Source organism: Canis lupus, chromosome 29, assembly GCF_011100685.1.
Source record: "Canis lupus familiaris isolate Mischka breed German Shepherd chromosome 29, alternate assembly UU_Cfam_GSD_1.0, whole genome shotgun sequence".
NCBI lineage: Eukaryota > Metazoa > Chordata > Mammalia > Carnivora > Canidae > Canis > Canis lupus.
The window spans coordinates 23,531,201-23,603,289 of record NC_049250.1 but is presented as its reverse complement, the minus strand read 5'-3'; the positions used below and the strand labels follow the sequence as shown (position 1 = coordinate 23,603,289).

Below are 72,089 nucleotides of genomic sequence, written 5' to 3'. Positions count from 1 at the left end.
GAGACTTGTTTTATACAGAAAAATTTACTGATAGACTTATGGAGGTTTCTGTATTGCTTTTCTTTTGCTGCTTTCAAAATTTTTGTCTTTGACATATCGTTTCAATTATAACACATCTTGGGGTGTTTGGGGAGTTGATCTTGTTGTGGTCCTTTGAACTTTCTGTACCTAAGTGTGCATCTCTCTCCCAAAAACTTGGAAAATATTCAGCTATTTCTTTAAATGTTTCTGCCTCTTTCTTCTTTATGGAGCTCTCATGATGTGAATGTTCATTCACTCTATACTTTCTCATTCAGATAAACGTTATTCTTTGTTGTTGTTGTTGTTGTTGTTCTATCTGGCTATTTTCAAATGTTCTATCTTTGAGTTTGCTGATTATCTGCATGATCAAGTCTTGTTGAAGCTCTCTATTGAATCTTGCAGTTCTATCATTGTCTTCATCAGCCCCTGGATTTTTTTTTGGTTCTTTTTTATGGTTTTTACTTTATTAAATGTCTCAGTTTGTTCATGCATTGTTTTCCTAATTTTTAGTTCTCTTGCATTTCATTGAGTTTATATAAGGTGATTATTTTGAATTATTTTTGAGGCAAGTCATAGACTTCCATTTCTTTAGGGTCAGTCACTGGAGCTCTATTAGTTCCCTTTGGTAGTGTTATATTTGCCTGATTCTTCATGAGTCACATAACCATGCATTGGTTTGTGCATTGGAGGGAGCAAGTGCCTCTTCTTTTCTTTTCTTTTTTTTTTTTTTTTTTTTTTTTTGGCAAGTGCCTCTTCTGTTATTTATAGACTAGTTTGGTCAGATAAGGATCTTCCATCAGTTCCTTAGATTAACGGTATTAGCTCTGGAATTGCAATCATGATGAATTTGAGTCAATTTTGAAGCTCACTGGATCTACAGTGGGGTACACAATTGATACGCTTGTTACCAGGTGTTTGGTCAGGTATGCATATTCTGCCTGGTCTCTGGGTGGTTAGGACTTCCCCAAATACCTTGTTAAGTATGGTAGGTAGTGAGACAAATGTCTTCTTCAGGGTCCATACTACTATATGTCCTCAGTCAGCAAGTCTATTACCAAATATATGTAGTTCCACCAGGTCTCTAGGAGCCATCAGATGGGTCCCTTGGTGGGAAAGGATGGCACTGAACCATGGCTGAAAGGGATTAGAACCAAGTTTCAGGCAGTTTCAGGCCCCACAGCCAAGATTAAAGTCTATAAATCTGGTTCTGGAAGCACAGATGGACGTCTCCTACCAGCTATGTTCATTTTGAACACAGTTTCAGAATCTCTTACTTGGACCCCAAAGCTCCCACGAAAGAACTTTTATCTGTGGGTGGATTCCAAACTATTCAGTGGGAATATGGGAGGGGGATATCTTATTTAACCATCTTGCCAATGCCACTCCCCTAAGTGGTCTTACAAAATAGATAAATGCAGTATAGATAATATGATGTTAATTATAGTAATTATTATTGTTACCACTACTTGAAAATAATAGGACTTGAAAAAGGTTTTGAATATGAAAATGTACTCAGATTATTTTCTAAGAGTTTCAGATTATTTAATTAGAGGGAAAGACAGAGAAAGAGCATATGAGTAGGGGAAGGGGCACAAGGAGAGAATATCGAAGCTGACTCCTACTGAGCGCAGAGCTTGACTTAGGGCTGGATCCCATGAGCCTGTGATTATGACCTGAACTGAAACCCAGAGTCAGCCACTTAACCAACTGAACCACCCAGGGTACCCCAAGAGTCTCAGATTATTTTTGACAGAATATAAACAGGAAGATAGGTTATAAGCTGTCAAATACTATACATTAGCAACACGTTTCTTGCCAGTGGTCCAACTATGACTTTGTGTACAGGTGGTGGTATCTAAACTTATTCCTTGTTTCTATGTCTAAATGGATACCTTACTGATAATACCAGAAATTTGAGTTTTTAAATTCTTGAAATTGCTAGTTCTTGTTCATCCTCTTCTCCACTTGAAACTGATATTCCTTACTGGAACATGAATTCCAAGTATTACTGATTACTCAATTCTTCAATACCATTCCCTTCCTACCTTTTTAGGAACCTAAATTTGCAGAGCTAAGATGTCTTCTAGAAGTACTAGACTACATAGTAGAATGTCAGTCAAACTTATCACACCTTACTAAAATAATTTACATGTCTGCCTTCCCTATTAGATTTTTTAGATGATTAAAGAAAAGAACTGGCTGCTAATTTGGTTCCCCCCCTTTAAAGAGGTTTGGCATATTTAATGAATTGAATGAATTAATGAATGGCTAGATTAATCAGCTTTTAACAGAACACCCATAAGCTTACAAAACCATATATCTCCATTATGTCCCTCATCCATTAAGCAGCCAAAGACTCACACATCTCAATATGACTTTTTTATGATCTTGTATATTTTTCTGTTGCATACCAATAGACCTATCAGGATCATTAATAACAAAAGCCTAGAACTAAGTTGGTATCATTAGTGGGTTGAGTCCCAGTGGGAATTACACGTGCAAACAGATTCCTAAGAAGAAAATACAATGGAATTAGTATACTCTGGACCTACGAAACACCATGGCAATAGTGTACAATTCATGCAAGTGACAGGGCAAGTATAGAAACTAATCCTTCTATAACTTAAGTTGAAGCATCATTCTAAGGAGAAACTTTGTTAGTAAAACATGGAACTAAACCATAACAGTAACAGTAGCAACAACAAAAATAGCAAAATTAGCTTATATATTCCTAGGGTCAAACCTTTCCATTTTTTTATTTGTGCCTAACAAGTCAGAAGCCTATAATACCGCCAAGGATGTCCCAGTGAATAACACACATAAGAAGGGCCTAATGTGAAATTAGGGGTATGGTGTGGGCAGTTGAAGAACATAAAGCTGAGAAAGAAAAAAAAAAAAAAAAAACAGGTTGAGTGTGAAGGTCTGATTGGATAGCTGAAGAGTGGGAAAAATGTGAGATCCAGGCATTAGATGCAGAATGCTTAGGAGTAATTGGCTGTATTGTAGAACAGAGACTATTAGGAAAATAGAGTAGACAAGGGTATGATTGCTCACAGCTTCAGAACCCCTAATAAGTTTGACTTCAGAGAAGAGAGCGTCATGAAGATTTCTTTCAGTTCTCCTTATAATTATCTCACTCAGCACAATGATGACAGGAAAGTATATGACAGTTAAAAGTTCAGAATTTTATATGGAATATTACTAAAAGAATAACACTGAAGTCCTACCAGATGGCTGTCTATTTAGATGTGTATGTTTTGCTTTAAAATGTGCAGTAAATTAGAATTTTGAGACCTGATGATTAAAATGTTTGGATTTCCAGAATCATAACTTTTTCTCCCTAAGTAAGTTTTCTATCCCTAAGTAAGATAACAACAGTCCCTGGCTCCTCAGCATTTAGAATATACAAGCCATTGAGAAGTCTTCCATAAGCAGCCTTTGAGAGAGGTACAGAAGCATAGCAGGCCCTTCCCTAAAAAAGTAACTGCAGGGGACACTATAGGAGTGTAAACCCCAATATCAAACCTGGGGTTTAGTGGTCACTGTAACACATTCTACTGGTGACATCCTGAGATCAAACATGCTCCTCTTGATCTCCTAGTCTTGGGAAAAACCTGTGTGGCTATGCCATGGTCGAGGAGAAGCCATTCTTCATGGAGGAAGATGGGTCTAAACCAGAAGTATTAACTGCTATGGAACAGCATGTGGGAAAACAGCTTATACTGGTGCCATAACACCTAATACATGGGATTCTCATCTTACATTTTTCTTGTTGAGTGTGCTCAATATACTCCTACATAGATTAAGGAGGGGTTTTGAGAAGTTATCTGCCTAAATTCTTTCCATCAATTCACACCAACAGTTATTGAAGTATCTTAGACAAATATGTTATTAGACAACTAGATTATGATATATTGAATCTTCTATGTAAGAGAAAATATAAGAATTTTAGATATTTAAAGATCAAAAGAAGAAAATACCTCCCTAATTTGTGACAAAAGAATAAAAACAAATCCTAGTAATTTTCAAGAAACTTTCAGGGGGAAAAAAAAAGGGACTCCTTAAATATTATCAAACATCATTTTCCCATCCATTCTTCTACCAAAGGCCACTGTTGCTATAACTAGCAATGTTCTCCCAGAATTTGTTGGAAAACAAAGGGGCAGATTTTTCTTCCTCCTTCAAAGATGACCAAACAGAGAAAACTGGCTCACCAGGCACCAAAGATCCATGTTTATTTTGAGAGTGCCCTGACTGGAGTAGACTGTGAGCAGTGTACCTTATATGTCCATTGCACTGTCCTCAAATTACCCTAATATGAAAGCTGCTTCCTCATAACTAATCACAATTCAGGAAACTCTATTTCTGAAATCCTAGGCCCATGGGAAAATGGAAAAGTATATTTTGCTTTGGATACACTTGACTCTTTTTAAGTATAGGTGAAAGTTAGAAAACTTAGAATGGTCAGTCTGAGGATCAGATGAGGTGGTGTATATGAAGCAGTTCATGCAATGGCTGACATGTAGGAGCCACCAAATGGTAATTTCTTGACACTTTCCATTCTTTTTCTTTGTCAGTTGTTAGTGTAGTGTAAAATGCAGCAGATTGCTAAGAAGATGCAGATGCTAGGATATGCCCTCTGGAGCTCACTGCCAGGAACTTACATCCAACATTTTCTCCTTCTATTTCCAGATGGCTTGTTTCTGAAAGCTAAGTTGCATGTTTTCTCTAGTTATCTCTCCCTAGAGATTCGTTATCATAAAAGACTTGTAAACTGAAGTGCCTTTTTTTTTTTCCCTGAGATATCTGTTTTGCACTTTTGTCCTTTATCTAAAAGATTTCTTCCTCTTGAGGGGAAAGGTTTGCCTGAGTTTCCTTCTTAACCATTTCCTCTTGACTCTTTCCCCTTCCTTGTGGCTGGACAGGAAGATGGACCTTTGTGATTGTCCAAACACTTACTGTAGGCCTGACTTACCTCACCCCTACCATCCAGAGCCAGGAGCAACCTACTACCTGGAGGGAAAAGAGGGATTTGATTTCCCATAAGTTGATTAAACATGTCAGATCTTCTCCTTACTATGATATGGGTACAAAGGAGAGAGTTCTTGGGAACTTATTTAAAGTGTTTATTTTGAGCTGGGGGAAAAAAAAAAGCCCGATTTAAGTCAAATTAATACATTTAGCATTATCAGATGTGACCAGAACATTTCACCCGCATGTCATTCTGATCAGATCTGAACTGCCACTTTAAATTCCTTGTCCTAGTTTATCCCCCTCACTTCTCCATACTGCTGAGCAGCTCTTTTCTATGATGTGCTTTCCTTCTTCAGCTGGAGAAATCCTGGTATATTCATTCACTCAACAAACATTCATTGAGGGAAATGCCTGGCTGGATGTGCGGGTGTGGGTGTCACTAGGACATCAGAAGGTGGTAATGAGTTGCAGACAAGAGTAGTAGACATTGCCTGGGGAGAATTGTTCATTGTGAGAATAAGGCTAAGGATGTTTCCTGAGAAACATCCATATTCAAGCTTTTTGGGAGAGGGATCAACATGTGATATAGCTATTACTCATAGCCCAAGCACCCTGGTGGCTGACTGATGCTGTTTTGGTGCACCGGCCAGACCCCTTCACCAGGCCAGTGTACCATCTTGGGCTTCTGTGAGTGTTGGCTATTGAAAGCTCACAGCTCTTCACTTTCTCCAAAAAACTGCCCTCTGCTAACAGAAGACATTTGTTCTCAGTAGAGGTCCACAGCCTGTGACTAACGCTAGAGTGGAGGACAACACAGGCCCTCTTGCTGTTTCACATTTACTCTCTGATCCCCCTGGACCACTTTCCTTGCCCCGACCCTAGATATCACCTACTGTAGAAAATCTTACTGAAAACCTTCCCACCAGGCCAAGGGCTCTCTGATGTACTTCTTGCCCACCTGTGTTTTCTTCCATCATGTCACTATGTTGCAATTGTCTAATCATGGGTTTCTCTACTAACTTGGATGATCTTTGATAGTAGGAATATCTGGTTCACCTTAGAATTCTTAATGTCAAAAATACTTCCTGGTTCATGACATCATTCGATAAAATTTTGCTAAGTCAAGAAATGAAGACATGTGAATTTCTGCTAAATAGCTGTGCTTATAGTTTACCCTGGCCTTAAAGACATCATCTCTGTAATCAGAAAAGTTACTTCCAAAATCTTTAATTTTTTAAAAAGGTTTATGTGACATTTAAATTAAAGAGCATGCTAGAGCAGTAAATTAGTTTAATGAGAAAATGAATGTGAACTCAAAAATGGAAGAGGGACTTAATCAGTGTTAGTCCAATAAATCAGTGATTTTAGGTGGTTCCCCTAAAAACCTTCAGATTTTTTTCAAATGAAATACCTACCAGACTATCAGAAAATCATGTAGCCCCTTACTAGATCATCAAGCAAGGTACCACTTTTTTCCTTCTTTCTCACCAATTCTCTGCTTTCTGAACCACCGTAATCTACTTAATATTTAATTGAGATCATTTTCAAAGAAAACCCATCACCAAAGATCCCATCGGACTCATGCAACATCATCTTCCATTGAATTGTGCCTATTTCTCTGAATACAGCTTTTAATTACCTTCCTTATCCCACCACTGAACTTCTAGAAAGTAAACTTTAATTTTCTTACAGTTAATAATCCTTAATCATCCCCCATGATTCAAAAGAACTTTAAGCATTTTGGAGGGTGAATTGTGAAGATCCAGAAGAATGAAAGTCTCTCACCAAATGCCCCATTTTCTGGTTTGCTAATACCAAATACCTTCCCCATTAAGATATCCACCAAAGAAGAAGCCATTTAACATAGGTTTTTCCCTAAATTCCACCTGCACTGACACAAGCAGTTCACAGCTAGGTTGATAAGAGGGACCCACTACCATTTCAACCTTCCACAGCTACTAGCTTCTGATAAAATATTTTTCAATTCTAACTTTCATCTGAGTCACATGAACATACCTTTATATTTTAATCTTGGTTAAAGATTTTCATATTTTCTCTTCCTCATTTTTCCAGGTAGTTAATATTTTATTGCTTTGGACCATCCAAGTCCTTAAACAAATAACTTAGTTTACAGCTTTCATACAAAGGCCTTTGTCAGAAGAGTTGGAGTTCTCTGGAAGCATTATTTCCTTTGGTTTTATGCTTCCCTCATCTCTCTCCAATGCCCCAAGGGCAAATCTTTTGTAATGGATATTTGTTCTAATTTTTGACTGGTCCTTAATTGAAACATGAGTTACTCTCTCTTCCTCTTGACTGTCAACAATGATAATAAACAGAGCAAGGCAATCAGAAGGCATCACTCCCACTTTCACCAAGAGCCGTATAAATCCCAGCACTAATGGAAAGGGAGGGAACAATCTTTATCACAATATTGAGACATGAGCCAGCAATCAACCCAACCTCTTAGCAAAGTTACATAGCTCTTAAGCTGAATAGATTTGAATTTAAAGGCTTTTCTGATCTTCCACATCTCTGATTATAATCATGCTAACGTGTAAACATCACTAAAAAAAGTGGAGATTTAATAGTAAGTGTTCTAACTTTAAAAATGCTTAGGTCATATTTTAATTACAGTCAGATGCCATGGAAGATTTCCAATGTACTTGCATATGTAAAACAGACACACAATCATAGTCACATAGATACCTGCCACGTTAAATAGATAATGGGCCCAATTATTCAGGTAATACAGAACAAATTTACTTTTTAAAAAATTAATTATACTTGTTAAGTATACTTAACAAGGTGTTATATTAGTTTTAGGTGTACTGTAATATTTAAGAATTGCTAAATCATACTGTATACTGTATACCTAAAACTATGTGACTCTGTGTTAAGTGTTAAGGTAGGTGGGACACCTGGGTGGTTCAGTGGTTGAGGATCTGCCTTTGGCTTAGGACAAGATCCCAGAATCCAGGGATCTAGTCCCTTACCATGTTTCTTGCAGGGAGCCTGCTTCTCCCTCTGCCTAGGTCTCTGCCTCTCTCTCTGTGTCTCTCATGAATAAATAAAATCTTTAATAAAAAAAAAAAAGTTTATTACTAGGTATTTTATTCTTGTGCAGTTGTGAATGAGGTTGTTAATCTTTTTTCTGCTACTTTATTATGTGTATAAAAACACAAAATAGTTCTGTATTTAGTATCCTGCCACATAGTTCATTTATCTGTTCTAGAAGTTGTTTGGTAGTATTTAGGATTTTCTATATATATAGTATCATGTTATCTGAAAATAATGAAAGTTTGACTTCTTCCATACCAATTTGGATGCCTTTCATTTCTTGTCTGATTGTTGTGGCTAGGACTTCCAGTTTTATGTTGAATAGAAATAGTAAGAATGGACATTCTTGCCTTGTTCCTGATCTTAAGGGAAACATTGTTTTTTGCCATTAAGTATGTTAGTTATGGGTACTCTATATATGGCCTTCAGTATCTTGAGGTATGTTCCCTCTAATCCTACCTTGTTGAGAGTTTTTATCACAAATAGATAGATATTATACTTCATGTGTTTTCTGCATCTGTCAAGATGATGCTATGCTTTTTATTTCCCTTCTTAATATGATGTATTATGTCGATTTGTGAATATTGAACCACTCTTGCATCCCTGGACTAAATTCCATGTGACTGTGGCAAATGACTTTTTTTTTTTTTTTAACGTATTGGTGGATTTGGTTAGTTAATACTTTGTTGAGCATTTTTAAATCTATATTCATCAGAGATATTGGCCTGTAGTCCTGTTCCTTTGTTTTTGTAGTGTCTTTATCTGGTTTGGTATCAGGGTAATGCTGGCCTTATAGAATAAATTTGGAAATTTTCCTTTGTTTTGTTTATTTTGGAATAGTAATGCATAGGTATTTGTCTTTTAATGTTCGGTAGAATTCACCTGTGAAGCTATCTGGTCCTGGATTTTTTGCTGTTGGGAAGTCTTTTGTTTTTTTGTTTTTTGTTTTTTTAAATCATTACTGATTCAGTTTCATTGCTAGTAATCAGTCTGCTTAAAATTTCTGTCTTCCTAATTCAGTTTTGGAAGAGTAGAAGTTTCTAGGAATTCATCTTTTCTAGGTTGTCTAATTTGTTGGCATATAATTTTTCATACTATTACAATCCTTTGAGCTCCTATGGTGTTATTTCTCTTTTATTTCTGAGGTTTTTTTCTTGATAAGTCTAAAGGCCTATCAATTTTGTTGATCTTTTAAAGAACGAGTTCTGATTACATTGATCTCTTCTATTGTTTTTTAGTTTTTAGTTCATTTATTTCCACTTTAACATATTCTTTCTTTCCCTCTGCTGCTTTGGGCTTTGTTGCTTTCCTAGTTCCTGTAGTTGTAAGATTAGGTTGCTCATTGATTTTCCTTACTTGAGGTAGGCCATATTGCTATACTTTTCTCTCTTAGAACAGCTCTTGCTGCATCCCAAAGATTTTGGACTATTCTCTTTTCATTTTCATTTAGCTCATGTATTTTTTAATTTCCTTTTTAATTTCTTGGCTGACTCATTCATTGTTCAGTAGCAAGTTATTTAACTTTTATGTGTTTGTATTCTTCCCAGATTTTTCTTCTTGTGATTGATTTTTTAGTTTGATACAGATATAGTCAGAAGAGATGCATGATATAATTTTAATTTTTTTTAATTTGTTGAAACTTGTTTAGTGACCTAAAATATGATCTCTTCTGGAGAATGTAACATGTGGACTTGAAAAGAATGTGTACTCTGTTTTGGGATGAAATGTGCTAAATATTTGTTAGGTTGACTGGATTCAACACATCCTTCAAAGACACTGTTTCCTTGTTGATTTTCTGCCTGTACGATCTATCCATTGATCTAACTGGGTGCCTAAAGCCCCCCTTAATATAACTGTATTATTGTAAATGTTTTCCTTATGTCAAGTTTTTTTTTAATGTATTCAGGTACTCCCATATTAGGTGCATAAATATTTACAATTTTTTATCTTCTTGTTGGATTGATCCCTTTATTATTATATAGTGTCCTTCTTTGTCTCTTGTTACAGTCTCTGTTTTAAAATCTATTTTATCCAGTATAAATATTGCTATCTCAGCTTCTTTTTCCTTCTATTTGCATGATAAATGTTTTTCCATATCTTCACTTTTGATCTGCATTGTGTCTTTAGGTCTAAAGTCTTTTGTAGGTTGGATCCATATAGTTGGATCTTGCTTTTTTATCCCTTCAGTCACCCATCTTGCTTTTTTATCCATTCAGTTCTTTTGAATAGAACATTTAACCCATTTATGTTTAATTAATTGATAGGTATGTATTTATTAACATTTTGTTGTTTTATGGTTGTTTTTGTAGTTCTGTTCCTCCTTTCTTCCTTTGTGGTTTGATGGCTTTCTTTAGTGATCTGCTTGGATTCCATTCTCTTTATTTTTTGTGTATCTATTTTAGGTTTTTAGTTTGCAGTTAGCATTAGGTTTATATGTAACATCTTATGTGTATAGCAGTCTATATTTAAGTTGATGGTCATGTAAGTTTGGACTCATTCTAAAAGCACTAAATATTCCTCCCCACCTGCCCACACATATTTTATATATATGTATATAAAATGTATATAAAATATGTATATATACATATATATTATATCACATCCTTTTAATCCTTTGGCTGATTTTTGTAGATATAATTGATTTTACTGCTTTTACATTTTAACCTCAATATTAGTTTTATAAATGATTGACCTATTTTTATGCTTGCACTTACCTGTGAAATTTGTTCCTTTCATAATTTTCTTACTCCTGATTATGGCCTTTTCTTTCCACTCAGAGAATTCCCTTCAACATTTCTTATAAAGCTGGTTTAGTGGTGATAAATTCCCTCAACTTTTGTTTATCTGGGAAACATTCTCTCTTTTTCTGAATGATAGACTTGGTAGAGTATTCTAGGCTGTAGATCTTTTCTTTTCAGCTCTTTGAATGTATCAAGCCACTTTCTTCTGGCCTGCAAAGTCTCTGCTGAAAAATCATCTGATAGCCCTTTGAGTTTCCTCTGTATGGGATGATTTTCTTTTCTCTTGATGATTTTAAAATTCTCTCTTTATTGGTAGTTTTTGCCATTTTAATTAATATATGTCTTGGTGTGGACCTCCTTGGGTTAATTTTGCTGAGGGTCTCTTCTTCCTGGATCTAGACGTCTGTTTCCCATATTATGAAGTCTTTAGCTTTGAATAAATTCTCTGCCCCCTTTTCTCTTTTCTCCTTCTGGGAATCCTACAATGTGAGTGTTTTATGCTTGATAATGTTGCTGAGTTCCTTTAACCTATTCTAATTTTTTCTTTTTGCAGTTCAATTTGGGTGTTTCCTATTATCCTGGTTGCTGATCTGTTTTTGTTTCCTCTATTAATCTAATTTATCTACTGATTCCCTCTAGATTACTTTTAATTTCAGCTACTGAGTTCTCCATTGCTGATTTGCACTCTAATATTTTCTATCTCTTTGCTGAAGGTCTCTGAGACCCTCCCCTCTTAAGTCCAGTGAGTATCTTTATGACCACTACTTCGAATTTTTTATCAGGCATATTGCTTATCTCCATTTCATTTAGCTCTTTGCTGTGGTTTTGTCCTATTGTTTCATTTGAGACTTATTCCTGTCTTAATCATCTCTATTTGTTTCTATATATTAGGAAAGTCAGTTATAGTTCCTGACCTTGAGAATAGTGACCTTATGAAGAAGAGGTCCTGAGGGCAATGTCCCATGTTCACCAGAACCAGGTGCTTCAGGAGTGTATCCCATGAGTGTTGCATGTACTCTACTTCTGCAACTTAACCATTTTTGCCTTTAGTCCAGTCAGCTATACTGGCTTATTTTGTCTTTTATGGGGAGTGTTTGGTACCTGTGTTGTTAAGGGGCCAGCTTGGGGCTGTCCTGAACTTGTATTAGGGCAGTGTCTGCAATAAGATCTGCAGGCTACTTACCCTACATTGTCCTCTAAGAGGCTTTCATTAATGGGCGAAAACTCAGACCCGATGCCTACCCCTCCCATCCATTTGCCAGGGCTGCAGTCACACTAAACTGCAGGGCATTCTCACTGTGCCAGGCCCTGAGGGGTTTTTGTTGGTGACCAGGGTGGTAGTCAGAGCAGATGTTTGTCTCTAGATCATCTGCTGGGGATATATTCAAACTACATTGGCAAAGCACTATACATCACAAGCTATAAGGTTTGGCTGCTGGGACTGTAGGCATACTGGTGTGTGTGGTTATCTTCTCCTTTCCCCAGAGTAAGAGTCACTTTGGAATGTTGTCTGTACCTGCTGGGGCTGCTTATAAGGTGTGTTGTAGCAGGAGCCACTTTGGAAAGATGCCTGCCAAATGGGATGGGTAGGATGGAGCAGATCCACAGGAGAATGCAGATTTGGGCTGCAGTGTTAGCAAGATAGGTGGAGAATGCACTGGTTCCTGCAAATGTCTGGCTATCTAGGCTGTGTGGGGGTGGAAAGGGAAATGACACTTTCCAGCTCTTTTGTTCTTGGAGAAGTCTCAAAAAAATTCCTGCCCCTCCAGAACATATTCTGAGATTAGTAAATAAATCTCCTTCCCATACACCCTAGGCACTTTTCAGACTATTGCTTCTATGATGTATCTCAGTGAGGTTTTTGTTATGCTGGCTTTTAAGAGCGAGGACTCAGTTTCCTATTGCCCTCCAGCCCTCCTGGAGCTAAGCCCGCTGACTTTTAAAGTACTTGGAGTTATGCCTCACTGATGGTAAAAACTCATGAAGTTAAGCCCATCTGGTTTTCAGAGACAAATGTAATGGGGACTTGTCTTCCCAGTGGTTGGGGTGCCCAGTGTGGGGTCTGATCCTCTCTTCTCTTGCTTGTGGTGTACCTCCCATTTGTGATTTGTCTTGCCAGGGGTTTGGTTCTCAACTGCATCTCTGCCCCTCCTATCTTTTTCAGTGTGGCCTCTTCTCTGATTACCTGAAAGCCTGTTCTGCAAATCTTTGGATCCTTTCCTGAGTTAGTCGCACTGATGTGGCTGTTACCACATTTATGGGATGAGGTGAGCCTTGTCCTCCTACTCAACCATTTTTTCAGAAATCAGATGAAGTGAGCCTCATCCTCCTATTCAACCATTTTTTTTTTCAGAAATCAGAACAAAATAAAAGTGGAATTTTTTTTAATTTATGATATGAATTACCCAGGTAATAACTTCAGTTCCCCTTTTATAAAAATTGAGATGAAAAAAAGAAAAATTCATCTTTCGATGGACACCGAGGCTCCTTCCACAGTTTGGCTATTGTGGACATTGCTGCTATAAACATCGGGGTACAGGTGACGGCACTGAGGGGGACACTTGATGGGATGATCCCTGGGTGTTATTCTATATGTTGGCAAATTGAACACCAATAAAAAATAAATTAATAAAAAAAAGAAAAATGTTAGTTTTCAAATAGGTATTAGATACTCTTTTCCACTGATATTCTTTTCTGAAAGCTCCCATAATATCCATATTATTCATAATAATTTAGTTTGGACTTTTTATGAACCCCTCTTTTCAGTTATTTAACAACATGATCGGCTATTGGTCAGGTGTTAGTTAAATGACAGTTCTAGAGATCGAATGATGAGCAAAATAAGAAATTTCCTTGTTTTCATGCAGCTTACATTACATAGTGGGAGATAGATATTTACAAATAATCATGCCAATGAATGAATACTTATCAACTGTAACATTTCCTAAAGGAAAAGCATATGATTTCTTGCAAATGTAGAACAGGAATCTGACTAGGCTGGGAATTTTTCTAAGATGGCATTTGTTTTAAGCTCCAGAAGGTGAATGCACATCAAGGAGACTGAGTGGAATGAAAGGCAAAATAGAATCATGATGGCTCCAGAGTAAAGATTAAGAAGGAGATTGGAATATTCAAAGGCTGGAGAGTTAAGTAGAAGTTGAAACAAAGGCCTTAAAGCCATATTAAAGATTTTTGTTCTTTTTCCTAAGAAAAATGTAAGATGTTAAAGGTTTTTAAGCAGACTGTGTTAAAAACCAGTAGGCATTTGTAAAAAATCAGTCTGGCTGCAGTGTAGAAAATTTGTTGGGGAAAAAAAAGAAAATTTGTTGGGGTACAGGGCAGTATGCAGAGTAGGGTGTCCATGTGTGAAATGAGAGTGACCTTGGCTTTATGAACAAGACCTAAAAATACTGAATGACTCCAAAAATATGGAAAGAGATGCATTCAAATGGTAATAAGTCCTTTTCTATCACTGCTAGCAATGATAGTATCAGTAATATATAAAAGGTAAAACACCTTGTTGCTTAAATCTCTGAGGTTCAAATTTATATCCTGGACTTTTGTAACAGATCTCACTCCCATTTTCTATTCTATATCCTAAGAACATTCTTTACACTCTCCAAGGAACTGTCATGACTTTGCCTGGGAACCCTCTTATTTCCATCCACAGAGATGATATTCCTGGTAGAGAATGGCCTAGTCTCTGTACTTTGGCACACTAGTGTGCAATGAATGAGTTAGAAGCTGCTGCTGAGATGTAACCCACTCTACTCTTAGTGGCCAAGTCAGGACCTGAGATTAAGAAATAGGGGGAGGGATCCCTGGGTGGCGCAGTGGTTTAGCGCCTGCCTTTGGCCCAGGGCGTGATCCTGGAGACCCGGGATCAAATCCCACGTCGGGCTCCCGGTGCATGGAGCCTGCTTCTCCTTCTGCCTGTGTCTCTGCCTTTCTCTCTCTCTCTGTGTGACTGTAATAAATAAATTAAAAAAAGAAATAGGGGGAAAATCTTATTGCTGCCAACAGCCTTTTCTGAGTATCCTATAAGTGAATCCCTAGAGGAGTGTCTAGTGATTCCTGTTGGCAGAAAATGGAGTGAAATCCAGCACTTGCTTGGTTCTGAGTGAACCAAGGGGGTGCTGTTCCACCCAGGCACCCATTTCAGCAGCCAGCTGCCCAGAGCTGCCACTGTGGGGAAGGGCCCATGAAGCTACTTAGAAAAGTTCCTGTTGCTGGTGTCCAAAGAATAAGCATGTAGTCCAAGGAGTGCTGGTCTGGGGACTAGGGAGAGAAAGTGAGACTCTTTACCTCCTATAATCACGGTCACTGGTAGTGGAACGAAATATTTATCTTTGCATTTTGCCTAACTTACCATTTAAAAGCATCCAAGACTTCGATGGTATGACTGCTTCTATAATGTATGCATGATTATTATAGATCCATCATTAATTTGAAATACTTGATGAAAAAGGCCAATTGGATCCAAAATCAATTTGGCCAATCCAAAAAAAAAGTATTTTGGCCAATCCAAAAAAAGTATTATATAAGAATCTTTAAAATTACACTCATCAGTGAACAAAAAAGTTTCAGTAAAATGTAAAATATTATTTTAGTTGTTTAAAATCTTTAAATCATTGCCCTCAAGTTTTAATTACCAAAACAGGAGTTATGTGTAAGCCATCTAAAATATAAACAATTTTCTCCAAAGTTGTTGACATTTTATTACAATCCAATAGCCTGTATTCCTTAAAATTTTATATTTTAGTTTTTATAATTATATGTTACTAAATACTATACAGATGCCTTCAAATTTCTCCCAGTTTTTGTGAAATACTCTATCATTTTTGTGTACTTCCAAAAAGGAGTTTAGGTCCCATAATGGCAGATGGCAAGATCCAAAAAAAAAACAAAAAACAAAAACAAAACAAAAACATTATTTTTACTCCTGGACCCACATAGTTTGAAAATACATGTATTCGTCTTTGGCTGTGTTCATCTATGCCTGCCCAAGTTTCCTTGATCTCACTCCATACCTCCTTGAAAGTGTAAGTTCCAAAAAAAAAAGAATCCTCTTTCCTTTTTCTTTTACATTTTTGGTTGAATTATTTTAGAGACTGAATGAGAAAATGTATAGAATCCCACAGGCAGCTGTAATCAGAAAGAACAAGACTCAAATATTTAAGTGTCAGGAATATATAATGCAAACGCAACCCAAATGCAAAAATGCCATGATGCCTACAAAGGAAGCACTAAGAGAAAATGACTTATAAATCTTAATCTAAAAATATAGATATCAACAGGTCAACCAGATGCATTTACAAGCATTCTTGTGAATGTGTAAATAGTGTTTGTTCAATACATGTCAAATATACAAACTCCAGAAAATTCCTCACTCTTGCAAAAGGTCAGGTAGAAAATAATTAGGGATTTGGAGTTTAAAAAATAAGTGAAGAGCCAGTTGTATGATTAATAGTGCAGGAACCTGATTAGTAGCAAATGCTTCATTTCAATAAAAGACTTGGGTTACACAAAAATCCTCCAGTTTATTTACAGTGAGTCAATCTAATCATACAACACGAGCTACCCAGAAAAAAGATCAAGAACGTGCTTAAAGTGAAATCAATCCCCCTTGGAACTTTGGGCAAAGTGACATAAGCCCAGAATTTGGCTGTGGCAACAATGATGTTGAAGAGAATGATATGCTTTCAATTTGAAGAGAATCAGTTGGCCATTGGGTGGTGCCCTAGAAACTATACAACATGTTTGTGGTTAATTGTTCCCAGAACAAAATGGAAAATCTGTTGGACCAAATGTCCATGATTTCCATCTTTTCCAAAGTTCAAATATATATTAATTCTCTTCAAAACTTTGCCAATTAGTCACAAGTTGGCTCTTTTTGGTAATGCTGTAAATAGTTTTTGGAAAGATACTACAGCTGGAATGCCAAACATAATGGGGAGTATAACCAGAGCAAGCAATGTTTGGCTCCAGTACTTTTGAGATGGGCAAAAGGAATTACCTTTCTAATTTCATGATTAAAAATGTTGCTAACTAATTCTGGTAACTCAAGCAATCTTAACCAAGTTTTCTTTCACTGGCCTCATACATGTTCATACATATTACCAAGCAGTTCAATTGAGATAAAGTTCTAATATAAGGATTCTATTCTGAGACCCAGGAGAAATGAGTCACAGATCCAGTTCATTTTTTTCACATATTTGTGATATTGAATAAATCCCTAATCACCCCAAGTCTTTGACTACTTGATATGTTTAGAGTAGGTGAACCACAGTCCTGGAGAGACAAGACAAGCCTTATGTAGATACCTACCTTCATGAAGGATGTGGTGTTTTAAAAGTCTTCAAAGATGAGGAAGATTCTGACAGGCAGAAATGTAGAGGAAAGCTATTGCTAAAGGAATAAACTCTAAAACATGTGAACAGATTGAAAAGAGTGTCCGTAGTCTTGGTTCTCTTGGACCAGGAGATAAGGCTTTGCAAGGGCAAAATTAAGACATGAGGCTGGAAAAGTAGGATACCACTATACTGGAATGGGCTCTGAAATAACCATACATTACTAAGGAATTTGAACCCCATTCTGTAGGCAAAGAATATCCATTGGCGTTTTGACATAAGAAAATAACAACAGTAAAACCATGTTTTTAAAAAAAAGTCGATCAGACAAATATGTAGGGTGGACAATATGATAAACTAAAAGCAAAAATATAAGTTAGGATGTGTTCTGGAAAAATCCTAATGTGTCATAATAAAAGGCTAAATTAGAGCAGTAGCAACACTATACAAATAATAGTGAATGTAAGATATTTGAAGTGAGAGAATCCTAGAATATAGCAATAAATTAGATAAGATGGAGGCATAAAGAAGAAAGCATGATAGATCTTTAGCTTAAAATGGCTGAGAGGTTAGTGAAACAATACAACAAAGAAAATCTGGTTTGGGGAATAAGAGGATAGCTCTTTCTGAGACTAAAGGTATTAATGCCCAGTGGAGATATTTAATAGATAGAAATTCACATCTGTAGCTCCGGAAAAAAAAATATTCTGCTGTATTAGGTGATGGCAGATATGCAAAGGAGAGGCTTAAGTATTTCACAACCTGAAACACATTTGGATCAGGGAAAAAATAGACCTATAGAACCTGAGAGAAACTAATGTCAGAAGTCAGAAGCCAAAACAATTGTAGCAACGTCTCTAGATTCAAGATAGGAGGCAATAGATTGGACAATGGGAAAGCTGGACTGCATGAAGTCAAGCTTAGGTGTGTATTAGAGTGGAAATCTCAAATATGGACCTGTCCTTCCAAAAATTTGGGAAAGGGAAAAAATAGGGATAGGGCAAAGTCTGAGGATATGTCAAGTCTTTGGAAAGTTTTGGAGGGATTTTGGGTGGAGAAGAAAGACTGGGAAAGATTTTATTACATATCCCCCAAAAGGAAAGAATGTCTTAATTGAATTCATGGATGAGTACCCTCATCACTTTCCAAACTTTTTGTGTAATTTCTTATCTCAATAAAAGGCAAGCCAGAAACTTTGATATTTCTCTCCATCATTCCATAGATCTAACTCTTGATTATCAAATTGATCTCTTAAATAACTCTCAAGTCTATCCATTTCTTTTCTCCATGACACATTGCAGTTTCTATGAGCATAATTCCTCTTCTAGGCTACCTCATTAACCACTTAAGCAATTGTCTTCTGTTCACTTCTATCATCTCTAGTCTGTTCTATGTACTTCAGCAAGAATGTTGATGAAATCCAATCCAATCATGGCAGTCAGCTGCTTAAAATATTTAGATGGCTTCACATTTCCCCTAGAATATATTCTAAAATTCTGAATTCTAAAAAAACACAAATTTGCACATAACCTACAAAGCCCTGAGTAGTTTATGTTCCTGACTATCTGTTCAACTTTATCTTACAATTTTCTCCTTCACACTCTGTGTGCTCCAGCAACATGAAGCCCTTCTGTTATTCATATTGATCATTTTTCTTGTTGCCACAGGGCCTTTGCACATCTTCCCTTTGCATGTAATGTCCCAGATTTGTCTAATAATTGTCTACATCAGTTTAATTGTCATCCTCTCAGGGAAATTTCACCAACCTTTCCAAATCGAATATACTCTTACTGTATCATAAGCCCTTCCCTTATGACCCTTATTAATATTCATTTGTCAGATACTTACACAATGCCCTCTATGGGCCAGGTACAATTCTGGACACTTGGGATATAACAGCAAACAAAACAAAGTCCCTGTCTTCATGAAGATTTTATTCTGAGGAGGGGGAAAAGCAATAAATAGGCAAACCAATGTGTCAGAACAGATAGTGTTAAATGCTATGAAAAAATAGGGCAAGAGGACAGAGGTTGATGGACAGATATGATTTTGGATCAAGTGGTCAGGGAATACTTACTGATAAACAGTTAAGAAAGTCCTGAGGGAAGCTTCTAGATGTACTTAAAGCTATGGGACTGTGTGATATCACCTGGGGAAGAGACAGAGGAAGAGAGAAAAGCCCCCAAGTTCTTAAAAGTATGGCACTACACTGCTTAGAGCTTGAGAAATGAGTTTTGAGCAACAAATAAGATCAGAAACATAAAGGTAGGAAAATTAAAAAAATAAAATAAAATTGCGGCAGTCCAGGTGGTTCAGCGGTTTAGTGCCGCCTTCAGCCCAGGGCCTGATCCTGGAGACCAGGGATCAAGCCCACATCAGGCTTCCTGCATGGAGCCTGCTTCTCCCTCTGCCTGTGTCTCTGCCACTCGCTCGCTCTCTGTGTGTCTCTCAGGAATAAATAAATAAATTCTTTAAAAAAAAAATTGTATCCCAGGGGCTAAGGAAGAAAGGAAGCATTTAATAAGACTGGATAATCAACTTTGTAAAATGAGGCCTTTGGAATGTAAACTCCATAAAGGCGGGGATTTTTGGGTTTTTTTCTGTTTCAGGTCCTGCGGCTATAAAAGTAAAAGAGCTGGCATGTGACATATACTCAGTAACATTTGTTAAACAATAACTGGTTGATAGGATGAGGACTAAGACTTGGACATTGAATCTAACAATGTGGAGGTCACTTAACTAGTGACCAGGTCAAGAGCAGTTTGGGTGGTAATAGTGTGGTCAAAATTGAGTGCAATAGGTTGATGATACGGTGGGAGAAGAGAAAGCAGAGAAACCAAGTCTTTATCTGTATTCTTTATTATACATTTCCTACCTTAGTACAGGAGGGCTGGCCATATATCCACTGTGCCTGGTACATGGTAAATGTTGGATTATATTTTTATGTGAATGAAATACAAAAACTATAAATAGGGACAGGAAACAGGATGATTCTATGGCTATATGGGCATAAAGTACTCAGCACAGAGGCAGTGATTCTTAAAGAGAGGACACTGAGATGTGGTATAAGAATATAATCTAACAGACATAATAGATAATATATATAAAATATGGAAGAATCAAAATATGAGAACATGATAATGAAGATGTCAATAACATGGGAAAGCTGAAATGAGTAGCAAGTTATTAGAAAAATATGTTATATTCTGAACTGAAGATTTTAAAGACTGGATGCAGCATGATGTGACTTTTAAAAGTGTGGGGCTAGGAGGAAAGAGCCCTGGAGACTATGCCTGACCCAGTCAGTCACTGACTATGTGACTTTAGGACCTATCCTTTCAGCTCTCAGTTTTTCTCATCTGAAATATGGGTGAGGCACAGTGGACTTGGCTTCTTCTGGCTGTAATAATCTTTGATTCTATGACAGAAACTTGTACACAAAGATGACCTGCTCTAAGGGCAAAGTTGGTGCTAGAGCTATAAATATGGGTATAATTAGCAGAAAGGTAATAGTTGGAGTTCAGAGTTTGAGTTTGGATGGTGGATAGAGCTCCATGTGTCATTAACTGGCTCCACATGGAGATTTAACCACACCCTTGGCCACCTTCCCACTGTTCTCTGACCTATTTACTTGGCCAGTGCTGACAGTGAAGAAGCCCACAGTTAGAAAGCAGCTGTTCTCAGGAGGGGTGGGGAAACCACAGCAACTGACAAAAGAAAAATAAGGGAATAGGGAAATGGACACTACACCTAAGGAGAAGTAAGACTGAAAATGGTTCTCACTTGAATGCTTTGAGCTATGAAGGAATTTTTAATCTCTTCAGAATACCTTCCTAAGATTTAGTCTCATAGTAAATATCATAATCTGTTAAAAAAAAAAGATGAAAATGTCTTTTCTATACCTGTGTCATTGAGAAATCCACATAATTTTCTATTGAGGGTCTGTGGAATTAGGTTTTATTTACATTTCTGTGACTTTTACTTTTTGAGTACAGACAGATCAGAAAATTTTTCAAGGATGCAGCAGCCTGGTTTGCCATCAGTAATTAAAATCCAGCTGCTAAGTAAGGAGCAGCAAAATGACCAAATGAAATGAGAGCAACGACAAGGAGAGAGAAGGGAAGGTATGCAATATACCAAACAAGATTCCAGAAATTGGGAATTGCCAGCATTACACGATGCCTCACAGTTTTAAACATGGGTTTGAATACCTCCAGGCTTTTTTTAAAAGATTTTATTTATTTATTCATGAGAGACAGAGAGAGAGAGAGAGAAGAGCAGAGATATAGGCAGCGGGAGAAGCAGGCTCTATATGTGGGGAGCTGGATGTGGGACTCGATCCCCAGACTCTAGGATCACGCTCTGAACCAAAGGCAGACTTTTAACTGCTGAGCCACCCAGGCATCCCAAATACCTCCAGGCTTTACCTGAAAGTTTTCTTCCCTCCAGCTCACTATGTATCTAAAGTAACAATAAAGTCAGATGATAATTGTCACCATTCATTATATACAATTGTCTTGTAGTTGACTCTAAATCTCTAAATTTTTTTTTAATTTTCCACATATGCACATGTATCTATATCTATGGTAGGTAAGTAGATCTTTTAGGTTCCACATTTAGAGAAGCATAAGCACAAGAAATAAAAAGGAACAGGAAGTGTCTCTGGGAACCATGTTATGCCATTGATTCTGTACGAAAAAAAAACATCTTCTGTGTGAAAGACCTGGGAGAGATGCTATGGAAGCACATATAACAGACTTCATTCCAACACCTCATCTTCATATGAACGTGACTATAAATGGCCACTTGTAATGATATTACTGTACAAGGTGGGAAGACAGGAGCTTGCCCTATTATCTGAACTTTTATTATGCCAGCATAATAGCTTATGACTACAAAAAAATTGTAATAGTACAATGATTAAAGTTTAAATAATTAAGACTAAAGAGAAAAATAGAAAAATATAGAAACAAGGTTAGAGAGAGCCCAGAGAGATAAATGTATTCGTGAAACACCGGTAAAAGAGAACAATGGAAGATTATGATTCACCTCAACTTCTCTTTCTATTCAGCAAGCATTTAAGTATATATTAAGTTCTAGCCTCATGTACGTCCTGGGAATACAAAAAAAATAAAAAGATACAAGTTCTACACTAAGGAAATTAAGATTTGGTAATCATATTGGGCAGGCCCTCAATAAATATTGCTGAAATAGAAGGGAAAAGCCATAGAGGAAGGATTGAGAACAGTTACACAGTGGTGCCCTATCTTTTTGAACCTGGAAGGAAAGTCTGGATACCTATAGATTCATCTAAAAACTTGAGACAGACTGAGTAAAAATGGTAGTGAATCCAGGTTTTAGAGACCCCCTTCTCCCAGTAGCTAATGGAAAAAAAAACCAAAAAACCAAAACACCAACTGTGCAAACTCATGAGCAGTTTCTAAATAAGAGGAAGGCCCTAGCCTTTGAAGAGGAATGAAAGAGTGTCAGTCCCTCACCCAGTCCCTATCACTTTAAAGAAATATTGAGGGGGAAAAAAGTAGATGCACTCATGAGAGTTTTTACTAACACCCTCAATTTGAAAGGATGAGGGTTAATAGTTTGAGTAAGCAGCAGAAATGTGGAGGAGAAATACTGAAAAATATCATGAGAATGGAAAGGTCTATAAACCACTCTGGAATTCTACCAGGGGGAGAGGAAGGGTACTAATGCCCAGGTTTCATTTTTCAGAGCACTGTACAAAGCCAAAAGAAAAGAAAAAAAAGGGAATCATAACATAAAGAAAATATAATAGAATGCAATCTGAAAAAAAAAATTACCCTTGAGAAGTTCAAGCTACACATACATTCAATGAGAATATGGAGTCAATAAAACTAGAACTCAAAAATATTATTTTTAAAAAGATGAGCTGATAAATGAAGCATTAAAAGCATTATTGTAGACCCAAAAAAGTCAATTAGAAAAGCAAGGAACAAGACAGCCAGTAAAAATTCAAATTATTACCTTGGAGAACAAGTATAAGATAAAATAATCGTGGATGCAGAGAAAAAAGACAAAATTAGCACAGTAATTAGAAAATGATAGCTATAAAAGGCCAACAAAGATTATCTGAGAGTGTAATTGTTAGTACAGCACAGAAACCAGTAGCTGGATCAGAGAAAAAGGATTCAATATAAAATACATAGTTTTTATAAGTTGTTACATGCCAGTTTCAAAGCCAAAGGAAAGAAAGCAATACAAATAATTTTGCATGTTAGGTAATTCAGTAGAAGCACGTTTTAATCATCTCTACAACTATTTAAATCCCCTGTTTTATTCTGAGAAAGATGTGAAATTATTGGGATTTCTCAAGTAAGAGGGGAAAAGTCCCTGATAAAGATTCAGAGGAATAATTATCTAAAACTATTATCTCCATCAACTAAATTCATATAAATATCTAAAATCCAATGAATAACCAGGTCACAGTGTTGCACACCTAACTCAGCCCCTAACTTTCTGACTGGATTTGACAGACAAAAATAAATAAAATAAAATAAAAAACTTCAAAACCAGATCAATAAATCTGTTACTGGCTTAAAAATCAAATCCCTGCTGTCAGGTCTGATAAGCTATCTCTTTTTTTTATTAAGTTTTAAAAATTTAATTCAGGCATAGTTAAGATACAGTCATATTAGTTTCAGGTGTGCAACACAGTTATAATGATTCAATAATTTTATACATTATTCAGTGTTCGTCGTAAGTGTACTCTTTAATCCTCATCTATTTCATCCATCCCCCCTCTGGTAGCATCAGTTTGTTCTCTGTAAGTGAAGCTAATGGTTCTTTTCAATATCGTGTGGTATTTGTGTAGTGTCAGTCACTATAGAGATGTTTCAGCATATTTTGAGAACTGGAAGAAACACAATTGTAAATTTGTAGTTCCCAGTCTCCAGTCTTCCAAATCTCAAACCAGAGATTTGAGTCTAAGCTTTATAGCCCTCTGAACTAAACCTTTACCCATGAAACTGATCATAGCCTTTTTCATCAACAATGATCTCCCTTTGCTTCCTTTTTTCTAGGTTCCACTGTATTATTCAAACAGCTGTTTGTCCATTTTGAGATTTGCCTTCCCACACAGCGCAGCTGCATTCCCAGATCTTTCCAACCTTCTGCCCTAGCTCTGAATCTTTCTCTTGGCTCCACTTTCTCCAAAGTCTGCACCTGTGTCTTTGGACCCTGGGATCTCATAGGAACTGGAAAGGAACATTTTATTTTTAATAGATACATCTTAGATTATTTTCCTGCTTTTATTCCATTGCAAGAGGAAAAAAATAACACATTAAAAGAAATGAATTTTAACATTATAAAAAGACTTTTAAGACTTAGGTAGAACTAGTAAATAGGTTATTTAGGCAAATGGTCCATTCTCCAAGCTTCATAAAGGGAAGGACAGTTAGAAACTCTATGACTAGTAAGAGCATAATTAATGCTTACATGAAATATATACCATGGTTGGTTTTTCCAGATTATCTATACAAAGTACCTGGTAGTGAACATGGCCTGTGTCCACGCGGAAAGCATCCAGGGTACAGCTTTCACACTCCTCTACCAACTATAGCTATTCTCTCAGACCCAGCTGAGGTGCACTGACTCTCCATTAAAACCCTTGCTCTCTTACCTCGGAATGAGCTTGGATAGAAGTCACTGAGCTACAGGCACTACAATGCAATATGACAAGTGATGAAATAGACACCTCAAATATTTCCCCTACTAGCACTTCAAAATAGTTAAAGTCCCATCAGCCATTTCCTAATTTTAGTCTTAATTTCTGATTACTGAATCAAGATACCATTATGAGGATATAAATATATAATTCTGAATTTTAGTGATTTGAGAAACCCAAATCTGGTGACCATGTGCACTCAAATTTTAGGAGGCATCAGAATTACCTGGAAGGATTCTTTTTTAGAAATCTCTTTATTAAGGTATATTGTCAAGCAATAAACTGTAAGTTTAAAGTATATAATTATGTATCCACATACATGATACACACACACATACATATACATACATGAGCTCAAAATTAAGGTAATGAAAATATCAATCACCCCAAAAGTTTCCTAGTGCCCTTATGTAATCTCTCCTTCCTGCAAGCTCTTTTTCCATTGCCACTGCCTTCTCAGGCAACCACTAATCTGATTTTCATCACTATATGTTGGTTTGCATTTTCTAGAGTTTTATATAAATGGAATCATATAGCATATATTCTTTTTTTGGTTGCTTCTTTCACTCAACATGATTATTTTCAGATTGATCCATGCCTTTGCATGCATGAATAAATAATGCATTTATTTTTATTTCTGAAGAACATTCCATTGTATAGATAAACAACATATGTTTAGCAACTCACCAGTTAATGGACATTTGTTTGTTTACAGCTTTTGGCTGTTAAAAGTAAAGTTGCTGTGAACATCCATATACAATCCTTTTCATGGCCATAGTCTTCTCATGAGTAAATAATAAAGAGTAGAATCGATATACTACTATATGGTAGACTTAAGCTTAATTTAAAAAAAAAAAACTGGTAAGTTCTGTTTTCAAAGTAGTTGTGCTATTTTACATTTCCACCAGCAGTGTATGAAAGTTTCAGTTTCTCAGTTTCCAGTTTCTCAGTCTTAATAGTAGACATTTATAATAGGTGTGTAGTGGTATCTCACTGTACTTTGCATTTTCCTAGTGAATATCGATATTTGGTATTTTAATAGATTTGCCATCAGTATATCTTCTTTGAAGTGTACGTTAAGATATTTTACCCAGTTTAATTGTTTTTTCTTCTTTTTTGAGTTTTGAAAGTTGTTTTATATTGTCTAGATAAGATTCTTTCATAAGTTGTGTGATTTGCAAATACTTTATCTCAGTATGGCTTGTCTTTTCATTCTCTAGTGTCTTTATAAAAGCTGCCACTTTTCATTGTGTTTAAGTTCAATTTATAAATGATTTCTCTTTTTAAGATTTTTACTTATTTATTCATGAGAGACACAGAGAGAGACATAAGCAGAGGGAGAAGCAGGCTCCCTGTGGGGAGCCTAGTGTGGGACTTGATCTCAGGACCCAAGATCATGACCTGAGCCAACGGCAGATGCTCAACCACTGAGCCACCCAGGTGCCCCTATCAAGGATTTCTTAATGGATCATGCTTTTAGTGTTATATCTTCACCTAACTTCACCTAAGCCAATGTTGTAAGAATGTTAACCCATTATGAGAATATGAATATATAGTTTTTTTTTAATTTTTATTTATTTATGATAGTCACAGAGAGAGAGAGAGAGAGGCAGAGACACAGGCAGAGGGAGAAGCAGGCTCCATGCACCGGGAGCCCGACGTGGGATTCGATCCCGGGTCTCCAGGATCGCGCCCTGGGCCAAAGGCAGGCGCTAAACCGCTGCGCCACCCAGGGATCCCCTGAATATATAGTTTTTAATTTTACTGATTTGAAAACCCTAAGTTTGATGAATTATATTTTGATGCAAGTTTTAACAGGCATGAAAATAAGCTAAAAGTCATCGTGGTTATTCCAGATATTTTGTATTTCCATATGAATTTTAGAGCGTGTCAATTTTTATTAAAGACCTGATGAAATTTCGATAGTGATCACATTGAATATATAGACCAATGTGGAGAGACTTGACATCTGAGCAATGTTGTCTTCCAAATTATGAACATGCTGTCTCTCCACATTTTTAGGTTTCCTAAAATTTCTTTTAGCAATATTTTATAGTTTTTACTGTATAATTCTTACATCTTTTTTGAAAATTATTCTCAAAGTACTTCATATTTGGGGATGTTACTGTAGGCGGTATTGAATTTTAATTTCAATTTAACAGTTATTTGTGAGCATACAAAAATGCACTTGAATTTTGTATATTAAACTTGTATCCTGCAACCTTTTTATACTCATTTATTAATTCTACTATCTTGTGTAGAATTTTCTTTGTAGATGATGATTTTTCTCTGCAAATACAGGTCTGCTACTTCCTTTCCATTCTCAACAGCTATTCCTTTTCTTGTTGTAGTGCACTAAGACTCTGACCACGATGTTGAATACAAATGATGAGAGTGAACATCTTCAGCTTTTTCTTGATCTTATGGGGAAATAATTCAGTCTTTCACCATTAGGTATCCTGTACCAGTCAGTAGGCTTTTTTTTTTTTTAAAGATTTTATTTATTCATGAGAGAGAGAGAGAGAGAGAGAGAGAGGCAGAAACATAGGCAGAGGGAGAAGCAGGCTCTATGCAGGGAGCCTGATATGGGACTCAATCCCGGGACTCCAGGATCACACCCTGGGGTGAAGGCAGTGCTAAACTGCTGAGCCACCCGGGCTGCCCCAGTAGGCTTTTTATAGATGTCCATAGTAGACTGATGATGTTTCTTCCTAGTCCTAGTTTGCTGGGAATTTTTTTTCTTGCATGAAGTACTGTATGAAAGTCAGATTAACTTGTTAGTGTTATTAACACTTCAATATTCTTCTACTTTTTAGTCTCTTTATCCTATGAAATATTGAGAAAGAGGAGTTGAATCCCTAAGTAAGATTATAGATTTGTTTGTATCACCTTGCTATTCTGTCATTTTGGGTCTTATATATTTTGAAGCTCTGTTATTAGGTGAATAAATGTTTAGAATTAAGTTGCCCTGGAGAAGTCATTCCCTTTATTACAGTGAAATAGGCATCTTACCCCTGATAGTATTTTTAGACTTTTAAATAGTCTAATATTAATAGAGCCTCTCCAGCTCTCTTTCACCAGCTCTGTTTCATTAGGATCTGCCAGGTAAAACTTGCTCCATTTTTTTCACTTTTAACCTATTGGGATCATGATATTTAAACCAGGTTTCTTATAGAGTATATATATAATTGGATCTTGCTTTTTTATATAATCTGTCAATATTTTGCCTTTTAATTGGAGAGCCTTAAATCTTTACATTTAGAATGATTACTGATATGATTCACTATTCATTTTCATTTCATTATTCATTTTCTAATTGTCCTATTTGTTCTTTGTCCACTTTGCCCTATTTTTCTACCACCTTTAGGATTGAGGGTTTTTCATTTCATTTTCTTTTTGTTCTTTCTACCTACATTCTTTGTTTTTGAAATTTTAACGGTCACTTTAAGATTTATGGTATAAAACTTTTAACTCACTATCAGCTGCTTCAAGTGGTATACTACTTCACATATCACAGGAGAACCTGATAATTACATTCTATTCCTTTCCTCTCCAGGCTTCTGTGCTTATGTTGCCACACATTTTACTTCTGTATGTTAAAAATCTCACAATATATTGGTACAATTTAAACAGTTGATTATCTTTTAAAAGGATATAAATAATAATAGTTTTATATTTATCCCATTGTTACCATTTCTAATGCTCTTTATTTCTTTGTATGAGTCCAGCTTGTGATTCATTCAAGTCTGAGTTGACTATTAAAATAATTTTTTCTTTGTTGGAACTCTCTGTCAGTACAAATTACTTAATTACCTACAAAGCGCTAAAATGTCCTTATAGTCATATTGCAGCTATTTTCCTCAGCATGGCTCCCCAAAACACAGATAATTTCAAAGTGACGTATTTCCAAGTCCTTTCTTGTCAACTAACCCTACTTTAGGTATCCTTATAAAATTCATGAGGGAACTCATAACTCATAAAATTAGAGGGTAATTTTTAAATAGAGAACTCACAATCCTATTTCTAGTTTTTTCCAAAATGTCATAAGACCATAATGAATGGGAAACTTCTTAATAATGCGTTGTGAAATGCCCTAAGGAATCAAATCAGAGACAGTGATGTTATATATTCCCCTGCTTAGCTCTAGGTTGACTCCCATCTTCCTCTGGGGTCTGTACTTTGTCCATGTTTGTGAAGTTCTTGTATCAGATTACAAGGTTCCTGCCTGGACAGACTTTTCTGTGTCTGTGTCCTATCATAGCTAATTAATATGAAGATTTCATTTTTTACCCCCAAATTTTATTTATTATCCCATTATGTAAAAATGGCATTTAAGACATGATATCCTAAAATATAGACTATGTAACTTTGGAGGGAAAAGGAGATAAGAACCCTAAAGAAGTGCAAAAAAAAAAAAAAAAAAAAAAGCTGTCCTGTAGGGCAATAACAAAATTAGAATGCAACAAGGGGTCTGTGTGACTGATGATTAGGAGCAGCGGGATGTATTAAGACATAGGAACAAAAAGAAAATAATTAAACAGCCATTTCAAATGTGATCACTGATGATAAGTTACTAGAGCAGAAGTTCAAAATATACAATCATTTATTTGTGATTAATCTCCTTTTCACATAGTGAATGAAGTATGCTTTCTAGTGTTAAGATGCAGTGATTTATTCATTTAATGTGATTAATAATGCTCCTGAGTAATGTAAGAGAAGCCTGTAAGAATCTGGTAAGAGTGAGTATAGCCAGATAATGCCAGGTAACCATCAAATCAAATATTTATTAGAAGTTTGAGTTCCGGGGATCCCTGGGTGGCTCAGTGGTTTAGTGCCTGCCTTTGGCCCAGGGCGCGATCCTGGAGTCCCGGGATCGAGTCCTGCGTCAGGCTCCTGGCATGGAGCCTGCTTCTCCCTCCTCCTGTGTCTCTGCCTCTCTCTCTCTTTTTATCATAAATAATAAATAAATATATATTTAAAAAAAAAGAAGTTTGAGTTCCTGGGTATTTTGCTTTATCCCAAAGGGTCCAAAAATTAGTAAAACTCAGTTCCTATCCTAAAATATACTATAACCTAATAGAAAAAAACACAGAGTAGGAATTAAATATTTGTCAAAACATTAACCAGTTAACCAAAAATTTTGGTATTATGTCAGAAGACTCATGGGTAAAAAAGATGAAATTTATTTCACCTGAAAGGACTAAAGAAATTTCCTGAAGAACTGGATCTCAAGATGCAGGATGATTTCAACATGTACAGATGAGGCAGTAGGACACTCTTTAGGAGAAAAGGTAATGCCTACCACTCACAGCCTACTTATTGTGTTGTGGTCACTCTCTTTTACATACAATAGCAAGAACAAAGACACAGAAATGAGAACAGAAGAACAGTTTCCAGAAATGGGAAATCCCAGCTGGAATGCTTTGAAATATAACAAAACTGATAAAGCTTAAATGATTTCAGCCAAACTGTAGAGGACTATGAATTTAAGATTAAAATATTTAGACTATTGCAGAGAAGCTTGTATAAATACAAATAAATTAGGAATACATTGAAGAGAACAAATTGGCTGAGTTTTTAGGGGAATCCTGGAGATGTTCATTTAGGGCCAGGAATAGCACTTGTTCTCTTCAATCAGGGGGAAAAAGTCATAATTCTTGGGATCTTGGTTGAGTGCTCAAAAGTTTCCTGCCTCCCTCAAAGAAAACAATTGGGCCTAAACTAAGTGCTGCTCTGGCTGTTGCTAACCAATCTTAAAAGGAAGACCCAAAAGACCAAGCTCTTTCTGCGTAGTTTATCTCCTAAAACAAAGCTCAAAACGTATATGACTACAAAAAATATCCAGCACTTGAAAGGATAAAATTTACAGTATGAATCAAATTAAAAATTATAGACATGCAAGGAAGAAAATATCCATAATGGAGAAAAATCAATTGAAACCAAACCAGAATGTCCTTGCCTGATAATTCTGACATCTATGTCCAATAAGACAATTATTTTGTTTTGTTTCTTTATTCCTTCTTCAACAGGCCAGTTTGCTATTTCGAACAGATTTAATAGTAAGATATTTGCCATAGCCAATGTAAAGCCAATTTCAAATTTTCAAATCAAAGAAAAATCATCTATTTAAAAAATTGGAACACAGTTGCTCTACTTGACAATTACTATTCGTATAGAATTTTACTTCATTCTGACTTTTTAAAAATGTAGTCTTAACTTTTCCTGGAATCAGTGGCAGTTTTTATCAGCAAATCTCATTCTTCCTTAATAATGTCTAATTTGCTCTAGTACTTTTGTCCAAAATGTCGTCTTAGAATATCCCATTACTTCTGAAGGAGGATGAAGTTTTTAGAAAAATTTTCCCTGTCAGTAATACTGTCTGTACTACCAACTTCATATGGTAATTTATCATTACTTAATTGTCTGATAGAATGGTATAGAGGAAGTTGTAATAGTCCCATGCTTAGGGGAAGGATTCAAATCCCATATGTCAGACACAAATTCCATTATTGGAGCAATTAACACAGTGGTTTCCAAACTATGCTGAATCACTAGAATCACCTGGCGAACTTTTTTTTACAACATGCAAATAACCAGGCTCTACACCAGATCAACCAAATCAGAATCTTTGGGAGCAGGGCCTGACCATTATATTTTCTTAAAACTTCCAAAGTGGTAAGTAGTCCTAGGTTAAGAAGCCTTGAGCCCTAACTTCTCTAGTCCTTAATTCAGGATAGTAAGAATAATAATTCATTTTTCATTTGTCTCTTAAGCATTAAAAGAGAAAGATAAAAATACATCATGCCTCAAAACATTTGAAGGGCTTTTTCACATGCAGTCCTTAAAAATGAACTAACTTCTGGGAATAAGTCAATTCTCTTTTTGATAAAGGGACATTCATCTTTCTCTTATTTTCTAAAAATGTTCAAGTATATCCAGGAAAGGATGAACCAGCAATTCTTTTTTTTTTTTTAATTGAAGTTTAGTTAACACACAGTTACATTAGTTTCAGGTGTACAACATAGAATTCAACAATTTTAAATGTTATGCTCACCACAGCTGTAGCTACCATCTGTCACCATACAATGCCATTACAATACTATGTTGTATAAAGAGAGATTGTGTTCTCTTCTCTGAACGTTTCATCCATGTGATTTATTCTATAACTGGAAGCCTATACTTCCCACTTTCCTTTTTCTTTAAGATTTTATTTATTTATTCATGAGAGATACACAGAGAAAGACAGAGGCAGTGGGAGAAGCAGGATCCATGCAGCAAGCCCAATGCGGGACTTGATCCCGGGACTGTAGGATCATACCCTGAGCTGAAGGCAGACATTCAACCACTGAATCACCCAGGTGCCCCTACTTCCCACTTTCCTTCTCCCATTTTGTCCATTCCCTTACCTTCTCCACCCTGGAAACCACCAGTTCCCTATCTTTATGGTTCTGCTTCTGCTTTTTCTTTTTCTTTTCTTTTTTTTTTTTTTTTTGTGCATTTGTTTTGCTTTTTAGATTCCATATATAAGTCAAATCAGATGGTATTTGTTTTCTCTGACTTACTTCACTCAACTTAATGCCATCCAGGTTCATACATGTTGTTGCGAATGGCAAGGTCTCATTCTTTTTTTATTACTGAGTAATATTCAGGACATGTATACATACCACTTCTCTATTTGTTCATCTATGAATAGACACTTGGATTGCTTCCATAACTTAGCTATTGTAAATAATGCTGCAATAAACATAAGGGTGCATATGTCTTTTTGAATTAGTGTGTTTATTTTCTTTGGCTAAATACCCAATATTGGAATTATTGGAACATACATTAGTTCTATTTTTAATTGTTTGAGAAATCTCAATATTGTTTTCCGTAGTGGCTGCACCCAACAATCATGAGGAAAACCAGTGGTTCTTTTTAAGTTTTTATTTAAATTCCAGGTATTTAACATACAGTGTAATATTAGTTTCAGGTGTACAATATAGTGATTCAACACTTCCATATAATAACTGCACTCCTTTTTTTTTTAATTTATTAATGATAGTCACAGAGAGAGAGAGGCAGAGACACAGGCAGAGGGAGAAGCAGGCTCCATGCACCGAGAGCCCGACGTGGGATTCGATCCCAGGTCTCCAGGATCGCGCCCTGGGCCAAAGGCAGGCGCCAAACCGCTGCGCCACCCAGGGATCCTAATAAGTGCACTCCTTAATCCCCATCACCTATATAACCCATCCTCCATTCACTTCCCCTTTGGAAACCATCAGCTTGTTCTCTATAGCTAAGAGTCTATATCTTGGTTTTTCTTCCCCCTCACTAATTCATTGTTTCTTAAATTCTATATAAGTGAAATCATATGGTATTTGTCTTTCTCTAACTGACATTTCATTTAGCATCATACCCTCTAGCTCCATCCACATCATTGCAAATGGCAAGATTTCATTCTTTTTGATGGCCGAATGATATTCCATTGTGTATGTGTGTGTTTGTGTATATATGATATGTACATATACATGTATTATATACACATATACACGCACCACATCTTCTTTACCCATTCGTCTATTGATGGATACCTGGGCTGTTTCTATAATTTGGTTATTGAAAATAATGTTGCTACGAATATCAGGGTGCATGTACCCCTTTGAATTTTGCATTTTGTGGGTAAATACCTAGTACTGCAATTGCCGAATCATAGAATAGTTCTATTTTTAAATTTTTTCCAGCATCTCCATACTTTTTTCCAGAGTAGCTGTACCAGTTGGCATTCCTACTAACAGTGTAAGAGGGTTCCTTTTTCTCTACATCCTCACCAACACCTGTTGTTTCTTCTCTTGTTGATTTTAGACATTCTGACAGGTGTAAGGTGATATCCCGTTGTAGTTTTGATCAGCATTTCCCTGATAAGTGCTGATGAGCATCTTTTCATGTGTCCATTGGCCACCTATATGTCATCTTTGGAGAAATATCCATGTTTTCTACCCATTTTTTAACTGAATTGTTTTTTGGGTGTTTGGGTTTTATAAGTCTTTATGTATTTTGGATACTAACCTTTTATAAGATATATCATTTGCAAATATCTTCTCCCATTCTGTAGGTTACCTTTTAGTTTTGTTGATTGCTTCCTTTGCTGAGCAGGAACTTTTTACCTTGATGAAGTCCCAAAGGTTTATTTTTGCTTCCCTTGACTAAGGAGATCTACCTAGAAAAAAAGTTGCCAAAGTCAGTGTCAAAGAAGTTACTGCCTATGTTCTTTTCCAGGATTCTTATGGTTTCAGGTCTCATCACATTTAGGTCTTTAATCCATTTTATTTTATTTTTTAAATATTTTATTTATTTATTCATGATAGGCACAGAGAGAGAGGCAGGCTCCATGCAGGGAGCCTGATGTGGGACTAGATCCCCGGTCTCTAGGACCACACCCTGGTCGAAGGCAGGCACCAAACCGCTGAGCCATCGAGGGATCCCCCTTTAATCCATTTTAAATTCATTTGGTCCAGATTCATTCTTCTACATGTTGCTGTCTTCTACAGGTTTCCCAACACTGTTTTATTGAAGAAACTTCTTTCTATTGGATATTCTTTGTGCTTAATTGAAGATTAATTGACCATATATCTGAGGGTTCGTTTCTGGGTTTTGTATTGTGTTCTATTGATCTATGTGTCTATTTTTGTATCGGTATCATACTGTTCGATCACTACAGTTTTGTAATATAACAGTCTGGAATTGTGATGCCTCCAGCTTTGCTGTTCTTTTTCAAGGTTTGCTTTGGCTATTTGTTGTCTTTTGTAGTTCCAGGTTAGGATTGTTTGTTCTAGCTCTGTGAAAAATGTTATTTTGATGGGGATTGCATTAAATGTGTAGATGGCTTTGAGTAGTATAGACATTATAACAATATTTGTTCTTCCAGCCCATGAGCATGGAATATCTTTCTGTTTCATGTGTCATTTTTAATTTCTTTCGTCAGTGTTCCATAGATTCAGAGTACAGATCTGTCACTTCTTTGATTAGGTTTATTCCTAGGTGTCTTCTTGTTTTTGGTGCAATTGTAAATGGGAATGATTCTTTAATTTCTCTTTCTGCTGCTTAATTATAGGTGTATAGAAATACAACATATTTTTGTATGTTTATTTTAATATCCTACAACTTTACTGAGTTTATCAGTTCTAGCAGTTTATTGGTGGAGTCTTTTGGGATATATATATAATATATATATATATATTATTATATATATATATGATACAAATGTATATTCTAAGTTTTAGTTTTTTTAAGATTTTTGTGGGGTTTTTTTAGTTAATTTGTCACCCCCAGACATGAGAGAGGACAAAAAAGAGGGTGGGCATATGGGGGAAAGTGTTTACAGGGCTAAATGTATTTTACTTAAAATATGTGGAAATTATTTGACTTAATTGAGGGGTGAGGCGGGAGAGGGTAGCCGAAAACAGATCCTAATGTTTTAAAGGAGTTGCAGCCCTGCACAGGTGTTAGCTATGAGGGCACTGTTCTGTCTGGTGTTGTAGCCATCGCAAGAACAAATTAACAGCAACAAGAAAGAAAGAAAGAAAGAAAGAAAGAAAGAAAGAAAGAAAGAAAGAAAGAAAGAAAGAAAGAAAGAAAGAAAAACGAAAGAAAGTAAGAAATAAAAAAGAATGCAAAGAAGAGCCCGAAGAGATGAGCCCCACCCCCAACCCCCACGAATACCCCCGCCAGCCAAGCCTCCACCCGCCCGCAGCCGAACCACGCCCGCCAGAAGAAAGAAAGAAAGAAAGAAAAAGAAAGAACAATAAATTTTTAAAATTAAAAAATATATATATAATGCCATATGCAAATAAGGAAAGTTTGACTTTTTCTTTGCCAATTTGGATGCCTTTTATTTCTTCTTCTTGTCTGATTGCTGAGGCTAGGACTTCCAGTACTATGTTAAATAATGGTAGTGAGAGTGGCTATCCCTGTCTTATTCCTGACTGTAGAGGAAAAGCTCTCAGTTGTTCCCAATTTAGGATGATATTAGCTGTGGGTTTTTCATAGATGGACTTTGTTGAGGTATATTCCCTATAAACCTACTTTTTTGAGGGTTTTTATCATGAATGAATGTCTTACCTTGTCAAATGCTTTTTTCCATCTTATTGAAATGATCACATGAATCTTACCCTTTATTTTATTAATGTACTATATGACATTGATTTGTAGATATTGAACCACCCTTGCAAGGCAGGAATAAATCCCACTTGATTGTGGTAAATTATTTTTTTTAATGTATTGTTGAATTCAATTTGCTAGTATTTTGAGAATTTTTGTATCCATGTTCATCAGGGATATTGCCTGTAGCTCTTTTTTAATAAAGTCTTTCCTGGTTTTGGTATCAGGGCAAGACTGGCCTCATAGAATGAATTTAGAACTTTTCCTTCCATTTCTAAATATTTAGTAGAATTCCCCTGAGAAGCCATCTGGTCCTGGACTTTGTTGATAAATTCTTGATTACTGATTCAATTTCACTACTAGTAATTTCTCTGTTTAAGTTTTCTATTTCTTCAGTTTGGGTAGTTTATATGTTTCTAGGAATTTATTCATTTTTTCCTAGTTGTCCAATTTGTTGGCATATAGTTTTTCATAATCTCTTATAATTGTTTCTATTTCTGTGGTATTGGTTGCAATCTCTTCTTTCTCATTTGTGATTTTATTTCTGTGGGTTCTTTTCTTCTTTTTGAGAAGTTTGGCTAGAGGTTTATCAATTTTATTAAATTTTTCAAAGAACCAACTCCTAGTTTCATTGATCTGTTTTATTTTTTAGTTTCTAGATCATTTACTTCTGCTCTAATCTCATTTCCTTCCTTCTTTTGGTTTTGCGTTTTGTTTGTTCTTCTTCTAGCTCTTTTAGGTATAAAGTTAGTTTGAGATTTTTCTTACTTCTTGAAGTAGGCCTGTATTGCTAATATACTTCCCTCTTAGGACCACTATTGCTGTATCCCAAAGGTTTTGGACTGCTGTGTTTTCATTTTTCATTTAAAATCCATGATTCTTGACTTTTCTGTGGTAACAGAATGGCACATTGGATGGGCAAGAGTTTCAGTTGAGAATCTGAAGAAAAGAAACTATGGGACCTCTTTCAAGAAAAATACATGAACACACACAACAAACTTTGGCATATGTTTCTGGGGGTTTCACACATGCCCTGAACCCCAGCTGTGACACTGTTCAAAATTCTCCACCCTGGATTCCAAGATGGATAGCAATTACTGGGTTGTTGTGTTTCCTAAAGGCCTGAATGCCTGAAGACAATTGTTAAAACTTCAGGAAGTTTTTCTTTTCCCTTTTTTTTTTTTTCAGGAACTTTTTCATGCTTATTTTATGGTTATTAGAATGTCACTCAAACTAAGCTATTCATAGAATGCCTCTCTCTCTGATAAATAAGCTCATTCCTGATAAAGAGTTAATAAAGTATTCCTCCCTGTCAGACAAGACAAACAGAAAATGATCCACAGAACATAGCATTTTGCTTCTAGGGATTTCTTTAAGCTCTAGTGATGTGAGGAGCTTTGTTGTACATGGAGTTCTAATCAGTGAGGAGAGAGAGCAATATGTCATACAGAAGCTTGCTCTCCACCCTCTCTAGTCATTAGGGAGTAAGTACACCATTCAGGCAGCTCCTTTAGTCATTATTAGATAAAACCACTAACAGTATCTCATTCTCCTCCCAGACTAGCAGTGATGTGAACTATGTGTTGTCAAACCAGTGGGCTTTTATGATGAGCTTTTCACTTACTGCAATAACTATTGCTCTTTGCTTTTTGTTAAAACTTGTCATATTATCTATGTTAGATTCTTCAATCATGTCAATGAGTCCTACTTCACCAAATATTCTTTCTTCTACCTTGGAACTATTTAATGTGATAGACTATTTTATGGCTTTTATCTCATGTAATAAAATGTTCCTATTTTCAAGCAACTTTCTTATATTTACCTCTTGTTTATACCCAATTAACCATTTTCTTTTCCAAAAGTATTGTCTTCAAAGTAGTAGAACATATATCAAAACTCAGCATTATAAAATGAATTATATTGAGGATCAGGCCCTCAAGCCTAGATGGGTCTAGTGGTATGCCCGTAAATGTTTAACACACTTTCCAAAAAAAAAAAAAAAAGTCCCAACCCTGATTCCTAGCATTAATAGTTTGCATGTGTAAATATTCCTATTATCATGGATAGTTTTATGCTACCAAAATGATATCAGCTGTCTAACAAAATTCTTGAAAAGTTAAGTTAGCTCTCACAAGGCAATACCAGCTGACTTTAGCACACCATCATATTGGTCTAATCAAACTTCCAACCTTATCTTCTTCCCATGTTTGCTTGAAGAACTAGTCATTCATTTTTTTCCCCATGGAATCCTACCCCTTTGCTCATTCTATTTAATTGGAAAGTTCTTACCTCATCACCAATCATAATCCTAACTATTCTTCAAAAATGTGCTCCTAAGAGATATCTCCTAAGGGCATGGTTTTATGCTTCCAGGTGAATTGAAATCCTCTCTGTTCTAATATCACCTTATATTTTGAATCACATTTCAATATCTACTTTGCATTAATTTTATTTATGTAGATCTTGTTTTCCCTAGGATATTGTGTACACTTTGAGGGTAGGATCCATGTCTAATTTTTTCTTTATAGTTCTTAAAATACATATTAAAGTATTTTGTTCATAGTAGATGCAACACATGTAGTCATTAATTAGACATATTACACATGAAAAATTTCACCTACATAAACATGTAAGAATATACACTGATGTTAATTTTAAACTTCAAATATAAAGTAAAAGTTTGATATTAACTACATAGGATGAATTAATAGGTCTATGATTTAAACCAAATGAATTATGATAATACATTAGGAATCTTGCTAATTGATAAAACTAAAACTGTGTTATCCTGTCTGACTAGAAAAACGCTAAAACCTACTTGAATAATTTAATAAATATCAAACTTTGCAACAAAGATTATGTAAAAACTGAGACACAAAGTCAAAACATACAAAATATACTGAAGAACTCTTAAAGAATGGGTATTTTCTATTTTCTTGTATTATTTATAAAGCAACGATACCTAAATAATTACATAAATTATGTATTTCCTGAAAATTTCAACAATTAAGATGCCTAATAACCTTGGTGGAGGGGGTCTATAATTTTACTGAAAATTTCAAATCAAATTCAACCAAATTTTAGACAGTCAACTTAAGTAGAAAAAAAAATTTCAGGAATAGGTTACTATGGGTATAAAAGTTAACCTATTCTCCTGCTTCTCCTTTTATTCTGTCCTTCCTATGATCAAATTATTTTTTCCAATTTGTATTGTTTGCTGAGGTCAAAGTCAAAATCTTACCATAGTCAAATCAATTTTTACTTCCTCATTTTGAACCCTGTGATAACATGGAGTTAGATTGATGCCACTATTTAAAATGAAAAATAATTTTCCACCATAACAAGCATTAATGCTTTGTTCAGAATAGGAAACAAAGCTTACAAAGAAACAAATACTTTCATCCAAAAGGAATATTGGTTTGGCCAATTATTAAAACATTTTGAACTTCTACAGGTTGCTATTGAGCCCCACGATACTGCCTTGTCAGGATAGGATTCAGTTCCAAAGTCATGTTCCCAGTGCAGTTAGGACTTAAAGCGGGAGCATCTCAGAAGAGATTTATAATGTTTTAAATATCTTTCTGAAAAAATCTCACATATTTGGAAATGACAAAAAAAATTTGTTGACATTTCAACAATTTAGTATATATTTGGGAACCCAAATTTTTGGTTTGAATTTATCTGCTAAAATAATTTTATTTACAGTTTTGATGTGTTTGTTATATTTCTCTCCCTCTTTTGAGTTTCACTGCCCTTGAAATTCAGTGGCCTTATTTTTTAATTTTTTCCAGTAGGTCTATCTCTACATTTTTTAGGAACTTCCATACTATTTTGCATAGTGCCTGCATCAGTTTCCATTCCCACAAACAGTGTACAAAGGTTTTCTGTTCACATCCTCATCAGCATTTGTTACTACTTGGTTTTTTTAGCAGAGTTATTCTAACAGGTGTATTATCTCATTGTAGTTTTGACTAGCATTTCCCTAATTAGAGACGTTGAGCACCTTGTACTGTACCTGTTGACCATTTGTATGTCTTTGGAAAAGTGTCCACTCAGGTCCTCGGCCTGTTTTTAAACTAGATTATTTTGCTAATGAGTTTTAAGGATTAAATACATAAAGAACCCATATCAGAATGTGGTTTGCTAATATTTTCTCCCATCACATAAATTGCCTTTCACTTTGTTGGTAATTTCTTTTGCTATGCAAACACTTTTTAATTTGATATGATATCACTTATGTAATTTTGATTTTTTTGTTGTGCTTTAAGTATCATAGCCAAAAAATCATCGCCAAGACCCATGCCAGGAAGTGTTTTCTTAGAGGAGTTTTGTAGTTTCAAGTCTTACATTTAAGTCTTAATCCATTTTGAGTTACTTTTTGTGAGTAATGTAATATGAGAGTCCAGTTATTCTTTTATATGTGCATATTCAGTTATCCCAGCACCACTTATTGAAGAGATTGTCTTCTCTTCATTGAGTATTATTGATTATCTTGACAAATCCTGTCATCTGTGATTAGAAAAAAAATTTCCTTTATCTTTTCCAATTCAAATGTCTTTTATATTTCTTGCCTAGTTACTCTGGCAGGACTTTGAGTATGTTGCATAGCAGTGGTGAGAATGGGCACCCTTGTCTTGTTTGTGATCTTGGAGAAAAGGCTTTCAACCTTTAACCATTGAGAGTGATGTTAGCTATGGAGTTGTCATATATGGCTTTTATTATATGGAAGTACATTCCTTCTATACCCAATTTGTTATGATGAATGGATGTTGAATTTTGTCAAGTATCTTTTCTGCATCCACTGAGATTATCATATGATTTTCATCTTTCTTCTATTACTGTGGTTTATCACATTTACTATATATTGAACCAACCTTGCATCCCAGAATGAAACCACTTAATATTGGTATATAATTTTTTTAATGTGCTACTGAATTTGGTTTTCTAGTACTTTAAAAATTTATACATCTATATTCATATGGAATATTGGCCTATAGTTTTCTTTTCTTGTTGTGTCCTTGTTTGGCTTTGGTATCAGGGTAATGCTATCTTTGCAAAATAAGTTTGGAAGCATCCCCTCCCATCTCTTCAATTTTTAAAAAATTTGAGCAGGAATGGCATCAGTTCCTCTGTAAATGTTTGCTAGAATTCACCAGTGAAATTATCTAGTCCTTAGCTTTTTTGTTGTTGAGATTTTTGGTTGATTTGATCTCTTTAACATCAGTCTGTGCAGATTTTCTATTTTTTCCTAATTCAGTCTTGGCAGGCTGTATGTTTTTAGGAATTTATCCATCTCTTTTAGGTTGTGTCTAGTTTGTTGGCATATAATTATTTATGATAATCTCATGATTCTTTGTGTGGTACGAGTTGTAGTGTCTCCCCTTTCAGTTATAACTTAATTGATTTGGGTCCTTTCCCTTTTTTCTTTGTTAGTCCAACTAAAGATTTATCAATTTTTTCTTCAAAGAACCAACTCTTAGTTTTATTAATCTTTTTTATTGTTTTCTGGTTCTTTATTTCAATTCTGTTCTGATACTTATTATTTCCTTCCTCTGCTAACTTTGGGCTTAGTTTGTTCTTATTTTCCTAGTTCTTTGTGTGTAAAATGAGACTGAGATCTTTCTTAATCTAAAAATTAATGTACTTAAGCACTGGGTGTTATTCTGTATGTTGGCAAATTGAACACCAATACAAAATAAATTTATTATTAAAAAAATTAACGTACTTATTTAGAGCTATAAACTTCCCTCTTAGAACTGCTTCTCCCATAGAGTTTGATGTTTTATTTATATTTTCTTTTGCCTCAAGATACTTTTTCATTTTAGTTTCTTCTTTGATCCATTGGTTTTTCGGGAGAGTGTTAATTTCCAAATTTGTGAATTTTCTAGCTTTCCTTCTATTGATTTTTAATTTCATACCATATGGTCAAGAAATATACTTGGTATGACTTCAATCTTCTTAAATTTGCTAGGACTTGTTTTGTAGCCTAACGTATAATCTATGCTAGAAAATGTTTCATGCCGTTATGAGGAGCATATGTATTCTGCTATTGTTATATGAAATGTTTTGTACAAGTCTGTTAGGTCTTTTTGGTCTATAATGCCATTAAAATCTGTATTCTTAATGACTCTATCTGGATAATATGTCCATTGCTAAGAGGGGAATATTAAAGTTCCCAACTATTATTGTATTGCTGTTTATGTGTTCTTTTGTTTCTGTTGACATTTTATATGTTAAGTTGCTCTAATGTTTAGTGTATACATATTTATAACTATAGCTTCTAGATGGATTGACCCTTTTATCATTATATAATGACCTCTTTAGTTTCATTTGGTTCATGGATTATTTTGCTTAGTTGCTGTATTCTTACACTAATTACTTTAAGAGTATTTTTCTGAATTCTTTGATAGTACATAGATCTCTATAACTTTACAGTCAGTTATTGGAACTTTATAAATTATATTTGGTAATGTCATGTTTAACTGATCTTTTGTGGTCCATGGTTTCTCATGTTGGTATCTGTATATTTGAGTAAGTGGTATCCTCTCTTGGGCTTTCAGGTTCACTTTAGCAGAGACGTACCATCTTCACCAGGCAGCTCAGCTTGGGGTTCTTAATGAGTCAACTGGTTGTATCCTTGGATGGATGGATGCACTTGCTATCAGGATCTATTTTAGGGCAAGGCCACTGCCCAAGCCCTGAGGTGGGGGATGGTGAGTTACTGCTGGCTGGAAATAGTAGATAGGACTGCTGGCTTGATTCCTGAGCATGGCTGTATTCTCTGGCCAGGTTTCTCACTGAGGTGAGACTACTAGATATACTCAGTGGTAAGTGGGGCTATGAGTTAGCTTAACTGACCAGGCAGGATAGCAGAATGGGCTGAACCCAAATCAGACAGAATCACACATGAGTCCCCTGACCAGCTGAGGTCACCTGCTTTGCTTGGAAGACAGGTAGAGCCACTGGCTAGGCTCTTGCTCACATGCCACTATAAGCAGGACTATAAGTAATCATAGTAATACTCCTTCAAGTGAACCCTACTATCACCAAACCTAAATTTATTAGCATTTTAAAACCATCAAATTTTGGCTTTTTATTAATTTATAATTTATTCCATATTTGTAATTATTCCATAATTTATTCCTATATTAAGTTATCCAAACCTACTTTCAATCCTGTCCCTACTTTTGAAGTTTTCTTTTTCATATCTAAATTCTAAATTATCTTCAATATTTCACTATGGGAGTTGGTTCACAGAATAACACAGCTTCTGTTTTATTCAGGCATGGGAGGTTTTGAGGGGCTGAAGCAGGCATTTTCTATTATGTACACAGATAATTAAATCCAATCTAAAGGAGGAGAGAAAATTAAGGCACAGAAGCAGAGAGAAGCAATGAAAAATAATCATGTCACACAGAGAAAGTAATTTTGATTTTTGACACCCTCTAGTTCCTAATTCCAATCCGTTGTGAGATTGAAATGATCTTTCTTGAGTTTGAGCCAGCTCTCTTGATATATCTCTGCCTTACCCCTCAATTAAGAAATTTTTTAAAAATAATAAAATAAATTAATTTTAAAAAATTTTGTTAATCTAAATGATTTCTTTGATTTACAAATAAAGTTCAATGTGACAAATATATATAATATGGCAAATACATAATATATAATCATATAATATGGAAAAATATTCTAAAATTAATTTGAAAATAACAGTAGAAATTGTTCTTTATAAAAAATATTAGAGAAACTGTAATTATCACTTAACAAAGTTCTCATTTTTGAAATGTACCTCTGTCCACCTTTATCTCCAAAAGGTTAACAACAAAAGAAGAGGAAATAAAATTTAAAGGACTTTAAATCCTAAGGGAGAACTTGATCTTACCAATTGAGAAAATGACACACTTTCTTCAATCTCTCCAATGATAATTTTGTTTTCAATGTGATGTTTAAGGAAAGGAAGTAATTTAGTCATAAGTAACCAAAGTCCCAGTTAGATGAAAACTGGGCACATGACAAAGTGCCCCAATCAAGTGTAAAAAAAACAAAACCAAACAACAACAACAAAAAGAACATAAGAAAGAACCAAAAAGAATGACTTAGAGAACAACCAGTAATAGAATGGAAGAATAAGTAGTGGATACATGGTCATGAAGAGGGGAATGGAGAATTCTTGGAGAATTTTCAAAACTCAGGGGACAAATTAAAAATGAATATTTTTCTGGAAAAGGAGATCAGAAACACAGATGGTAGACAATATGGCCCTATTTCTTTGAGAAATGGACTGTGGTATAATATATAGAATCCCCTGAGACTTGGAAAAAATGATCAGAGTGGGAAATGCAATAATCCACACAGGAAGAGATTTTAAATAAAAATGTCTGCCGCATGTTAAATATATGATGCAATTGAACAAGATTCCATAGGTCATTTTTCACACGTCAAGTAAAGACCTTTTATTTGGACTGTTTTGTGGGAGCCACTATGAGCAGCTGAGCAAGGAGGAGAAAATATTCATTATGGTAGTTTAAATTTATTTTTGATAACTTGAGTATTTTTTAAATTCATAATTCATGTTTTCCTTACATGCATAGTTGTGAATAAGTGAATGTCTTGAAAAATCACTTTAATTTTTTTCCAAATCCACCTCTACTATCAAATATGACAAATGATGCCTTTTATACACCTAGCATCCTTGAGACCTTGCCCAAACTCTTTATTGCATCATGAAATCCAGTCCAAATCTTATGTTTTGCACTACTGGTTGCCATTTAGAATATATTCAGAAAAGGTAGGAATAAAAGTCCATATATTCTATGTGCTTTCATAAAGAATTCATATCCCTTGGTTTTATTGATATTTGACTTAAGATCATCACTCTATTAAGTATCTGATACAAATAAGTCAAGAGCAAAACAGTCCACGTATGTAGTTTTATAGTTCTTCTAACAAGCCATGCTATTTCATCCTTATCACCTTTGTTTATATTGGCCTCTTCCTGAAAGAATATCTACTAACACCACCCTCCTATTTCCATCGATCTAGTAACACCTACTCAGATCACTTTTTGTGGAAATCCTTTCCTGACTCCTCCAACTAAATTGACTGCTTAAAACTTCTACTGTATCCTTTTTACACTATTTGTAATAGGTTGTATTTTTTTCTTTACATGTCTGTTTCCCATACACTGTGTAGGACCACAAATTCTTAGAAGGCAGATGTATTATTCATCTTTGTTTATTCCAAGCCTAATAATCCTAGCACAGTGCTTAATAAATGTTCTGTAAATGTTACTGGTAAACAAGGTATAAAACTTCATAGTTTATCAAGCACATCATCACATTTTTGATCTTTCTGTATCACAGGTACCTAGAGAAAATATCATTCATCTTGTTGACAGTTAAAGAAATGAAGGCTCAAAGTATCATCTGCTGTCCAAGTTCTCAGAGCTAATATGGAACAGATTTCACAAGTCTTACTGCACTGCTCTCACACAACAAATTGCTGCTTCTTGTTCTAAACTACCCCTCACTGGAGAGCTAAATACATTTTTTAAGTGTATTTCAAAAATTCAAATTGTTTTGGCACAGCTAGCTTTATATTATCTGCTACATATATTTGGATCTGGAAATACATTTTTTAACTATACATTTAAAGTAAGCCTTGCCAGATCCAGCTAGTCATATGAGCCTGAATTAATCTCAACATAGTATCACACATATCTCACAAGTGGGATCCAAATGAAAATGCCTAATGTAGTATGTTTTGACTTTTGAATTGTTTAGGATTTTCAACAGATGATTTAATGCTTTCTTGTTTCCACCCTAAGTTGAATTCCACATGTGGTATAAGAGGGAAGTCTTCTTAATATGGAGACCAGATCTAACAGACACATAGAAAACAAAAAAGTGGCTCATGTTCCAGAATCAGAGTTTCAACCTTGACCAAACCAAAAACCTTGTCTTCAGTAATAGGAATTGGTGTTAGCAAGTGATGCTGGAGAAAAGAAATATCTCCACAAACAAATGCTATTTTATTATAGATGTGGAAGTAAAACTGTGCTTTAGTCAAACCTTTACCAATTGTGCTAGGTGCACAAATGAGAGGATCATTAGCAACAGTTCTTTGTGACTCTTCTCTTCTTGGAACCTGGTGTTAGTTTGCCCCAGCATTCTGAACTGAAATTAAAAGGTACATCTTGAATTTGTTGATTCAAGTTATTTACTTACTATAGATATGTAATAAATGAAAGTTCCCACCTAATATCCCCAAGCCATCAAAACTATTTAGTTATCCAAAATTCAAAGTGAAAAATTATTTTTAATTTTAAAATATATTATCTCAATAATCTTTGTTAAAATACAATTTATGTACAATTTTATGTTAGTTTTAGGAGTACAACAGATTGATTTGACAATTCTATACATCGCTCAATCCTCATCACAGTGTATAGTCACCATCTGTCACCATATATATGTTATTATAATACTGTTGACTATATACTCTATGCTATTTTTTCATTTATATCTTTTAACTGTGACTTATTTACTTTATAACTAGAAATTTACATTTCTTAATCCCTTGTCTCACCTATCTTCACCAACCTGCCTTCTAGCAACCACTTAAGGCTCTGGGTTTTGTTCATTTGTTTCATTAGATTCTACATGTAAGTGAAATCATATGCTATTTGTCTTTCTCCATTTGACTTATTTCACTTATATTCTAAGTAAATGGCAAGATCTCAGTCTTTCATATGGACATTATATATATATATATACACACACACACATATATAAGTGGATATAATGTATGTGTGTATATATATATGTATATGCATATACAATCTCTGCATTATCCATTCATCTATCAGTGTATACTTGGATTGCTTCCATACTTTGGCTATTGTAAATAATGCTTCAATAAGCATAAGGGTATCTTTATACCCTTATGCTTAAAGATAAGCATATATCTTTTCGAACTAGAAAACAAGTGTTTTCTTTTCTTTGGGTAGATAACCAGTAGTGAAATTACTGGATCATTTCTATTTTTAACTTCCACAGTGGCTGCACCCATTTACATTCTCATCAACAGTGCAGAGGGTTCCTTTCATGCCATGTCCTCAACAACACTTGCTATTTCTTGTCTTTTTAATAATAGTCATTCTGACTGTTGTGATATCTCATTGTGGTTTTGACTTGCATTTCCCTGATGATTAGTGATGCTGAACATTTTTTTCTGTTGGCCATCTGTAGGTTGTCTTCAGAAAAAAAAAAATATCTATTCAGGTCTCTGTACATTTTTTAATTGGATTGCTTGGGTTTTTTTTTTTTTGAGTTGTATGAGTTCATGATACATTTTTAATATTAATCCCTTATCGGGTATATCAATATCCACCAATGCAAAGATCTTCTTTGATTCACTAGGTTGCCATTCATTTTGTTAATGGATTATTTTGCTGTGCAAAAGTTTTTATCTTTGTGTAGTTACAATAGTTATGTTTGCTTTTGTTTCCCTTGTCTCAGGAGACATACCATAAATACATTATAGAGACAAGTGTCTAAGAGATTACTGCCTACATTTTCTTTTAGAAGTTTTATGATTTCAGGTCTCATATTTAGGTCTTTATTACATTTTGACTTTTGTGCATGATGTAAGAAAGTAGCTCAGTTTTTTTTTTGTTGTTTTTTTTTTTTTTGTATGTAGCTGTCCACTTTTCCCAATGCCATTTATTGAGTACATGGTCTTTTCCCCATTGTATACTCTTGCCTCCTTCGTCATAGTTCAATTGCCAACTAGGTATCATTTTATTTCTGGGCTCACTCTTCCATTCCATCAAACTACATGTCTATTTTTGTGCCAGCTTTTATTACTATAGATTTGTAATGTATCTTAAAATCTGGAATTATGATACCTCCAGGTTTGTTGTTCTTTCACAAATTTGCTTAGGCTATTTAAAGTCTTTGGTGGTTCCATACAAGTCTAAAATTTGAAAATGCTAGATTCTTTGAAAAAGTGCCATTGGTATTTGGTAGGAATTGCATTGAATCTGTAGATTACTTTCAGTAATATGGAAATTTTAATGATATTAATTCTTCCAATATATGAGTACCATATATCATCTTTCCATTTGCTGATATCATTTTCAGTTTCATCAGTGTCTTATAGTTTTGAGAGAATAGGCCTTTTACCTCCTTGGTCAAATTTATTCCTAGGTATCCTATCTTTTTTGGTGTAACTTAATGGAAATACTTAATTTCCCTTTATGCTATTTTATTATTAGTGTACAGAAATGCAACAGATTTCTGTATGTTTATTTTTATCCTGAAACTTTACTGACTTTATCAGTTCTAATAGTTGGGGGACAAAGGGATGGTTGATGGAGTCTTTGGGGTTTTCTATATATATCCTGTCATCTGCAAATAGTGACAGTTCAACTTACCAATGTGGATGACTTTTATGTTTTCTTGCCTGACTGCTGTAGCTAGGTCTTCAAATACTATGTTGAATAAAAGTGGTGAGAGTGGACATCCTTGCCTTATTCATGATTTAGAGGAAAAGCTCTCAGTGTTTCACCACTGAGTATGATGTGAGCTCTAGGTTTTTCATATTTGGTCTTATTATGTTCTAACCCCATTTTGCTGAGAGTTTTTGTTGTCAACAGATGTCACATTAAAAAAAAAAAAACAGATGTCACATTTTGTCAAATGCTTTTTCTGCATCTATTGAGATGATCATATCATTTTTACTCTTCCTGTTGTTAATGTGATATATCACATTGATTTGCAAATATTGCACCACCTTTGCATCCCTGGAATAAATCCTATTTGATTTATTGTGAATGATTTTTTTAATGTATTGTAGGATTTAGTTTGTTAATATTTGTTGAAAATTTTTGCATCTGTGTGCATCAGAGATGTTTACCTGTGTTTGGGGGGGGGGGTTGTTTTGTTTTTTTTTTTTGTTTTTTTAGTGTGTTAGCCTGTTTTCAATATCAGGGTAAGGCTGTCCTTGTAGAATAAATTTGGAAGTTTTCCTTCTTCATGTATTCTCTGGAATAGTTTGAGGAGAATAGGTATTAACTCTTTAAATATTTGGTAGAATTCACCTGTGAAGCCATCTGGTTCTGAACTTTTGTTTATTGGAGGTTTTTTCATTACCAGTAATCTGTTCAAATTTTCTATTCCTTCCTTGACTCAATTTTAGATGATCATCTGCTTCTAAGAAGCATATCCATTTCTTCTATGATATTCAGTTTGTTGATATATAATTTTTCATAATATAATTTTTTATATTTCTCCATTGATTTCTCCATTTCTGACTTCAAGTCTTCTATTTCTTGATGAGTGGCTAAACCTGGCTAAAGGTTTATCAGTTGCGTTTTTTTCAAAGAACCAGCTCTTGGTTTCACTGGTCTTTTCTATTGTTTTTAAGTCTCCATTTCATATTTCCACTCTAATATTTCTTATTTCTTCCTCCTGCTGGGTTTGGGCTTGCTTATTCTTCTTCCTGTTCCTTTAGGTATAAGGTTAGGTTGTTTGAGATTTTTCTTCTTCAGGTAGGCTTATATTACTATAAACTTTCCTCTGAGAACTGCTTTTGCTGCATCCCAAAGATTTTAAATCATTAGATTTGAAATTTTTTTTGTGTCAATGTATTTTTTTATTTCATCTTGGATTTCTTTGGCACATTGGAGAATGCTTCGTATGCACTTAAAAAATATATGTATTCTGGTTTGGGATGGAATATTCAATATATATCTGTTAAGTCCATCTGGCCTAATGTGTCATTAAAAGCCACTATTTTCTTGTTGATTTTCTGTCTAGATTATCTTTCCATTGATGTAAGTGGGATATTAATGTCCCCTACTATTATTATATTAATGTCAATTTCTCCTTTATGTCTGTTAATATTTGCTTTATGTTTAGGTGCTCCAATGTTTGGTTCATAGATATTTACGGTTGTTATAACCTCTTATTGGATTGTTCCTTTTATCATTATGTATTGTCCTTCTTTGTCTCCTGCTACTCTTTGTTTTAAAGCCTATTTTTTAACATTTTTTTATTGGAGTTCAACATATAGCATATCACCCAGTGGTCATCCCACCAAGTGCCTCCCTCAGTGCCCATCACCCAGTCACCCCAACCCCCACCCACAACCCTTTCCACTACCCCTTGTTCATTTCCCAGAGTTAGGTGTCTCTCATGTTTTGTCACCCTCACTGATATTTTCATCATTTTCTCTCCCTTTCCCTTTATTCCCTTTCATTAATTTTTATATTCCCCAAATGAATGAGACCATGTAATGTTTGTCCTTCTCTGATTGACTTATTTCACTCAGCATAATACCCTCCATTTTGTCTGATATAAATGTTGCTACCCTGGATTGTTTTGTTTGTTTGTTTGTTTGTTGCTTTTGTTTGCATGATACATTTTTCTATCTCTTTCCTTTTTGTATGTATGTGTCTTTAGGTCTGAAATGAGTCTCTTCCAGCAATATTTAGATGGGTCATTTTTTTAATCTATTCAGTCTCCCTATTTCTTTGGATTGTAGCATTTAGTTCACTTACATTTAAAGTGACTTTTGATAGGTATGTACTGCTATTTTGTTGTTTTCTAGTTGTTTTTGAAGTTCTTCTGTTACTTTCTTCTTGTTCTTTTCCCTTGTAGTTTTATGGTCTATGCTTGGATTCCTTTCTCCATTTTTTTTGTATGTGTGCATCATATATTTTTAATTTGTGGCTACCATTAGTTTCATATATAACATCTTATGTGTATAGCAGTCTATATTAAGTTAATGGCCACTTAAGTCCAAATACATCTAAAAGCACTACATTTTTACTCTCCCCTCCACATCTTATGTATGTCATATTTTATGTCATTTTATTTTATGTACCCCTTGGCTAATTTTTATAAATATATTTTACTACTTTTATATTTTAATCTATATACTGGCTTTGTAAGTGATTAATCTACTGATTTTACCATGTTTGCTTTTTACCTATGAAAATTTTCCCTTTCTTAATTTTCTCAATTCTAGTTATGGCCTTTTCTTTCCACTTAAATAATTCCCATTAATGTTTCTTTTAAGGCTGGTTCACTGGTAATGTACTCATTTAAATTTTGTTTGGAAAACCCTTTATCTCTCCTGCTATTCTGAATGATACTGTTTCTGGGTATAGTATTCTTGGTTGCAGGTTCTTTTCCTTTTAGTATTTGGAATATTTCACACTACTCTCTTTTGGCCTGTGCAGTTTCTGCTGAAATGTCAGTAGAGTGCTTTATGGGGTTTCTCTTGCACATCATTATTTTCTTTTTCTCCTTTTAAGATTCTCTCTTTTACCATTACTTTTTTTGCTATTTTAATTGTTATGTGTCTTGATGTGGTGCTCCTTGGGTTCATCTTGTTAGGGGCTCTCCATGCTTCCTGGATCTGGCTGTTTCCTTTCCAGATTGAGGAACTTCTCAGCTATTCTTCACATAAGTTTTCTGCCCCCGTTTCTCTCTTCTACTGCTGGGATCCCTATAATGCAAATGTTATTATGCTTGATGATGCTGCAGAATTCCCATAAGCTATCCTATGTTTTTTTTTCTGTTCAGTTTGGTCACTTTCCATTACCCTGCTTTCCAGATCACTGATCTGTTCCAGTCTATTGTTGATTTTTAGTTTTCTAGTCTTGTGTTGATTTCCTCTAGTATGTTTTTGTAACTGAATTTTTCAGCCCTGACTAGTTCTTTTTTTTTTTTAAGATGTTATGTATTTATTCATGAGAGACACAGAGAGAGAGGCAGAGACACTGGCAGAGGGAGAAGCAGGCTCCACACAGGGAGTCCGACATGGGACTTGATCCCGAGACTCTAGGATCATGCCCTGGGCCAAAGGCAGGCACTAAACTGCTCAGCCACCCAGAGATCCCCAGTTCTTTTTTATATTTTCTTTTTGTTGAAGTTCTCACTTGAGTTCACCCATGCCTTTTTCAAACTTAGTAAGTATTTTTTTTTCTTTCCTAGTAAGTATTTCTATGGCCATTACTTCAAATTCTTTATCAGGCAACTTGCCTATCTCCATTTCACTTAGTTCTTTTTTATTTTGTCTTGTTCTTTCATTTGGGAATTATTCTCTGTCTCCTCAATTGGTCTCTCTGTGTTGTTTCTTTGTACTAGGTAGGTCACCTATATCTTTTGGTCTTGAAAATGGGCCTCATACACAAGAAGTCCTTTGGGGCCCTATAGCACAATACCCCCTGGTCATCAGAACCAGGTGCTTCAGGTGTGTCCTCCTATGTGACTGAGCTGCAGTTGCCTTCAGCTTAGTTGGTTACAGTCACCTGCTTTACCTACTATGGGCACCTTGGGCAGAGTTTGCTCCTTGCCCTATTGAGAGGCCTGTCTGAAGCATCCATAGGCTCATTAGGTAGAGAGGCAGCAGTCAGCATAACTGTCTCTCAGGCGCACTGAAGGGCAAGACCAGCTCCCTACACAGCCAGCTAAGAGGTTTGGCTGTAGGAACTGTAGGGGTGCTGATGTGTGGCTATGTCTCCCCCATTGCCTGGACAGGAGTCACTTAGAATGGCATCAGTCTGGCTGGGAGCTGCTTGCCTGGTGTGTCTTGGCAAAAGCTGCTTTGGATAGATGCCTGCCAAGGTGGGCAGGTTCCATAGGGATGGTTCACAGGGGAATAGGGACAGTGCTGTGATGCTAGTAAGATAGATAACATTAACACTGGCTCTTGTAAACTTCAAATTTCTAGTTCTCTAGTCTGGCAGAAAGAAAGAAAAGAAAGGGTTCCTGCCATCTCTTGTGTTCCCAGGAAAATCCCAGCCTATAGCACCTGTCATAATATTAGTCAACAATCTCCCTCACATAAGCTACAGGTGCTTTTCAAACTGCTGCCTCTACGCTGTCTCAGATGAGTTAAAAGTCCAATAAAAAGTGTGTGCCTTAATTTAAGAAAATCCAATTCTAAAAAATGTCTATAGATAGGGAAGTATTCAAAATGAATGAATTAGAAGGCTTAATTCACTATGCAAATGAATTCTCTAAAGAACTGATGTTCAGGGATCCCTGGGTGGTGCAGTGGTTTAGCGCCTGCCTTTGGCTCAGGGCATGATCCTGGAGACCCGGGATCGAATCCCACGTCGGGCTCCTGGTGCATGGATCCTGCTTCTCCCTCTGCCTATGTCTCTGCCTCTCTCTCTCTCTCTCTCTCTCTGTGTGTGTGTGTGTGACTATCGTAAATAAATAAAAATTTAAAAAAAAAACTGATGTTCAAACGACTATTCCTCTGATAGACATAAACATAAAGTTCCATTGACCTAGATTTCTTTTATATGGGAATATAATCATTGATTAACATAAAGTCCATAAAGGATATAGGCAAGGAAACGAGATTAATAGCAACGATACTCAGAAGGTATTATGAATTGCATGGACATGGATTGCTAATACAATTTTTGTTCCTGCAGCTTATTTGTCCTTGAGTGTGAAAGTATTTTAAAAACAAAATAAAACACTTAATCAAAAGATCTTACATTTGTAAGGGATCAAATGATAAAGGTCTAAAAGCAAAATAAGAAATGTTTGCACTTTTTAAAAATAAGTGGCACCCCAGGCCCAAGATCTTCATGAGAGAAACCAAAACCCACGCTAGGAGGCTTGGCCCTCAAAATAAAACAAAAACAAAGTAACAAACTTCCTAATCCACAAAAATTTAGTTTCTCAAAAAAAGTTTACTAAAGGGTTGAAATACACAGACTCTTTTGTTTCAGTTTGTTTATCTGCTACTCTCCTCCCTTCCTCCTCCTAGTCTCAGAAACTGTATTTCCAAACCAAGCTTAGACCATGTATTTTGTTTCTCCCTTCTTTGTATCTGCTTCTTTCCCTGCACCTCAAACTGATTACTGTTGAATCTCTGTGGACAACCTCCAAATTATTCCCAGGCCTGATCTATCTCCCAAGTTCAACATTTCCAATTATATATAGGACACTGAACATCACATGGAAAATTCCAAATGTCAAAAACAGAACATTGTATCCTTTTGTGATCCCTGGTTTGATCCCTGGTTGTTCTTAATGGTATTACTCATCTCCTAGCTCTCAAGGCTGAAAATTTTGGAAATATCATGCTCTTTCATCCTGACCATCTAACTGCTACCAAATGCTGTGATACTGATCCATTCTGTTCCCACAGTTGCTTTTGCACCCATTCTCCCTTTCCATGCCCACAGCACTACCTCTGGTGTTAGCCCTCATGCCCTATCATCTGGACAGTTGTGAGTCTCCTGTGTGCTTTGCTGCCTCCTATAATGCTCTCTCTTTGTGGCTTTCATATTAACCTTCCCACAACACAGTTCCATTTATAGACCTCTCCTAATGCTTTGTTTCTCGTTGCTTACTAAATGAGGTCCCAAATCCTTAACTAGATTAATCAGAGTCCTAACAGGAAGCAGGTGACACACTGAAATTAGACTACTGAGGAACGTTTAGAAAAATTATACCGGGATCCCTGGGTGGCGCAGCGGTTTGGCGCCTGCCTTTGGCCCAGGGCACGATCCTGGAGACCCTGGCATCGAATCCCACATCGGGCTTCCGGTGCATGGAGCCTGCTTCTCCTGTCTGCCTATGTCTCTGCCTCTCTCTCTCTCTCTCTCTCTCTCTCTCTCTCTGTGACTATAATAAATAAATAAAAATTAAAAAAAATAAAGAAAAATTATACCAAGTGTGGGCAGTGTGTTAGGAAACCAATTAAATGGAATATAGGACATTAAGGCATTAAGGCTAGTGGAAATGGACAGCCTTACTATCCCTAATCCTGAAAAGGCAAGAGGAAGAAGAAACTACCAGAACCTAAAGTGGCAACATATGCAGAGGGCTGCCTTACAGGTGCTATGGCCTAGTGTAGCAAGACTCAATCTTCAGGGAAGAGACCTGGAGAATAAACCCCAGACCTTACTCCTAGTGCTTCATTATTGGCTGAATCCAAATAGAACCTGGTGACCAATGGAGAACAATCCAGGCAGGACAGTTGCCTGCAGTATAGAGATGAGAAGGTGGAAAATGGATCTACAATGGAAGGATAACCAGCACATTACCTTAATATTAAATGGCTTTCTAATTTAGCCTTACATAGTGGTTTGAATTTACCACAGATCCCTTTTAGATTTCCTTTAATCAAGGTAAGCCATTGTCCCCTGTAAACATTCAAAGAGAGATCTTTTCTGTGTGTCTGCGTGACTTTCCTTGTGTCCAAATAAAAATTAAATTTCATAGTCTTCTCCCATTACCAAAAACTTAGATGCCATTAAGTGTAAATGTCATCACCACTTATAGTTCTGTTTCCAAACTTATCATTCTAGTAGATTGTATTGATGTAAATTCTTCCATGCCCTCATATCTCTGTGGTGTACTTATAATCTCATACAGGACTAGACACACGACTAGCTGGCAACTAAAATAAGGCAGACGTGGTGGTATACCAGTGCCTAGGCCCCAAGAAATCTTGTGCACCTATTATCACCATGAGAAGGAGTTGCCTGGATTTTCCTGTTTGTACCAGAAAGAGAATGAGTTAACCATGGAGCAGAGCCAACATTTAGATATGGAATTGGACCAGTTGAACCAAAGATGCATGAGAGAGCTCAGCCAAAATCAGCTGGATCCTGTAGATGCATGAAAAATAATTGGTCATTTTTATATGCCATAGTTTTGAGATTGTTTACTAACCATCAAGGAATACAGTGACATGTTATAATCATCTTTCCTGCAGTCTCAGAGATATCTCTGCTCCTTCCCAGTGTTACCCATTTAGCTCTGTCCTCAATACCGTATATAACTACTCCTTTTCACAATATAACTCTAGAAAAAATATCACCTTTTTTTTCTCCTATTTTCTTTAACATTTCCCTCTCTGCTGGTTATTTGCCCTCTAACTGTAAACATACCAATCTAATCCACAAAAACTTAATTTTCTGCATTATGATAGGCAGAACTCTAAGATGAACCCTGATGACCATGCTTTCGTATAATCTATCGTATGAGTATGGGAGAGACCTGTGAATATAACAGAATATCATTCCTATAATTTGCTTATGTTATATGGCATACCCGACTTGAATAATGGGAGATTATTTTTTATGGGACTTACCTAAAAAGATGAGCTCTAAGAAGGGATGGTGCTCTTTCTTGTAGGGGGAAAAAGAAAGTTAAGTGAGTGAGTCACCACACCTTAGCAGACTTTAAGCCAAGGATGGGTGATAATCTGATGAGGCTGAAGAAAGACTTAGAGATAGTGGTTGAGACATAGACTTATTGGGGGAACTTACGTGCAGGGAGTCCAGGAGCCACAGACTGGATAAAGTATCTGCTGCTAGGATTTATGTGCACCAAACATTTAGCTTGCTTTTATAGTGTAGCCACTTAATATAGCAATTATCTGTAGCCTCTCCTTCCTTGCCTGGCCAGTGTTCTAAGAAGATCTAAGGCCTGCCATCTGGACACTCCTCGTTACAATGGAGATGCTCTGGGTGGTCACCCCCAGAGACTCTGACCTTGAATGCTGAACATGTTCCTCACATTCTGTGTGACAGCAATATATAGAGAATACAGAATCTCTACATTCTCAAGATAATATTAATAGGGATATTCAGGGCATGTTTCCACAAACTGGCCATACAGCATATACCAAGCGAGTGAGAGAAATCAAATGCATGAATTCTCCATTGTTGGGCTTTGAAGATGGAGGTGGCACATGGCAAGGAGTGTGAGTGACCTTTAGGAGTGGAGAGTGACTCTGTCTGATAGCAAGGAAAGAAGGATCTCAGTCCTACAACCACAAGTAATTGAATCCTGATGACAACCTGAATGAAATGTAGGTTCTTTCTCAGAGTATCCAGAAATAAATGCAGACCAGCCAACACCCTGATTGCACAACTGTGAGGAACAGAGGAGAGAACTCCATCAAGCTCTGCCTGGCATCCTGACCTACAGTGAGCTAATAAGTCACTATTGTTTTAAGCCTCAAAGTTTATAGGAAGTTGTTATGCCGCCATAGAAAACTAATACATTTCTCAACTTTATTTCTCATATGTGCTTCTTTAAGGCATAATAAAAAATACTAATACATTTATATATAGCACATACTATAGGCCAGGTACAATTCTAAGTGTTTTACATATAAAATAAAATATTTAATCCTCACAGCCTTTATTACTGTCATTTTCTAGATGTAAAACTTGAAGTACAAAAATGTTCATAACTTGCCCAAGGGCATAGCTACTAAATGGCAAAGCAGGAATTCAAACCTCAGCACTCTGTTTTTGAATTTATACAATAAAGCATTCTATGCCATTCCTCTGCTTCCCTAGTTAGTTTTTTTAAGATTTTATTTATTTATTCATGAGAGACACCGAGAGAGAGAGGCAGAGACACAAGCAGAGGGAGAAGCAGGCTCCATGCAGGGAGCCTGATGTGGGACTCGATCCCGGGTCTCCAGGATCACGCCCTGGGCTGAAGGCAGGTGCTAAACCAGTGAGCCACCCAGGCTGCCCTACTTCCCTAGGTATTATTTACACCTCTACCACTAGATTGTGGATTCTGCCCTCAAAACTCTACTGAACCTTCTCTGGCAGAAATACAGGGTCTTGCTAATTCTCAAGTCTAAATAATATTCCTCAGCCATCATCTTGTTTAAGCTCCCCACAGCATTTGACATTGTTTACCACTTTCTCCTTTCTCAAATTCTGTCTTCCTGCCTGTGGAAATGCTTTGTCTCTGTGACCTCTTCCCCAACCCGCCCTGCAAATGCTGCTGTTACTCATGATTGGTCCTCAGCCTTCTTACTGTACAGAATTTCCCTAGCTGGCTTCCACTTCTTTCCTGACTTTAGCTGACACCTCTGTGCCTGTGACATCCAACTAGTCTGCCCCTTTCTCCAGAATGCAGGTTGCATGTTTCCAACCAGCAACAAGACCAATATAATTTGATGTTCCCTCCCTCCCCCAAACAGAACACATCTAAGATACCCAAGATGAAAGTCCTTGTCATAAATCTCAAACATTATGCCCATCTGTCACTGTTTCCCAGCCTCCATCCTCTTGAACTTCTGGATTTCCTATTTTCATGCTTCCTACTTTTTTTTTCTCAGAACCTATTTTTCTCTTACCGCAAATGATAGCTGACTTTGAAGCTTCCACAAAGTAATTTTGCCAGGACATGTCTTCATCCTTCAGATCGTTTTGCAGATACCTAGAAAAGACTGTCAGATAAGTGAATTTCTTCAAAAATAACTATTGTTCTCCAGATTAGCTGTGCATTATGCAAATAAAGAATTCCAGCCTCTCTATAAAAATTCTGAAGAAAAATGATGCAAAGCCTTAATAAAGCAGAGATACATTAGGGGGGATGAATTTTGGTATGTATTCCTCAAATCAAACTTCAGTGATTTATCTGTGCCTTGCCTTATCCAATAGTCCAGCAAGACTGAGCACTCCAGAGCTTGGATTTGTACTTCATATATACCCAGCTTCCAATAGCCATTTCTCTGTAAAATGTCCACATAAGAATACAGATATAAACTGGATATTACTGAGCCTTAAAAAATAATGAAATTCTGCCATATGCAATAATGTGGACAGAACTAGAGAGTATTACGCTAAGTGAAATAAGTCAGAGAAAGACAAATAGCACATGATTTCACTCATATGTAAATTTAAAGAAACAAAATAAAACAAATGAACGGGGAAGGGGAAAAAAGAGGGAAGCAAACTATGAGAGACTCCTAGCTATAGAGAACAAACTGATGGTTGCTGAAGAGGACAAGTTGTCAGGAGGGTGGGAGAGGGGACAGCAAAGATAGGTTAAATGGGTGAGAGCATTTGTGATGAGCACTAGATCACTAAAATCTTTTTCTGAAACCAACATTATACTACATACTAACTGGAATTTCAATAAAAACTTGAAAAGATATAAGTAAAACAATAAAACCATAAGAAAACTAAAAATAATAGAAAAATAAACTCAACTTCTTAATCTTGTTGCCACTGCCATGAAGAAAGCTAAGCTGAGGTAAACCTAAAGTTCATCTCTATTGCCACCTGATAATAAAAGTTTGAAATAACTTTTTCCACTCATAGTTCCAGGAACATCTCTACCCTCTCTTCTCTTAGTCTGGTATGAAGCCTAGAAGCATATATCTACTTTTTACAAATTAAATTACTTGAGATATGGTTCAAATTATTCTCTCAGCACTCAGGTATGCCGCCGCTGTGATAAATGCAGTGAGGTAATTGCCTTTTCTTCTGGCCCTTGACCAATGCACACCCCCCACCCCCCCCCCCCCCCCCCCCGCCCTGTGCTTACCTGTTTTACCAATAGAATAGAATGCACATTGTCCCAGTAATGGGGGCCTCTTGATGGCTTAGGGCCCTTGAGCTCTGGAAACACATCTTAAGTGAGTGCTGTGCCTCAAGCATGTAATCAAGTTGAAACCACTATTAGTGAAAAATAGTATTAAAAGTGCAGGGACTAAAAATCGGCAAACTATAGAAGTAAACCTGTGTGAGGCACATCAATTCTTTCAAAGCCTCATATGACTACTTGGTATATGACAATACTTTGCCTGGCAAATTAAATGTTGACCAATTGCTTTCAAAGGTAATAGATTCTAAACAACCACTGGAATCTAAGAAGTTTACAATTCCATAGGGAAGTGGGCCTGAATAACTGTAGACTGAGGATGTTGATAAACCATCTGCCCTAAGCATGAAATTATGACATTTAACTTCTTTTTCCATATATCTACACAAACATCTTTTGCCAAGTATAGTGAAAAGGCAGTGGGGTGCAGAAAGCAACTAAAAGGCATGTCAGGGCCAAAATATAGTGATGAACTTTGCTGTAACTTAAGATTCAGAAAACAATATTATTTCTTTGTTGTAATTGAAAGGAGGTACTAGATTCTAGTCCTGTATCTATCATTTGTTAGCTCTGCTATCTTATTTGTAAAATATGCGTCCTCTATTAAATTAGATAATAGTTCACAGACTTCCTAGGAGAAAATAAGGGCATGAAAGTGAGAACACTTGAATCCTCTGTGAAGTAAGTACAAGTGAATGACATTATTTTTTGTTACTCCAAAGGCAATATAATCTGTGTACCTGTCAAAAGCCAAGACTACAAAACCAATCACATAAGACCGAAATGGTCATGGCTATGCAAGTTTGTTTTTGCGTGTCAATGGAAAATGTTCCTAAAGTCAGATTTCCTTTCCGCTTCCTCAAAGTATAGCTGAATTGGATGGTAAGAGAGTAATTACTTTTCATGCTTTTGTTTTTTTTGCAATTTCATGCAATTACTTACATGCTTTAATTTTAAGTCGTAATATTACCTGAAGCCAGTTGTAATAATACCCTTCAGAGTGCAGATAAGAAAGCTTGGTTTCTGAGTTGATGTTGCCTGCACACCCTCATCAAACATCTAGTCCTGCCCCCATAAGAAATAGCTGCCTGCTTGCCACATAAACACTTCTGTCAATGGAAGGGACCAGAGTCAGGAGCTCCTTCCTGATTCACAGTACCCATCAGTCAGAAACCCCTGGCCTATTTGGAACTACTCTGATTCAAGCTCACTACTCTTCAGTGTCACCTTTAACTTGATTTTCAACTCTCCTGTGAAGTCATCTTCAATTGTACTTCAGATTCTTTCCCCTTCAGACGACTTGTCCAGCTCCACTGTGACCTCAGGATGCCTCCACAGTGTGTACCATTTGGCAACTGCCCTCCTTCCAGGTTCACAGTGGACTTTATGGTAAGCCTGAGCAAGTCGACCAAACTAAATGAACTGGGTGGCTAAGCGATGCTCATGGGTATCCCGAGAAGAGCCATCTTACTCAGCTGCACCTACCTCAACTTTTGCTTTCCTGTGTTTTTCCCAGGCCTTTGTATGCACTTGTTGTGTACACACTATTGCAGCCAAAGTACACAGGTGGTCACAGTGTTTCCCTCTGTTGACATGGGCTTTCTACAAGCTTAACCCCAAGGCCAGTGTGTATCTGCCAAGGCACTGTAAAGCCTCCAAGCTAAGGGTGAGGTCATAACTCTCTTCTGTTTCCCTTATGAGATAAACCACATCAAGCCTTTCCTAACCCGCCCTTTTGGCCCACACTTGTAAGTTACAGCCATGCGTCCTTTTGCCAGAGGTGTTGGTGTCAGATGCTGGCTCTGGGAGAGTGGATCCTGTAAACTTGCCTCATCAGTAGGCTTTGAGGAATTACCCCAGGGAGCTAGATATGTACTTGCTGCTAGCTTGTTTTTCACAATTATTGTCCTCCTGAGAACATCCAGGATTTCAGTCTCAGAGATAAGACGACTCTGTCTCTCACTGACATGTACTCTATATGGATAATTCCAGGGAAAGCTGAGGGCACTACAGATTCCCTACCCCTACTTGCCAGTCACCTGAGACAGTGCTTAGAAGTGATGATAAATGTCTGAAAATGTAAAGACCTCATCCTAGGAAAATGAAATCTGCTTTAATGACAAATAGCATCTTTTTTATGGTTTGTATTATAAACTTATTTTTTGAACAATATAGTCTATTATAAATATTCTTCCTCACTGCCCAGCTTCACCATTGTTAAGTATTGCTGCTATCAGAATAGGGAGCCTCCCTATGCTTTGAATGAGTGCATGAATGTGATCTCTCCCAAATTCACCTGTGATCTGATGTACCAAGTTTGTTAGCAGAGTCCCTTACAGGCACTTATATACAAAATATAAACCTTGATGGCTTTTGTAGCTCCAAACTGACAGTCCACATTCTCCCACAGATTAAACGCTGCTTTAAAGGGTACTGCATGTTCAGAGATTTGTTATTTTTGGAAAGTAACTTAAAGAAGTCTGGATGTATTCCCTGCTTAATACACTGGCTTAGGGCAGAGCCTGTTAGTTTAGAGAGAGCCCTAGATAAATATTTAGGTTAGTTAATGTAGTATGAGAAAGCCTGCAATGTTCTCCAATTAATAAAAAAAAAAGGATGACAAGGGCTCCTTAATAAACCAGACTTAGATGAATTCCCTGATAAATGTAGAGATTCTAGAACTCCTATGCACAATAACTAATATTTCTTAAATACTTACCATGTAATTATCACTTTTCTACATGTTTTATATGCATTACATTTAATCCTCACACAAACTTCTTAAGGTAAAATAACAACTCTAATGGGTAGGTGCTTTCTTTTTTTTTTTTTTTAATTTTTATTTATTTATGATAGTCACAGAGAGAGAGAGAGAGAGAGAGAGGGGCAGAGACACAGGCAGAGGGAGAAGCAGGCTCCATGCACCGGGAGCCTGATGTGGGATTCGATCCCGGGTCTCCAGGATCGCACCCTGGGCCAAAGGCAGGCGCCAAACCGCTGCGCCACCCAGGGATCCCAGGGTAGGTGCTTTCATTTCTCCATCTTACAGATGAGCAAATTGAGAGCAGGGTTAAGTCATATACCTGGCAAATGTAGAATTGGGGTTTAAATTAAGAGAGACTGAGTCCCAAGTCCACCCACTTAACCAAGCCATACCTCTGTTCATTACATCAATTTCCCCATTATTCCTTTTGCTAACAATCATGATTCAAGATGGCATAGGTTTTTCTTCCCTTAGGTCAAAGATGATCCATTGTATTCAGAAATAGACATCGACAGTGGAGAATCCAGATTGCATCTAGAGTCCAATCAGTCAATACCCCAGGTCCTGAAATGGAGAGGAAAAACCAATAGCAATGGTTTCATTTTTAGCAAAAAATTACAGGCTCTGTCCATGCTTATACCACATTTAATCCAGCACTCATTCATAATTGCTTATTTTTTTACTATGATAAACATAGATAACTTTCACTTTACCTACAAATCTAAAAAATAATATTGAAAATAATCTAATATCTAAAAATAATCTCTATAGTAAAATATTTTGAATCCTTTGGGTTCAAAATATTTCTATATTACTCATCAGGAGTAATTTTGAGCCTGGGGAAATGGTTGGGGCAGTATATGTGTCTCAAGCATGCTGATAGGATCATCCCCCAAGTAGCTCCTCAAGACAGTGAAAGGATATTGCTTGCCCTTGGGACTTCTTAGAGTCCCTCTTGGAATTGGAATTCATTAACAAAAGCTGTCTCCCAGTAGTGATGAAGAAAGATCCCAAGCAGTCTTCACTGTCTCACCTCATTCTCTGAGATCCATCACATGATTTTTTTTTTTTTTTTTCCAGGGAGGCAAGCAGGGCTGGGTGCTTCTTTTGGATGGGAATGCAAAATTTGATCTTTGTGAAATCCCAGAAGTCCTAGAAGAAGTATTATCATATTATCCCAAAATTGAAAATACTAAAGAAAAAGACTAAAGACAGTTCTGTTAAGGAAATGCTAGGTTATATTTCCACACGGAAAGAAAATCATGTATGTCTATATCTTGGGAATCTTAAAATCCAAATTTTAAGAATACTCAGGGCACAAGGTATGGATATGATACCTTGTGTCAGAAGTCACCTGCTCAGATGAGATCAGGAAATAAAAGTCCAAAGACACAAATAGAGAAAAATATTTGGGGACTATCATATTTTTATGACTAAAATAGGATTGTAATAGACACTCCACAAAGTAGGTTGAGTACTCTCTCCTTCCTATGTTTCCATAACTCCCTATACTTTGTGTATCCTACACTTTGGGTTATTTCTTAAATTTCCCACTAAACTCTTAAGCAGAGATTCTTGTTCATCACTTACCACTCAGCTCTACCTAGCCCAGTACCCAGCATCTAGTGAGTGCTCAGTCAATATCTTATTGTGGACTAAACATTGGTGTCCACCCCTCCCCCCCCCCTCACCTGCTCCCTAAATCCTTATGGTAAAGCCCTGACATCCAACATGGGGCCATTGGGAGGTAATTTAGGTTTAGAGGAGTTCACAAGGGTGAGTTTCTTATGATAGAATTGGTGCCATTAAAAGAAAAAGAAACACCAGAGCACATGCCCCCCCCCCCCCACTAAACCCTGCTGCCTCTCTGTGTATCATATGAAGAGACAGAAGAAGACAGCTATTTGTAAGCTAAGAGGAGGGTCCTCGCCAATAATCAGATGAGCTGGTACCTGGATTTCCCCACCTCCAGAATTGTTAGAAATAAGTGTCTGCTGTTTAAACTTCCCTGACTGATATTTTGTTACAGAAGCCTGAGAAAACTAATAAATATGTATTCACTGACTGTGAATGAACAATAGCTTCTGAAGAGCTAGATGTAAAATGCAAGTGAAAATAACTGTGATGATTTCCTGACAGTGGTAAATCCTTCAGTTCCTTGCTTCTTCTTTACCCTGAAAATAAAACTATCTACATCCTTTGAACTAGTGAAATGTAGGAAAGGAAGGAAAAAAGATATTTCATCTTCAAAGCAATCACTCATATGAACAAGGAGAAGAGGTTGGGTGGTCGGGACAAGATGCAATGAAATAATGACATGTATTCACAAGTTTATCAGTATTGAGTCTAAGCCAAAAACCCTTCTTTTTTACTCTTCACTTCGTTGACTATATGTTTTAAATAACACTTGAAAAATTACTTGGAATCTGCTGGTACTCTTTATTTGCATCTCATGAACCAGTCTAATAGATTTCTAGATGCAACAACAATTAGCAAGAATAATGCATCAAATGGACAGAGAAGGGTGAGCAAATGGCTCTGCTGTTTATCGCTGTCTACTAATTATTGACTTTGTTTAATTAATGTATTGTAATTTTCCATAGAGTTGTGCAGAGTTGTCATTTCCAAAGTGCATGCAGAGATGAAAAAACAGCTACTTAGTGTCTTATGCTCTGAAACCCATGAACCTAAATTACTTCTTTAAATGCTTTTTTCTCCCTTTAAATTAAGTGAAAACAGCTTGGAAAGAAGAACTCCAGAGTAACTTTCTGGTTCATCACCCCAAGGAATAGCCTAGGACCTATTGACAGATAAGTCATAGCAAGTTTATATTCATCATTCTGCAATTTAGATCAATTAAAGTAGAATGCCCTGGGAATTGGATGGAGATGCTTAGAATTTATGTTTGTTGTGTTCAAAAGGGACTAATTTTCCTTTGTACTCAAAAGGATGCAAACAATGAGACTTCTGAGGTAGAAAGGGCAAAAAGCCCTCTTTCAGTGTCCTGTGCTTTTTCCTCTCCTGAAGTTGAAAAGCCACTTGGAGAATGAATGAATGAAACCCTAACCTGAAGCCAGAAATTTCTGGGGACCATTGATAATGTAGCATCTCTATCTCTTTCTTAAATCAACCTGAGAAAACCGCCTTAAGGAAATATGTGAAGTGAAGAGGATGTTGATTTAGCCCAAAAGAGAGAAACCATGTCAGATTATGCTCTCCCTTCCATCATAGTTTCTGCCCTTTTTACCCTGGCCTATGAATTTTTTCATTGTTCTCTGAATAATCTTCTGAAAGAATTTTCACCTGATAAGGAATTTTTATGCTACCCACTGGGTTAGGAGACATTAAAACTAATGAGTTTTTGGTGAAATGTCAATTATTCCAATAAAAATCACACAGAAAAGCAATAAATAGAATATCAGCAGGCTTAAACATAGATGATGCAGCTTTTCAATGTATAAAGAGAGCGCAAAGACTCTGGAGCCCTTACTAAACCTCATAAAAAGTGAAGCAAACACATCTCTATGCACCCAAACAAGGTAGAACCTAAACCTATGTTTTCTAACAGCAGGATCATGCACGTGGTAAAATGATGTCTCTGATCTCTGACACTTTGCAAGTCGAGAGAAGAGAGATTCACATTCCTGTTGCCTAATACCTAGTACCCAAGTGCTCACAAAAAGCACATTAGCATAAAAACAATGCACATAAGTAGAAAGAAACCAAATTCCCCGTTTTTCTTTTGATCTCCATTTAGTTTCAATAAGGCAACAGCTATTTAAGAATTCACTGTACCAAAAACTATGAAGAGTTAAAATGGAAAATGAAGGTTCAGTTTTCCCTGAAGCAGTTCACAGAATAATGGAATTAAAAGGGCAGCTATGAGTGTGATCTTTTTGTTTTAATCAACTAAACTACTGCAAAGACAACTTTTTGGATTTAAAAACAAGGGAAGCAATGGTGTGAACCGTCTGCAAAAGGACAGATGAGAATTTCTGCAGAAAGCTTTTTCAAGATGGAGAGGAAAAGGAAAGAGAGGTTGGGGGGCCTGGGTGGCTCAGGTCTTGATCCCAGCATCCTGAGATCTGGTCACAGCGAGCTCCCTGCTAAGCAGGGAGCCTGCTTCTCCCTCTTGCCCTTGCTCATGCTGTTTCTCATTATCTCTGTTTCTCTCAAAAATAAATAAAATCTTTAAGAAAAAAGAGAGATTAAATTTTTGAGTATTGATTAAATAAACTACGTAACCATATAAATTATCAAATAATATAGACTATAAATGCCATATTGTCAACTTCTCAGTTACTCCTTATTAAACCACTCCTAGGGATCCCTGGGTGGCGCAGCGGTTTAGCGCCTGCCTTTGGCCCAGGGCGCGATCCTGGAGACCCGGGATCGAATCCCACATCGGGCTCCCGGTGCATGGAGCCTGCTTCTCCCTCTGCCTGTGTCTCTGCCTCTCTCTCTCTCTCTCTCTCTCTCTGTGTGACTATCATAAATAAATAAAAATTTACAATAAATAAATAAATAAATAAATAAATAAATAAATAAACCACTCCTATATGCTCAAACTGCAATAATTGTTGGCCTATGCTACTTTCCACTGGAACACGAAGATCCCTTTACCCCCAAACTGGCTTCAAGGTCCATTCCTAGGTGCTATAACAATATCAGTCTATTTCTCCTACATGATAACTGGGAAAGAAAGATCCCTACTCCATGCTCACTCAGAACTTGAAAACCTCTATTCTCAATCTTCCAGATTAAAAAGCTAAAACTCAGAGAGGTAAAGTAACTTAGCTACACAGGACTTGCTGTGGTCTAAATATTTGTGTCCCCAAAATTCATATGTTGAAATAAACCCCCATAGTGATGGTGTTCGGAGGAAGAGCCTTTAGGAAGTGACTAGATCATGAGAGGGGAACCCCCACCAATGGGATTAGTGCTCATAAGTGCAGCAGGAAAGAGACCCTAGTGAGCTCTCTAGTCCTTCTTGCCTTGTGAGGATTTAGCAAGAAATCTGCACCCCCAGAAAAGAGTCTTCACCATCCTGACATCCTAATCTCAGACTTCAGGTCCCCATAACAGTGAAAAATAAATGTTGTTTAGAAGCAACCCAGTATGTGATATTTTGTCATCACAGCCTGAAGGGATCAAGACGAGACTTGAAGGCATTAACAAGTACAACAAGACTTTGAAGCCAGGTAGTTTGATTGCGTAGCCCTTGATCTTTGTGCCACAAATCAACTATCGTCCCTGATCTTCATGTTTTCTGTTGTGAACATTGTGAACTTACTCCTGTCTTGGAGACTTTGCACCAGCTATTTCCTCTTCCTAAACTTCAAAAGTTGCGAATAGTATGCATTGTATGAATCAACCTCACATATTTTTATATCACTACATGAATATAAAAAATATTTGGAGAAACTTCTGTTTAACTTCTTTTTTTCATTAAAAAAAGTATCTTGAATGTTTACTATGCCCATACTTAATTTTTTTCTTTTTTTTTTTTGAGATAGAATTGGCATACAATAACGTATAAGGTTAAAGTGTACAGCATAACTTGACATAAGCATTTGTGGAATGATTGCCAACCAAACAAGTTTAGCTAATATCCATCATTTCACAGTTACAAAAAAAAGGTTTTTTGTGAAAAATTTTTTAGCACTTCTAGGATTTACTCATAGCAACTTTCAAATATACCATAGAGTCATATGGTTGTGACATCATAATATCACCAACAGTTACTTGTAATTAGAAGTTTGTATCTTTTGACCACATTCACCCATTTTTCCCATTTCCTACCTCCTGCCTCTGGTAACCAAAAATCTTTTTCTTTAAGCTTACTTTTTGGTTTGGTTTTTGGATCTCATATGTCAGTCTAATTGCACAGTATTTGTTTTTCTGTCTGACTTATTTCCCTTGGCATAATTCTCTCAAGGTCCATCCATCTTGTCACAATTGACAGGATATCATTCTTTTTCATGGCTACATGGCTATTTCATTGTATGTGTATTTAGTCTTTACCCATTCATCTGTTGATGAACATTCAGGCTGTTTCTATGTCTTGGCTATTATAAATAATGCTATAATAAAAATGACATACTCATTTCTTTTCCTTTAGATATGTATCCAGAAGTGTAATTGCCGAATCATATGGTACTTCCTAGTTTTAATTTTTGAGGAACGTCTCTGTTTTCCACAGTGACCACACCAATTTACATTTCCACCCCCCACTGCACAAGGTTACCTTTTCTTCACAGTTTTGCCAAAACTTGTTATTTCTTGTCTTTCTGATAACCATTCTAACAAGTGTAAAGTATATTTCATTATGGTTTTCATTTCTATTTCCCTGGTGTTTCATGATGTTGAGCACCTTTTCATATACTCTTTGACCATTCCAGAGCCTTCTTTGGGAATGTCTGTTCAGGTCCTTTGCTCATTTTAATTGGATTATTTAGATGCTGTTGTGCTGTTTATTATTTGAGTGCTATTGAGTGGTAGGTATTCCTTATGGATTTGGGATATTAACCCCTTATCAGATGTATGGGTTTGCAAATATCTTCTGTCATTCAATAGGTTGCTTTTTTGTTTCGTTGATTGTTTTTCTGTGCAGAAACTTCTTGGTTTGCTGTAGTCTCACTTTATTCATCTTGTTTGTGCTTTGGTGTCATATCCAAAACATCACTACCAAGACTCACATCAAGAAGTTTGTCCCTTTTGTTTTCTGCTACGACTTTTTGTGGTTTCAGGTCTTTTATTTAAGTCTTTAATCTGTTTTGAGTTCATTTTTGTGAGTGGTGTAACATGGGGATCTAGTTTTAATCTTTTATATGTGAATATCCAATTAAGGAGACTGTCTTTTCTCCACTGAGTATTCTTGACTCCCTTATCAAATATTAGTTGCTATATATATGCATAGGTTAAGTCTGGGCTCTCAATTTTGTTCTATTGGTCTATCTGACTTTTTTTCCAATACCATACTGTTTTGATAACTATAGCATTGTAATATAGTTTGAAATCATGAAATATGCTTTATTCTTCTTTCTCAGGATTCCTTTGGCTATTCAGGGTCTTTTGTGGTTTCATACAAATTTTACGATTGTTTTTTTTCTACTTGTCCAGAAAACCCCCTCAGAATATTATTAGTAATTTGAAATTTCTATAGATGAATTTGGATAGTATGGACGCTATAACAATATTCTCCCAATCCAAAAACATGATATATCTTTCTATTTATTTCTGTTGCCTTCAATCTGTTTTACCAATATCTTGTCATTTATAGCATCACAATCTTTCACCTCCTTGGTTAAATTTTTTCCTAAGTATGTAATTGTTTTTACTATTATTGTAAATGAGACTGAGTTCTTTCTTTCTCAGATAATTCGTTGTTAGTGTATAAAAATACTGCTGGTTTTTGTATGTTGATTTTGTTTCCTACAACTTTGCTGAATTTGTTAATGAGATCTAGCAGATTTATAGTGAAATCTTTAAGGTTTTCTATATATAACCTTACATCATCTGCAAATAAAGACCTTTTTACTTCTTTCTTTCCAATTTGGTTACTTTTTATTTCTTTTTCTTACCTGATTGGTCTGACTAGGACTTCCAGTACTATGTTGAATAGGTAGTGTGAGAGTGGGCACCTTTGTTGTGTTTCTGATCTTAGAGGAAATATTTTAACCTTTCACCATCAGGTATAATGTTAGCTGTGGGCTTGTAATATATGGACTTTATCATGCTGAGATATGTATGTTCCTTCTATACTTAATGTATGGAAAGTTATGAACATATGTTGAATTTTGTCCAATGCTTTTTTTCTGCATCTATTATTGTGATCATATGATTTTTATCTTTCATTCTTAATGTGACCAATATAATACATTTATTGATTTGTGTATGTTAAACCATCCTTACAACCCAGGGATGAATCTCACTTGGCCATGGTGTGTGATTCTTTTAATGTGCTGCTGAATTTGATTTGCTAGTAATTTTTTTAGAGTTTTTGCATTTATATTCATCAGGTATATTGGCCTGTAGTTTTTGTTTTTTGCAGTGTTTTTATCTGGCTGTGGTATCATGCTAATGCTATCCTTATAAAATGAGTTTGGTATGTTCCCTCCTCTTTGAACTTTGAGAGTATAAGGAAGATTGGCATTAATCTTTAAATGTTGGTGAATCTCACCAGTGAAGCCATCTGATACTGGCCTTTTCTTTGTTGGGAAATTTTCGATTCATGCTTCAATCTCCATGCAAGTAATTGATTTTTTTTTAGATTTTCTATTTTTTCCTGATTCATTCTTAGTAGGTTAAAAATATCCATTTCTTCGAGTTTGTTGGTTTATAGTTGTTCATAATAGCTTCTTATGATTCTTGGTATTTCTGTGGTATCAGTTGTAATGCTTCCTCTTTCATGTATCATTTTATTGATTTGGGTCTTCTTTTTTCTTGGTTAGTCTAGCTAAAGTTTTGTTAATTTATCTTTCCAAAAAACCAACTGTTACTTTTGTTAATATTTTCTATTGTTTTTCTGTTCTCTATTTCATTTATTTCTGCTTAGTCTTTATTATTTCTTTCTTCTGCTAACTTTGGGCTTAATTTGTTCTTTTTGTAGTTACTAAAGGTGTAAAGATAGGTTTATTCTTTATATTTTCTTGATTACATGTATTCAGAGCTGTAAACTTTCCTCTTAAACCAGCTTTGCTGTATCCATTAGTTTTAGTATGTTTGTTTCTATTTTTCTTCATCCTGAAATACTTTCTAATTTCTTCTTTCCTTTTTTGATCCATTGGTCACTCAACTGAGTGTTGTTTAATTTTCATATACTTATGAATGTACGGTTTTTTCCTGTTGTTGTTTTCCAATTTCATACTATTGCGTCCAATATATACTTTGTATGATTTCAATCATCTTAAACTTGCTAAAGCTTATTTTGTGGCCTAACATATGGTCTATCCTAGAAAATGTTATGTGTATCCTGGAGAGGAATGCATATTCTGCTGTAGCTAAGTAAAATGTTCTGTATATATCTGTTAGGTTCATTTGGTAGTGCTGTTCAAATCTACTGTTTCCTTATCGATTCTCTACCTAAATTATCTATCCATTGTTGAGAATACAGTAATAAAGTTCCGGACTATTACAGTATTCATGTTTATTTCTCCTTTTAGTCCTATTAGTTTTTGCTTTACATATTTGGGTGCTTTGATGTTGGTTGTATGCACATTTATTTATATCTTCTTGATGCATTAACCTCTTTATCACTATACAATGACCTTTGTCTCTTGTGACTATTTTTAATTTAAAGATAATTACATTTGGTATAAACACCCTTGCTCTCTTTTGATTACCATTTGTTTGAAATATCCTTTTCCATCCCCTTGCTGTTAGTCTGTGTTTCCTTAAAGCTATAGTTCGTGTCATAGGCAACATATTATTGGGTCTTTTTTTTTTATCCATTTGCCATTCTGTATTTCTGAGTGAAGAATTTAGTCCATTTATGTTTAAAGTAATTATTTATAGATGTGAAGTTACTATTGCCATTTGGTTAATTGTTTTCTGACTATTTTTTAGATGCTTCCTCTAACTTTGGCTTCCTTTGTGATGTGAAGACATTTTGTGGTGGTATACTTGATCCCTTTATCATAATCTTTTGCGTAACTTCTACAGATTTTTTTCCTTTGTGGTTACTATGATGCTTACTTAAAATACCTTATATTTAAAACACTCTGTTTTAGGCTGATAACATGTTAACTTTAATTTTTACTACCTCCTCCTTCCACATTTTAGGTTATTGATATTAGAATTTACATATTTTTATATTGTATATTCAATAACCAATTATACTTATGGTTATTTTAATATCTTTTTTACCTTTCAGAGTTGTAAGTGAATTACACACTACCATTACTATATTAGAGAATCTAACTTTGACTAAACTTA

The 72,089-nt window shown here is 35.9% G+C and overlaps 1 long non-coding RNA gene across 3 annotated transcripts; it reads right to left on the bottom strand.

Moving 5' to 3' along the window:
- Positions 1-45,991: 45,991 nt before the first annotated feature.
- Positions 45,992-61,005, bottom strand: LOC111093212. 3 transcript variants are annotated; one of them, XR_005380872.1, is made up of 4 exons: positions 60,875-61,005; positions 59,333-59,463; positions 58,137-58,219; positions 45,992-46,159 (listed from the first exon to the last, which is right to left on the bottom strand). It is a non-coding gene; the product is annotated as an uncharacterized LOC111093212 (long non-coding RNA). The 3 variants fall into 3 exon arrangements; XR_005380873.1 differs by lacking the exon at positions 45,992-46,159 and adding an exon at positions 50,535-51,500; XR_005380874.1 differs by lacking the exon at positions 45,992-46,159 and adding an exon at positions 56,121-56,157.
- Between the last annotated feature and the right edge of the window lie 11,084 nt (positions 61,006-72,089).